The sequence below is a fragment of the Triticum urartu genome, chromosome 4A, assembly GCF_056163025.1.
Source record: "Triticum urartu cultivar PI428250 chromosome 4A, HENAU_Tu73, whole genome shotgun sequence".
Lineage (NCBI taxonomy): Eukaryota > Viridiplantae > Streptophyta > Magnoliopsida > Poales > Poaceae > Triticum > Triticum urartu.
In genome coordinates this window covers 488,313,955-488,386,043 of record NC_141876.1, presented here as the reverse complement: position 1 = coordinate 488,386,043, position 72,089 = coordinate 488,313,955, and the positions used below count along the sequence as shown (strand labels likewise).

The 72,089-nt window shown below is 43.7% G+C and overlaps 1 long non-coding RNA gene across 1 annotated transcript; it reads left to right on the top strand.

Annotated features, from left to right (window-relative positions):
- Positions 1 to 45,078: 45,078 nt before the first annotated feature.
- Positions 45,079 to 47,119, top strand: LOC125553993 (uncharacterized). Its single transcript, XR_007304289.2, has 3 exons — positions 45,079 to 45,596; positions 45,686 to 45,739; positions 45,848 to 47,119. It is a non-coding gene; the product is annotated as an uncharacterized LOC125553993 (long non-coding RNA).
- The last annotated feature ends 24,970 nt before the right edge of the window (positions 47,120 to 72,089 follow it).

Sequence of the window (72,089 nt, the reverse complement as noted above, 5' to 3'; positions counted from 1 at the left end):
TTGGGGCACTCTTTGAAGTTCTTTGTGTTGGTTGAATAGATGAATCTGAGATTGTGTGATGCATATCGTATAATCATACCCACAGATGCTTGAGGTCACATTGGAGTATCAAGGTGACATGAGGGTTTTGCTTGATTTGTGTCTTAAGGTGTTATTCTAGTACAACTCTTGAATAGATCGATCAGAAAGAATAACTTTGAGGTGGTTTCGTACCCTACCAAAATCTCTTCGTTTGTTCTCCGCTATTAGTGACTTTGGAGTGACTCTTTGTTGCATGTTGAGGGATAGTTATATCATCCAATTATGTTATTATTGTTGAGATAACTTGCACTAGTGATTGTATGAACCCTAGGCCTTGTTTCCTAGCATTGCAATACCGTTTGTGCTCACTTTTACCACTTGCTACCTTGTTGTTTTTATATTTTCATATTACAAAAACCTATATCTACCATCCATATTACACTTGTATCACCATCTCTTCGCCGAACTAGTGCACCTATACAATTTACCATTGTATTGGGTGTGTTGGGGACACAAGAGACTCTTTGTTATTTGGTTGCAGGGTTCTTTGAGAGAGACCATCTTCATCCTATGCCTCCCACATATGTATAAACCTTAGGTCATCCACTTGAGGGAAATTTGCTACTATCCTACAAACCTCTGCACTTGGAGGCCCAACAACGTCTACAAGAAGAAGGTTGTGTAGTAGACATCAAGCTCTTTTGTGGCGCCGTTGCCGGGGAGGTTAGTGCTTGAAGGTATATCTTTAGATCTTGAAATCAAATCTTTTAGTTTCTCGTTTTATCACTAGTTTAGTTTATAAAAGAAAAATTATAAAAAATGTAATTGAGGGTACCTCATATGCTTCATCTTAATATCTTTCATGGAAATAAGGATTCCGATAATTGTGCCAAAGTGTTAGAAGAAGAATGCATTAGAATGTTTGGCACTAAATCTTTGAATGATGAGCATGATTGCAATGTTATTAGCATGAACTCTTTGAATATCCATAGTACTAATGATGATTGCACTAGTCATGATGAAAATGTCTCTTATAAGCATGTCAACTTTTGTGGAATACATAGAGCTTGCAAGCACACATCAAATAGGGAAGATAGATTTTGTAAGAGGCATAAGTATTTGGAAACTAAATGGTTGCAAGAAAGGCTAGATGATTCTGCTAAAAGATTCAATATTTATCACCATCCTTGTGAACTTTGCAATGAACATGGTCATTTAAAGCTCCAATGCTATTTGTTTCATGATCAAGTCGTGTCCAAAAATTGTGATAACTTGATTACCCTTGAGCATCATAAAGAGCTTAGTCTTCTTTTGGGGTATGAAGAAATGAAACATATAACTGGGGGTATTCCAAAATTTAATCTTGATAGATTTCTTGATTTTGATCTAGAAGAAATTTTTATGTATTGTGCGGTGAATTGCATTGCAAATCCTTATATTGCCAACTACATAAAGACAAGAAAACAAATAGAGTATGAAGAGAATACTAATGAAAGGGAAGAGACTTCCCAATATCCTCCTATTATTTCTTATGATGAATCAGGTAACGGGGAAGAGCTTTCTATCCAACCAATCTCATTAATAAGGAGCTCCAAAAAGAGGGTTAAACCCACACATGATGCGAAGAAGCAAAATAAAATACGTAGAAGCAAAGGTAAAAAGGTATCCCTCCCAAATGATGTTGCTCCTATTACTCATTGTGATGATGATATTTGTTATACTATTGCTGATATCCATACTATTAATGATGAGTGTGATTATGCTTATGATATGAAAAGTCCCAAGCTTGGGGATGCTATGTATGACATGTTTGAGAATTTATTTGCTGCAATTAATTTTTGTCCCAAGCTTTGGGATGCTATGTTTCATGAAGATGATATTTTTAACCTCCCAAGTTTTGATATGCAAATTTATTATGATGATAGCATGCCTCCTATGTATGATGGTTATATTGATGAAAGTGGGTTTGGAAGAGTGTCAACTTTAGGAAGTAATGATCCCACTATTTTGGAGGATGTTGAATCTTATTGTGATAATTATGAAAGTGGATTTGGAGAGGTCGTGACTTTATTTAGTAATGATTCCACTATCTTGGAAGAGGTTTCAATTGATTATGATGAGAACAAAGTTGCTACTTATGATGATTATTGTGATGACACGTATGCTATAAAAAGTAGTGATGATTATATTTATAAAACGTTTCATGATTATGATTACCCTTTTTCTGAACATTACTCTTTTAATGTGGAAACAATTTATAGTATTCGAGTCTCATATGATAGTCCCACTATTCTGAATGAGAAGAATTTTGCTTGTGTGGAGAGTAATAAAATTTCTATGCTTGTAGATCATGAAAAGAATGCTTTATGTGATGGTTATATTGTTGATTTCATTCATGATGCTGCTGAAAATTATTATGAGGGAGGAATATATGCTTGTAGGAGTTGCAATAGTATCAAGTTTCCTCTCTATGTGTTGAAAATCTTGAAGATTTGCTTATTGTGCCTTCCTATGCTAGTTGATTATTGTTCCCATAAGTTGTTTGCTCACAAAATCCCTATGCATAGGAAGTGGGTTAGACTTAAATGTTCTAGTCATATTCTTCATGATGCTATCTTTATGTTTCAATTCTTATCTTTTATGTGAACATCATTGAAATCATCATGCCTAGCTAGCTAGGGGCGTTAAACGTTAGCGCTTGTTGGGAGGCAACCCAATTTTTATTTTTTTGTTACATTCTTTTTGTTCCTGTTTAGTAATAAATAATTTATCTAATCTCTGTTATGATTGAGTTTTTATGTTTTAATTAGTGTTTGTGCCAAGTATAACCTTTGGGGAGACTTGGGGAAAGTCTTTGCGATCTTGCTGTAAAAAAACAGAAACTTTTGCGCTCACGAGATTAGCTGCCATTTTTCACTGGAGAGTGAAATTAAGTTGATTATTTTTGCAGATGATTAATACAAAAATTCCTCACGTCCAGAAATTTATTTTAGAATTTTTGGGGTTCCAGAAGTATACGTTTGATCCAGATTACTACAGACTGTTCTGTTTTTGACAGATTCTGTTTTCTATGTGTTGTTTGCTTATTTTGATGAATCTATGAGTAGTATCGGAGGGTATGAACCATAGATAAGTTGTAATACAGTAGATATTACACCAATATGAATTTATGAGTTCACAATAGTACCTAAGTGGTGATTTATTTTATTATACTAACGGAGCTTACGAGTTTTCTGTTAAGTTTTGTGTTGTGAAGTTTTCAAGTTTTGGGTAAAGATTCGATGGACTATGGAATAAGGAGTGGCAAGAGCCTAAGCTTGGGGATTCCCAAGGCAACCCAAGGTAATATTCAAGGACAACCAAGAGCCTAAGCTTGGGGATGCCCCGGAAGGCATCCCCTCTTTCGTCTTCGTTCATCGGTAAATTTACTTGGAGCTATATTTTTATTCACCAAATGATATGTGTTTTGCTTGGAGCGCCATTTTATTTTATTTTGTTTTGCTTGCTGTTTGAATAAAATACCAAGATATGAAATTATTAAAAGTTAGAGAGTCTTCACATAGTTGCATAATTATTCGACTACTCATTGATCTTCACTTATATCTTTCGGAGTAGTTTGTCTTTTGCTCTAGTGCTTCACTTATATATTTTTAGAGCACAACGGTGGTTTTATTTTGAAGAAATAGATGAACTCTCATGCTTCACTTATATTATTTTGAGAGTCTTTAGAACATCATGGTATTTTTCTTTGGTTATGAAACTAGTCCTAATATGATAGGCATCCAAGAGGGATATAATAAAAACTTTCATATAAAGTGTATTGAATACTATGAGAAGTTTGATACTTGATAATTGTTTTGAGATATAACGATGGTGATATTAGAGTCGTGCTAGTTGAGTAATTCTGAAATTGAGAAATACTTGTGTTGAGGTTTGCAAGTCCCGTAGCATGCACGTATGGTAACCGTTGTGTGACAAATTTGAAGCATGAGGTGTTTCTTTGATTGCCTTCCTTATGAGTGGCGGTCGGGGACGAGCGATGGTCTTTTCCTACCAATCTATCCCCCTAGGAGCATGTGCATAGTGCTTGGTTTTTGATGACTTTTAGATTTTTGCAATAAGTATGTGAGTTCTTTATTACTAATGTTGAGTCCATGGATTATACGCACTCTCACCCTTCCATCATTGCTAGCCTCTTCGGTACCGTGCATTGCCCTTTTTCATCTCGAGAGTTGGTGCAAACTTCGCTGGTGCATCCAAACCCCGTGATACGATGCACTCTATCACACATAAACCTCCTTATATCTTCCTCAAAACAGCCACCATACCTACCAATTGTGGCATTTCCATAGTCATTTCGAGATATATTGCCATGCAACTTTCCACCGTTCCGGTCATCATGACACACATCATCATTGTCATATTGCCTTGCATGACCATGTACTTGACATCATATTTTTGGCAAAGCCACCATACATAATTTATCATACATGTCACTCTTGATTCATTGCCCATCCCGGTACACCGCTGGAGGCATTCATATAGAGTCATACTTTGTTCTAGTACCGAGTTGTAATCATTGAGTTGTAAATAAATAGAAGTGTGATGATCGTCATTAATAGAGCATTGTCCCAAATAAAAAAGAGAAAGGCCAAAAAAAGGAAAGGACCAAAAAAGGGACAATGCTAATATCCTCTTTTTCCACACTTGTGCTTCAAAGTAGCACCATGATCTTTATGATAGAGAGTCTCTTATGTCGTCACTTTCATATACTAAGTGGGAATTTTTCATTATAGAACTTGGCTTGTATATTCCAACAATGGGCTTCCTCAAATGCCCTAGGTCTTTGTGAGCAAGCAAGTTGGATGCACACCCACTTAGTTTCTTTTGTTGAGCTTTCATACATTATAGATCTAGTGCATCCATTGCATGGCAATCCCTACTCCTTGCATTGAAAGAAATTGATGGGCATCTCCCTAGCTGTTGATTAGCCGCGTCAATGTGAGACTTTCTCCTTTTTGTCTTCTCCACACAACCCCCATCATTATATTCTATTCCACCCATAGTGCTATATCCATGGCTCGTGCTCATGTATTGCGTGAAAGTTGAAAAAAGTTTGAGATTACTAAAGTATGAAAGAATTCCTTGGCTTGTCATCGGGGTTGTGCATGATGAGAGCATTTTTGTGTGACGAAAATGAAGCATAGCCAAACTATATGATTTTATAGGGATAAGCTTTCTTTGGCCATGTTATTTTGAGAAGACATAATTGCTTGGTTATTATGCTTGAAGTATTATTATTTTTATGTCAATATTAAACTTTTGTCTTGAATCTTATGGATCTGAATATTCTTGCCACAATAAAGAAGATTACATTGATAAATATGTTAGGTAGCATTCCACATCAAAAATTCTGTTTTTATCATTTACCTACTCGAGGACGAGCAGGAATTAAGCTTGGGGATGCTTGATATGTCTCCAACGTATCTACAATTTTTGATTGTTCCATGCTATTATATTATCAACCTTGGATGTTTTATATGCATTTATATGCTATTTTATATGATTTTTGGGACTAACCTGTTAACCTAGAGTCTAGTGCAAGTTTCTGTTTTTTCGTTGTTTTTGAGTATCGCAGAAAAGGAAAACCAAACGGAGTCCAATTTACCTGAAACTTCACAGAACTTATTTTTGGACCAGAAGAATGATACGAAGTAAAAGAGTTGGGCCAGAAGAGTACCGGGCCCACCCCCCTGGGCGCGCCCCCTGCCTCGTGGACAGCCTGGAGACCCCCCTTTCTTGTTCCCGACTCCAACACCTCTTATATAACCCAAAACTTCCAGAAAGAAACCTAGATCGGGAGTTTTGCCGCTGCAAGCCTCTGTAGCCACCGAAAACCAATCTAGACCCGTTCCGGCACCCTGCCGGAGGGGGGAATCCCTCTCCGGTGTCCATCTTCATCATCCCGGCGCTCTCCATGATGAGGAGGGAGTAGTTCATCCTCAGGGCTGAGGGTATGTACTAGTAGCTATGTGTTTGATCTCTCTCTCTCTCTTTCTCGTGTTCTTGATTCGGCATGATCTTGATGTATCGCGAGCTTTGCTATTATAGTTGGATCTTATGATGTTTATCCCCCTCTACTCTCATGTGATGGATTGAGTTTTCCCTTTGAAGTTATCTTATCAGACTGGGTCTTTAAAGATTTGAGAACACTTGATGTATGTCTTGCATGTGCTTATCTGTGGTGACAATGGGATATCACGTGATCCACTTGATGTATGTTTTGGTGATCAACTTGCGAGTTCCGTGATCTCGTGAACTTATGCACAGGGTTTGGCACATGTTTTCGTCTTGACTCTCCGGTAGAATCTTTGGGGCACTCTTTGAAGTTCTTTGTGTTGACTGAATAGATGAATCTGAGATTGTGTGATGCATATCTTATAATCATACCCACGGATACTTCAGGTGACATTGGAGTATCTAGGTGACATTAGGGTTTTGGTTGATTTGTGTCTTAAGGTGTTATTCTAGTACGAACTCTTGAATAGATCGATCAGAAAGAATAACTTTGAGGTGGTTTTGTACCCTACCATAATCTCTTCGTTTGTTCTCCGCTATTAGTGACTTTGGAGTGACTCTTTGTTGCATGTTGAGGGATAGTTATATGATCCAATTATGTTATTATTGTTGAGAGAACTTGCACTGGTGAGAGCATGAACCCTAGGCCTTGTTTCCTAGCTTTGCAATACCATTTGTGCTCACTTTTACCACTTGCTACCTTGTTGTTTTTATATTTTCAGATTACAAAAACCTATATCTACCATCCATATTGCACTTGTATCACCATCTCTTCGCCGAACTAATGCACCTATACAATTTAGCATTGTATTGGGTGTGTTGTGGACACAAGGGACTCTTTGTTATTTGGTTGTAGGGTTCTTTGAGTGAGACCATCTTCATCCTATGCCTCCCACGGATTGATAAACCTTAGGTCATCCACTCGAGGAAAATTTGCTACTGTCCTACAAACCTCTGCACTTGGAGGCCCAACAGCGTCTACAAGAAGAAGGTTGTGTAGTAGACATCAACGGGCCACCGTATTTAACGAAAAAACATTTCACCCCTGACTGCTAGGACCCACCAGCTACATCTTCGCACGCAAGGAAGTGCCTGACAGTCAGGACCCACCTGGTCGAAGCATACATAGCGTTGTCATTCTGGTCGCGAACGTGTACGTAAATACTGGTCGATCGGTCTGTCCGCAGGCTGCAATGATGAACCGTGGCCATGTAAGGAAGGGCACGTGTCGTAGTAGAGGCACGCATGTAGCATGTACACGTACGTACAACCAGGGTGCAAGAAAGTAAATATGGCCACGTACGTACATGCGGGTGGGGTCTCGAACGCCTACTCGCGCATATGCACGGCCAGGGCTCGTGTACAGGCTGCGTCGGAACGGAGAAACAGCGTTGTCATCATGTTCATGGGGAGGCAACGGAATGCATCTGTTCATCGGGAGGCAACGGAATATGTCGTGTTCATCGGGAGCCAACCGGCTTGGACGGAACAGCCGATCGAAACGAGGCCCGGTGTACCGTAGAACGGAGGAAACGGCCTTGTGTTCGACTGGCCACGATCGAAACAGGATTCTGTTCATTGGGAGGGGTCTGGCGTACCGCAAAACGGAGGAAACGGACTTCTCTTGGACCTCCTATGGTCTAAACGGGGTCCTGTTGATCGGGAGGGGTGTGGCATACCGCAAGACGGAGGAAACGGACTTGTGTTGGAGCGCTACGGTCGAAACGGGGGTCCTGTTCATCGGGAGGGGTGTGGCATACCGCAAAACGTGACTCCATGGGATACTGTTCATCTCCACCGTCAACCTCCTCCAGCATCCACGAGCTATTGTTCATCCACCGTCGACCTCCTCCAGCGTCCACCTGCGACTGTTCATCCATGGGCTCCTGTTCATCCAGCCTCCACCACTCCTCACCGGCTACTGTTCAACTAGCCCTCTCCACGGGGTCCTGTTCAACCACCCCTCCATGGGCTACTGTTCGTCCAGCCCTCCACCTGCTACTGTTCAACCAGCCCTCCATGGGGTCCTGTTCATCCAGCCCTCCCCAGGGTCCTGTTCATCCAGCGGCAACGACCTCTACTACAACGGGGTCCTATTCATCCAACCCCCACCGGGAACTATTCATCCAACCCCCCTCCCCCAACAACGCTCACTATTCATCAAGGGAAGGAGGCAGCAGGGTTCGATCGGCTTCAGTTAGCAAAAGTAGCGAAGGAATCACTCGGGTTCAGTTAACAGCAAGGGATCGATCGCTCGGGTTCAGTAACGTAGCTAGTGCAATCGCTCGGGTTCAGTTAGAGCCCAACGCCTCGCTCGGGTTTAGTTAGAGCGCAACGCCTCGCACACACGCTCGTACGTGTACGAGAGAAACGTGCATCGCTCGGCCCCGACCACCCACCGTAACCGAGAAATCCCCGATATTTTCCTCGCCCTCTCTTCTACCACGGTTTTTTCCGTCATGCACGACCCAAAGAATGTCATGCAGCTGCGTCTCCAGCCCGCCCAGGACGAGAAGCCCATTTTCTGTCAAGATTTTTTGTCATAGAAGTAGAAGCCCAAAATGTCATGGATGTGTCCTTTTTGTAGTGCGGGGAGACATCATCAACATCTACCAATTTCCTAATTACAAATCTCATCTCCTTGCTATTTACATTATTTGCCATTTGCCTCTCATTTTCCTCTCCCCCACTTCACAAAAAATTGTCGTTTTATTCGCTCCCTTTTTTGTTCATTGTTTTCTTGACGGATCTGTTTTTGAGTGCAATCTTGTTGCGTAGTCACCATGACTCAAGAGAACACCAAGTTGTGTGATTTCTCAAATACCAATAACAATGATTTTTTGGCACCCCGATTGCTCCTCCCGCCACTAGTGCGGAATCTTGTGATATTAATACTGCTTTGCTGAATCTTGTTATGAAAGATCATTTTTCCGGTACTCCTAATGAGTATGTCGTGTCCCATCTTAACACATTCGTGGAATATGCAATATGCAAAACAAAAAATATGTGGACAATGATGTTGTGAGGATGAAATTATTTCTATTTTCTTTGCGTGATTCTGCAAAAATTTGGTTTCTTTGCCCCGCAATAGTATCGATTCTTGGAATAAGTGAAAAGATGCTTTTATCACTAAGTATTTTCCGCCCGCAAAAATTATTTCCCTTAGAACCCAAATCATGAATTTCAAGCAACTTGAACATGAGCATGTTGCACAATCTTGGGAAAGGATGAAAATGATGCTAAGGAATTGCCTAACTCATGGGTTAAATCTTTGGATGATCATACAAAAAATTTATGCGGGGTTGAATTTTGTTTCTCGTAATCTTTTAGATTCCTCCGTGGGTGGTACTTTTATGGAAATTACTTTGGGTGAAGCTACCAAATTGCTTGATAATATTATGGCAAATTATTCACAATGGCATACCGAAAGAGCTCCTACTAGTAAAAAAGTTAATTTGGTTGAAGAAATTTCTTCTTTGAGTGAAAAAGTTGATGCTCTTATGAAATTGGTTGCTAGTAAAATTGCTCCTATTGATTTCAATTATATGCCTTTGTCTACTTTGATTGAGCAAAATAGTGATGTCGTAGATGTGAATTTTATCTCGCGAAACAATTTCAATAACAATGCTTATGGAGGTAATTTTAATCCTAGGCATTTTCCTAGTAATTCCTCTAATAACTATGGTAGTTCCTATGGAAATCCTTCTTACAATAATAATAGGAACACCTCTGATCTTGAGAATAATATTAAAGAATTTATCAACACTCAAAAAGTTTTCAATACTACAAAAAAAGAAAAGTTGAATATGATTGATGATTTGTCTAGAAGTGTTGATCGAATTTCTATGATGTAGAAAAACTGAAGATGAAAATTTTTGTGCCTAAGGTTGAGGAATCAATTAAAGCTCTTTATGTTCCTATGGATGAAAGTAAGAAAAGAACCGCTATGCTTAGAGCTAGAAGAGAATGTTTAGAAAAAGCGTTTTCTAGTGTTTGCTTTCATAAAAGTGATCAAGATCTTAAAATGATTGGCGTTTCTTCTATTGATTCCTTGTTTAGTAAAATTAAGATTGATGAAAAAGGGACTGAAGAAGAGTCAACTTTAGCTATAAGGTGTCCCGATAATTCGGAGGGTGGAAATCTTGTTAAGAAAATTGTTAAAAGCGGGTTTGAAGAGGTCAAAACTTTAACTAGTGATGTGCCCAATCTTTTTTATTACAAATACTTTAATTATGATAGTTTCTCTTTGATTGATTGTATTTCTTTGTTGCAATCCATGATAAATTCACCCCATGCTTATGAACAAAATAAAGCTTTTACTAAACATACTGTGGATGCTATGATGAAAGCTTTAGAAGAAAAGTTGGAATTAGAAGTTTCAATTCCTAGAAAATTACATGATGAATGGGAACCTACTATCAAAGTCAATATTAAAAATTATGATTGTTTTGCCTTATGTGACTTGAGTGCTAGTGTTTCTACATTTCTGAAATCTTTATGTGATGTGCTTGGTCTTACCGATGTTGAAGAGTGTTCTTTAAATTTGCACTTGGTGGATTCTACCATTAAAAATCCTATGGGAATAATTAATGATGTTCTTATTCTTGCAAATAGGAATTATGTGCCCATAGATTTTATTGTTCTTGATATTGATCCAATCCGTCTTGTCCAATTATTCTTGGTAGACCATTTTTACGCACTATCGGTGTCGTGATTGGTATGAACGAGGGAAATATATGGAACATTTCACTAGAACAAGAATTAGGCCACCATATGAATCAATCATGAGGGCATCTTATGGATCTAATACCAAAGATGACAAAACTTAGATCTTTGCACTATGCCTAGCTAGGGGCGTAAAACAAAATCGCTTGTTGGGAGGCAACCGATGAATAAAATTTATTTTGGGATTTTGCTTCCTGTTCTTGAGTGTTAGCACAATTATTCTACTGATATTATTGTGTTTTTTGTGTTTTAATTAGTGTTTGTGCCAAATAAAGCCTTTTGGATCTTCTTGGTTGATAGTTGTTTGATCTTGCTAAAAACAGAAACTTTTGCGCTCACGAAAATAATTTTCAATTTTTACTAGAGCATGATAAAATACAAATTATTTTTGAATAATAAATATACAAATTACTCAGGTCTTCCTAATTTTTCAGAATTTTTGGAGTTACATAAATATTCGAAATACCCAGATTGCTACAGACTGTTCTGTTTTTGACAGATTCTGTTTTCTTTGCGTTGTGTGCTTGTTTTGATGATTCTATGGTTTTCTTTGCAGAGTTTTTGCCATAGAAAAGTTGGAATACAGTATATATAATGCAAGAATAAAATATGAATTGGTTTACAACAACACTTATAGTAGTGATTTGTTTTCTTATACTAACGGATCTCACGAAGGTTTTGTTGAGTTTTGTGTGATTGAAGTTTTCAAGTTTTGGGTTATCTTACGATGGATGAAGGAATAACGAGTAAGAAGATCCTAAGCTTGGGGATTCCCATAGGATCCCAAGCTATTATCCAAAGATAAGCAAGCAACTAAGCTTGGGGATGCCCCGAGTGGCATTCCCTCTTTCTTCTAACGACCATCGGTATTTTACTCGAAGCTATATTTTTATTCGTCACATACTATGAGTTTTGCTTGGAGCGTCTTGTATGATATGAGTCTTTGCTTGGTTTGGTTTTTTTAAGTCTTGAATCCTTGCTGGACACACCTATTTGAGAGAGCCAAAATTATGTCATGACTTGTTAGAATTGCTCTCTATGCTTCACTTAAATCTTTATGAGCTATGAAATTGCTCTAGTGCTTCACCTATATCTTTTTGAGCATTGTATGCTTTAATATTTTTGAAGAAATGCTCTCTTGGTTCACTTAGATTTATTTCAGAGTTAGTAATTTTTTAAATAAATTCTCTCTTGCTTCACTTAAATTAATTTGAGAGAAATAAATATTATGCTCATGATGTTCACTTATATTTGTTTGAGCTTATCAAAAGCAACACATGAAAAATTAGTTTCAAAGTGATAGATATCCAAGAAGGATATAATAAAAACTTTCATGAAGATCACTGGACAAAATAAACTTTATTCTTTGTAATAGTTTTGAGATATGATGATATGATATGTGAGTCATGTTGATGAGTAATTATGCTTTAGTAAGAATATTGCTGTTAGATCCATAAGAAATTACCTATGCAAGCACGAAAGTCAATAGTCATGCAATGAAATTACATCCTACCTGTGGTGCATTATTCGGTGTTAATTATGCTTAATGCTCGCTATTAGATTATTCGTTTCTTGGATGGTCGCTTCTCAATCTTTTGCTAGCCTTCATTTTGCACCAAGTATGATTACTACTTGTGCATCCAAAATCCTTTAAACCAGTTTTGCCACATGAGTCCACTATACCTACCTATATGTGGTATTCTTTTGCCGTTCTAAGAAAATTTTTATGTGCCATCTCTAATATTCAAAATAAATTTCTCTTGTGTGTGCTCGTACAGCTCGTGAGTTGGTGAGGGGTGGCCGATATTTTCCATGCTAGATGTGTTATTCTCACGATGAATGTTTATTCACTTGTGATTGCATGAGAGTAAGGCAAAGGTATTAGGGATGCCTAGTATTGAAATGAAAAATCAATTTACTTTATGTTGTCAGATAATAAATTCCTTGGAATGTGTTGGTATGGATGGCACCCGTGGATACGGTTAGTGTTGGGGAACGTAGCATGCAATTTGAAAAAAAATCCTACGATCACGCAAGATCTATCTAGGAGATGCATAGCAACGAGAGGGGGAGAGTGTGTCCACGTACCCTCGTAGACCGAAAGCAGAAGCGTTAGGTTAACACAGTTGATGTAGTCGAACGTCTTCGCTATCCAACCAATCAAGTACTGAACATACGACACATCCGAGTTCAGCACAGGTTTACCTCGATGACGTCCCTCAAACTCTTGATCCAGCAAAGTTTCGAGGGAGAGTTTTGTCAGCACGACGGCGTGGTGATGGTGATGGTGATGTGATCCGTGCAGGGCTTCGCCTAAGCACTACATGAATATGACCGGAGGAGTAAACAGTGGACGGAGACGACGCACATGGCTTGGAACAATTCGTGTGTCTCCAAGGGGTGCCCTGCCCACGTATATAAAGGAGGGAGAGGGAGGAGGCTGGCCCTAGGGGGCGTGCCAAGTGGGGGGGTCGTACTAGGACTCCCAGTCATAGTAGGATTCAGCCCCACCTCTTATTCCTTCTCATGGAGGGGGAAAAGGGGGAAGGAGAGGGACGAGGAAAAGGAAAGGGGGCGCCACCCCCTCCCCTAGTCTAATTCAGACTTCCATGGGGGCGGGGCACGACCATACCTTGTGGGCTGCCTCCTCTCTCCCTTATGGCCCATAGTGGCCCATTACTTTCCATGGGGGGTTCTGGTACCCTCCCGGTACTCCGAAAATACCCGAAACGATACGGAACCGTTTTGGTGTCCGAATTCTATCGTCCAATATATCAATATTTACCTCTCGACCATTTCGAGACTCCTCGTCATGTTCGTGATCTCATCCGTTACTCCGAACAATCTTCGGTCACCAAAACATATAACTCATAATACAAATCATCATAGAACGTTAAGTGTGCGGACCCTACGGATTCGAGAACTATGTAGACATGACCGAGACACATCTCCGGTCAATAGCCAACACTGGAACCTGGATGCTCATATTGCTTCCTACATATTCTACGAAGATCCTTATCGGTCAAACCGCAATAACAACATACGTTATTCCATTTGTCATCGGTATGTTACTTGCCCGAGATTCGATCGTCGGTATCCTCATACTAGTTCAATCTCTTTACCAGAAAGTCTCTTTACTCGTTTCGTAATGCATCATCTCTCAACTAACTCATTAGTCACATTGCTTGCCAGGCTTATCGTGATGTGCATTACCGAGAGAGCCCAGAGATACCTCTCCGATACTCAGAGTGACAAATCCTAATCTCGATCTTTGCCAAACCAACAAACACCTTCGAAGAGTAGAGCATCTTTATAATCACCTAGTTACGTTGTGATGTTTGATATCACACAAGGTGTTCCTCGGGATTCGGGAGTTGCATAATCTCATAGTCAAAGGAATATGTATAAGTCATGAAGAAAGGAATAGCAATAAAACTTAACAATCATTATGCTAAGCTAACGGATGGGTCTTTTCCATCACATCATTCTCCTAATGATGTAGTCTCGTTCATCAAATGACAACACATGTCTATGGTTAGGAAACTTAACCATCTTTGATTAACGAGCTAGTCTAGTAGAGGCTTACTAGGACACTGTGTTTTGTCTATGTATCCACACATGTAGCAAGTTTCCGGTTAATACAATTCTAGCATGAATAATAAACATTTATCATGATATAAGGAAATATAAATAACAACTTTATTATTGCCTCTAGGGCATATTTTCTTTAGTCTCCCACTTGCACTAGAGTCAATAATCTAGTTCACATCGCCATGTGATTAACACCAATAGTTCACATCTTTATGTGATTAACTCCCATAGTTCACATCGCCATGTGACCAACACCCAAAGGGTTTACTAGAGTCAATAATCTAGTTCACATCGCTATGTGATTAACACCCAAAGAGTACTAAGGTGTGATCATGTTTTGTCTGTGAGAGAAGTTTAGTCAATGTGTCCGCCACACTCAGATCCGTATGTATTTTGCAAATTTCTATGTCTACAATGCTCTCCATGGAGCTACTCTAGCTAATTGCTCCCACTTTCAATATGTATCCAGATTGAGAATCAGAGTCATCTGGATCGGTGCAAAAGCTTGCATCGACGTAACTCTTTACGACGAACTCTATATCACCTCCATAACCAAGAAATATTTCCTTAGTCCTCTAAGGATAATTTTGACCGCTATCCAGTGATCTACTCCTGGATCACTGTTGTACCCCGTTGCCAAACTCATGGCAAAGTACACAATAGGTCTGGTACACAGCATGGCATATCGTATAGAACCTATGGCTGAGGCATAGGGAATGACTTTCATTCTCTCTATATATTCTGCCGTGGTCGGGCTTTGAGTCTTACTCAACTTCACACCTTGTTGTACAGGCAAGAACCCTTTCTTTGACTGATCCATTTTGAACTTCTTCAAAACTTTATCAAGGTATGTGCTTTGTGAAAGTCCAATTAAGCGTCTTGACCTCTCTCTATAGATCTTGATGCCCAATATATAAGCAGATTCACCTAGGTCTTTCATTGAAAAATTCTTCTTCAAGTATCCTTTTATGCTATCCAGAAATTATGTATTATTTCCAATCAAAAATATGTCATCCACATATAATATTAGAAATGCTACAAAGCTCCCACTCACTTTCTTGTAAATACAGGCTTCTCCAAAAGTCTGTATAAAACCATATGCTTTGATCACACTATCAAAGCATATATTCCAACTCCGAGAGGCTTGCACCAGTCCATAAATGGATCGCTGGAGCTTGCACACTTTGTTAGCACCTTTAGGATCGACAAAACCTTCTGGTTGCATCATATACAACTCTTCTTTGAGAAATCCATTAAGGAATGCAGTTTTGACATCCATTTGCCAAATTTCATTATCATAAAATGCGGCAATTGGTAACATGATTCAGACAGACTTAAGCATCGCTACGGGTGAGAAGGTCTCATCATAGTCAACTCCTTGAACTTGTTGAAAACCTTTCACAACAAGTCGAGCTTTGTAGACAGTAACATTACCATCAGCGTCAGTCTTCTTCTTGAAGATCCATTTATTCTCTATGGCTTGTCGATCATCGGGAAATTCAACCAAAGTCCATACTTTGTTCTCATACATGGATCCCATCTCAGATTTCATGGCCTCAAGCCATGTCATTAAATCTAGGATCATCACTGCTTCCTCATAGTTCGTACGTTCATCATGGTCTAGTAACATGACTTCCAGAACAAGATTACCATACCACTCTAGTGAGGAACGTACTCTGGTTGACCTACGAGGTTAGGTAGTAACTTGATATGAAGTTTCATGATCATCATCATTAACTTCCTCACTAATTGGTGTAAGAATCACTAGAGCTGATTTCTGTGATGAACTACTTTCCAATTCGAGAAAAGGTACAACTACCCCATCAAGTTCTACTTTCCTCCCACTCACTTCTTTCGAGAGAAACTCCTTCTCTAGAAAGGATCCATTTTTAGCAATAGATATCTTGCCTTCGGATTTGTGATAGAAGGTGTACCCAACAGTTTCTTTTGGGTATCCTATGAAGACACATTTCTTTGATTTGTGTTCAAGCTTATCAGGCTGAAGCTTTTTCACATAAGCATCGCAACCCCAAACTTTAAGAAGCGACAACTTAGGTTTCTTGCTAAACCACAGTTCATATGGTGTTGTCTCAATGGATTTAGATGGTGCCCTATTTAACGTGAATGCAGCCGTCTCTAAAGCATAACCCCAAAATAATAGTCGTAAATCGGTAAGAGACATCATAGATCGCACCATATCTAATAAAGTACGGTTACGACATTCGGACACACCATTAGTCTGTGGTGTTCCAGGTGGCATGAGTTGCAAAACTATTCCACATTGTTTCAAATGAAGACCAAAATCATAACTCAAATATTCACCTCCACGATCAGATTGCAGAAACTTTATTTTCTTGTTACGATGATTTTCCACTTCGCTCTGAAATTCTTTGAACTTTTCAAATGTTTCAGACTTATGTTTCATTAAGTAGATATACCCATATCTGCTCAAATCATCTATGAAGGATAGAAAATAACGATACCTGTCATGAGCCTCAACACTCATTGGACCGCATACATCAGTATGTATTATTTCCAATAAATCAGTGGCTCGCTCCATTGTTCCGGAGAACGGAGTCTTAGTCATCTTGCCCATGATGCATGGTTCGCAAGCATCAACTGATTCCAAAAACCCATCTGCATGGAGTTTCTTCATGCGCTTTACACCAATATGACCTAAACGGCAGTGCCACAAATAAGTTGCACTATCGCTATTAACTTTGCATCTTTTGGCATTAATATTATGAATATGTGTATCACTACAATCGAGATTCAACAAAAATAGACCACTCATCAAGGGTGCATGACCATAAAAGATATTACTCATATAAATAGAACAACCATTATTCTTTGATTTAAATGAATAACCATCTCGCATCAAACAAGATCCAGATATAATGTTCATGCTCAATGCTGGCACCAAATAACAATTATTTAGGTCTAAAACTATTCCTGAAGGTAGATGTAGAGGTAGCATGCCGACGGCGATCACATCGACCTTGGAACCATTTCCAATGCGCATCGTCACCTCATCCTTAGCCAATCTTCGTTTAATCCATAGCCCCTGTTTCAAATTGAAAATGTGAGCAAGAGAACCAGTATCAAATACTCAGGCACTACTACGAGCATTAGTAAGGTACACATTAATGACATGTATATCAAATATACGTTTCACTTTGCCATCCTTCTTATCCACCAAATACTTGGGGCAGTTCCGCTTCCAGTGACCAGTCCCTTTGCAGTTGAAGCACTCAGTTTTATGCTTAGGTACAGACTTGGGCTTCTTCCTGGGAGCAGCAACTTGTTGGCTATACTTCTTGAAGTTTCCCTTCTTTCCTTTGCCCTTTTTCTTGAAACTAGTGGTCTTGTTAACCATCAATATTTGATGCTCCTTCTTGATTTCTACCTCTGCAGCCTTGAGCATTGTGAAGAGCTCGGGAATAGTCTTTTCCATCCCTTGAATATTATAGTTCATCATGAAGCCTTTGTAGCTTGGTGGAAGTGATTGAAGAACTCTATCAATAACACTATCATCCGGAAGATTAACTCCCAACTGAGTCAAGTGGTTATGGTACCCAGACATTCTGAGTATGTGTTCACTGACAGAACTGTTCTCCTCCATCTTGCAACTATAGAACTTGTTGGAGACATCATATCTCTCAACTCAGGCATTTTCTTGAAACATTAACTTCAACTCCTGGAACATCTCATATGCTCCATGACGTTCAAAACGTCTTTGAAGTCCCGATTCTAAGCCTAAAGCATGGCACACTGAACTATCGAGTAGTCATCAAATTTAGCTTGCCAGACGTTCATAACGTACGGAGTTGCTCTTGCAGCAGGCCGTGCACCTAGAGGTGCTTCAAGGACGTAATTCTTCTGTGCAGCAATGAGGATAATCCTGAAGTTACGGACCCAGTCCGTATAGTTGCTATCATCTTCTTTCAACTTAGCTTTCTCTAGGAACACATTAAAATTCAAGGGAACGGTAGCACGGGCCATTGATCTACAACATAGATATGCAAAAACTATCAGGACTAAGTTCATGAGAAATTTAAGTTCAATTAATCATATTAATTAAGAACTCCCACTTAGATCCATCTAGTCATCTAAATGATCACGTGATCCATATCAACTAAACCATGTCCGATCATCACGTGAAATGGAGTAGTTTTCAATGGTGAACATCTCTATGTTGATCATATCTACTATATGATTCACGTTCGACCTTTCGGTCTCAGTGTTCTGAGGCCATGTCTATACATGCTAGGCTCGTCAAGTTTAACCCGAGTATTCTGCATGTGCAAAACTATCTTACACCCGTTGTATGTGAACGTAGAGCTTATCACACCCAATCATCACATGGTGTCTCGGCACGATGAACTTTTGTAACGGTGCATACTCAGGGAGAACACTTATACCTTGAAATTTAGTGAGGGATCATCTTATAATGCTACCGCCGTACTAAGCAAAATAAGATGCATAAAAGATAAACATCACATGCAATCAAAATATGTGACATGATATGGCCATCATTATCTGGTGCCTTTGATCTCCATCTCCAAAGCACCATCATGATATCCATCGTCACCGGCTTGACACCTTGATCTCCATCATAGCGTCGTTGTCATTTCGCCAACTATTGCTTCTACGACTATCACTAACGCATACTGATAAAGTAAAGCAATTACATGGCGATTGCATTTCATACAATAAAGCGACAACCATAAGGCTCCTACCAGTTTCCGGTAACTTTTACAAAACATGATCATATCATACATCAAAATATATCACATTATGTCTTGATCATATCACATCACAACATGCCGTGCAAAACAAGTTAGACGTCCTCTACTTTGTTGTTGCAAGTTTTATGTGGCTGCTATGGGCTTCTAGCAAGAACCATTCTTACCTACACATCAAAACCACAATGATTTTTCATCAAGCGTGCTGTTTTAACCTTCAACAAGGACATGCGTAGTCAAATTCGGTTCAACTAAAGTTGGAGAAACAGACACCCGCAAGCCACCTTTATGCAAAACTAGTTGCATGTTTGTTGGTGGAACTGGTCTCATGAACGTGGTCATGTAAGGTTGGTCCGAGCCGCTTCATCCAACAATACCGCCAAATAAAAATAAGACATTGGTGGTAAGCAGTATGACTATGATCGCCCATAATTCTTTGTGTCCTACTCGTGCATATCATCTACGCATAGAACTGGCTCGGATGCCACTGTTGGGGAACGTAGCATGCAATTTCAAAAAAATTCCTACGATCACGCAAGATCTATCTAGGAGATGCATAGCAACAAGAGGGGCAGAGTGTGTCCACGTACCCTCATAGATCGAAAGCGGAAGCGTTAGGTTAACGCGGTTGATGTAGTCGAACGTCTTCACGATCCAACCAATCAAGTACCAAACGTACGACACCTCTGAGTTTAGCACACTTTCAGCTCGATGACGTCCCTCAAACTCTTGATCCAGCAAAGTGTCGAGGGAGATTTTCGTCAGCACGACGGCATGGTGATGATGATGGTGATGTGATCCATGCTGGGCTTCGCCTAAGCACTACGTGAATATGATCGGAGGAGTAAACAGTGGAGGGAGATGCCGCACATGGCTTGGAACGATCTAAAGGGGTGCCCTGCCCACGTATATAAAGGAGGGAGAGGGAGGAGTCTGTCCCTAGGGGGCACCAAGTGGGGGGAGTCCTACTAGGACTGAGTTCTAGTAGGATTCAGCCCCCCTTTTATTCCTTCTCATGGAGGGGGAAAAGGGGGGAGGTGAGGGAGGAGGAAAAGGAAAGGGGGGCACCATCCCCTCCCCTAGTCCAATTTGGACTCCCATGGGGGGCGCGCGACCATCCCTTGTGGGCTGCCTCCTCTCTCCCCTATGGCCCATAGTGGCCCATTACTTTCCATGGGGGGTTCCGGTAACTTCCCGGTACTCCGAAAAATACGTGAAACGATCCGGAACCGTTCTGGTGTCCGAATACTATTGTCCAACATATCAATATTTACCTCTCGACCATTTCGAAACTCCTCGTCATGTCTGTGATCTCATCCGGGACTCCGAACAATCTTCGGTCACCAAAACACATAACTTATAATACAAATCATCATCGAACGTTAAGCATGCAGACCATACGGGTTCAAGAACTATGTAGACATGACCGAAACATATCTCCGGTCAATAACCAATAGCGGAACCTGGATGCTGATATTGGTTCCTACATATTCTATGAAGATCTTTATCGGTCAAAACACAATAACAACATGCGTTATGCCCTTTGTCATTGGTATGTTACTTGCCCAAGATTTGATCGTCGGTATCCTCATACCTAGTTCAATCACGTTACCGACAAGTCTCTTTACTCGTTCTGTAATGCATCATCCCGCAACTAACTCGTTATTCACATTGCTTGCAAGGCTTATCATGATGTGCATTACCGAGAGGGCCCAGAGATACCTCTCTGATACTCAGAGTGAGAAATCCTAATCACGATCTATGCCAATCCAACAAACACCTTCTAAGAGTAGAGCATCTTTATAATCACCAAGTTACGTTGTGACGTTTGATAGCACACTAGGTGTTCCTTCGGGATTCGAGAGTTGCATAATCTCATAGTCAAAGGAATATGTATAAGTCATGAAGAAAGCAATAGCAATAAAAGTTAATGATCATTATGCTAAGCTAACGGATGGGTCTTCTCCATCACATCATTCTCCTAATGATGTGATCCCATTCATCAAATGACAACACATGTCTATGGTTAGGAAACTTAACCATCTTTGATTAACGAGCTAGTCTAGTAGAGGCTTACTAGGGACACTGTATTTTGTCTATGTATCCACACATGTATCAAGTTTCCCATTAATGCAATTCTAGCATGAATAATAAACATTTATCATGATATAAGGAAATATAAATAACATGTTTATTATTGCCTCTAGGTCATATTTCCTTCAGTTAGCCATGGAAGGTGAAAGTATGTTGGAAAAGGAATAAACTTTATTTTTTGTTTGGGAACCGCCTATGATATATCTAGCATGGAAAGTGTGGGGAACTTTAAGTTGTTTTCGTTGGTGGGAAAAGTATGCCTCTCAAAATGTTTTTATCTCTCAATTTTCGCTTTGAGCTCTGGCACCTCTACAAATCCCTACTTCCCTCTACGAAGGGCCCTTCTTTTACTTTATGCAATTTTTATTTTTAATTTGAGTCTCCATATTCTCTTATAAAGTACCAACTAGGGGGTAGTATGATCGTACTTGAGCATTGGGTGTAGCTAATATACGAGTGTGTTTCATGAATGGATCAATGATTGAGCATGATGGGCTAGGGATGGCATATTTTAGCATTGATATTTTGAAAGACATTGTTGCTTGTTGATATGCTCGAGTATTTAAGTCTCATGTCAAAACTAGACTATTGCTTTGAATCGTATAAAAGTCCAAATGTCCATGCTATAAAGAAAAGAAAATGTGATGACATGTTAGGCAGCATTCCACATCAAAAAATTTGTTTTTATCATTTACCTACTCGAGGACGAGCAGGAATTAAGCTTGGGGATGCTGATACGTCTCCAACGTATCTATAATTTTTGATTGTTCCATGCTGTTATATTATAATTCTTGGATGTTTTATAATCATTTTATAGTCATTTTATATCATTTTTTGGTACTAACCTATTAACATAGTGCCAAGTGCCAGTTGATGTTTTCCGCATGTTTTTTTACATCGTAGGAAATCAATACCAAACGGAGTCCAAATGCAGCGAAACCTTTTGTGGATTTTTTTGGAGCAGAAGACATCCAATGTGCCGGAGAAGCGCCTGAGGGGTGCTCCGAGGGGAGCAAAACCAACCAGGGCACGCCTGGAGGCCCGGGCGCGCCCTGGTGAGTTGTGCCCACCTCGGGTGCCTCCCGAACCGACTCTTGCTCTATTAATACCCCAACATTCCAGAAACCCTAGGGGAGTCGATGAAAATCAATTCCAGCCGCCGCAAGTTCCAGAAACACCAGATCCAATCTAGACACCATCACGGAGGGGTTCATCATGTCCATTGGTGCCTCTCCGATGATGTGTGAGTAGTTCTTTGTAGACCTTCAGGTCCGTAGTTAGTAGCTAGATGGCTTCCTCTATCTCGTTTGATTCTCAATACAATGGTATCTTGGAGATCCATATGGTGTAACTCTGTTGCAGTGTGTTTGTTGGGATTCGATGAACTTTGAGTTTATGATCAGATCTACGTTTTTATTCATGAAAGTTATTTGGGTCTTCTTTGATCTCTTATATGCATGATTGCTTATAGCCTCATATTTCTTCTCCGATATTTTGGTTTTATTTGGCCAACTTGATCTATTTATCTTGCAATGGGAAGAGGTGCTTTGTGATGGGTTCGATCTTACGGTGCTTGATCCTAGTGACAGAAGGGGTACCGACACGTATGTATCGTTTCCATTAAGGATAACAAGATGGGGTCTATTTGCACATAAATAGATCTTGTCTACATCTTGTCATCGTTCTTATTGCATTACTCCGTTTCTCCATGAACATAATACACTAGATGCATGCTGGATAGCAGTCGATGTGTGGAGTAATAGTAGTAGATGCAGGCAAGAGTCGGTCTACTAATCTTGGACGTGATGCCTATATAATGATCATTGCCTGGATATCGTCATCATTATTTGAAGTTCTATTAATTGCCCAACAGTAATTCGGTTACCCACCATTTGCTATTTTTCTCGAGAGAAGCCACTAGTGAAAACTATGGCCCCGGGGTCTCTTCTTTAATATATTTGCCTTTGTGATCTATTTTCCTTTGCTTTTATATTCAGATCTATTAAACCCAAAAATACAAAAATACCTTGCTGCAATTTATTTTATCCGATATCTATTTATCCTATCTATCATATTTTTATCACGTACGTTTGCCAATTTCTGGCGCCTTTACCCGAAAGGGATTGACAACCCCTTTAACACGTCAGGTTGCGAGTATTTGTTATTTGTGTGCAGGTGTTGTTTATGTAGTGTTGCTTGGTTCTCCTACTGGTTCGATAACCTTGGTCTCATCACTGAGGGAAATACATACCATCGTTGTGCTACATCATCCCTTCATCTTTGGGGAAATACCAACATAGTTCTAGCAGACATCAGTAATTCGAGGTGACAGTAAAAGTCTACCTCTCCTAGTCTTTGAAATTGACCGGGGAATTACGGAGAACCCTTAGAGAGGCCGCGTCCACGGGGAAACCCTTAATTATCATGAGTTGTAACCCTCTGGGGGAGACTATGATGGTGACATGCGTGGCTCGAAGTCTACCACGAGTAGAATGTGTACTGTACCCGGCTCCGCCCAGCATAATCGTCAACAGTCGCTCAAGTATCCGGTATATACTATGCTTATGCATATGTGTGTTAGAAACATACCATTGGGGATTCCAGACCCCCTGAGAACGCCCTTTTTATTCTAGTGTTTCACTAGTCATCACAATCCGTACACTTCATTTAATTTTTATGTTATTTAGCTACAAGTTACAAAATTTACTCAACAATCCTTTTTATCCGCCCTCACCCTGCTTCAAGTCTACAATTATTTGCAGGCAGAACATACATAATTCTCTACAAGAGGTAAAAGTCTAATCGATACTCTTACCCCGAAAAGGCTACAACTAAACCATGTGCACTTGTAGGTCTCTTGGAGATCCATATGATGTAACTCCATTGCAGTGTGTTTATTGGGATTCGATGAACTTTGAGCTTATGATCAGATCTATGTTTTTATCCATGAAAGTTATTTAAGTCTTCTTTGATCTCTTATATGCATGATTGCTTATAGCCTCGTATTTCTTCTCCGATATTTGTGTTTTGTTTGGCCAACTTGATCTATTTATCTTGCAATGGGAAGAGGTGCTTTGTGATGGGTTCGGTCTTACGGTGCTTGATCCCAGTGATAGAAGGGGTACCGACACGTATGTTCCATTGCCATTAAGTATAACAAGATGGGGGTCTATTTGTACATAAATAGATCTTGTCTACATCATGTCATCGTTCTTATTGCATTACTCCGTTTCTCCATGAACTTAATACACTAGATGCATGCTGGATAGTGGTCGATGTGTGGAGTAATAGTAGTAGATGCAGGCAGGAGTCAGTCTACTAATTTTGGACGTTATGCCTATATAATGATCATTGCCTGGATATCGTCATGATTATTTGAAGTTCTATCAATTGCCCAGCATTAATTAGGTTACCCGCCGTTTGCTGCTTTTCTCATGAGAAGCCACTAGTGAAAACTATGGCCCCCGGGTCTCTTTTTTAATATATTTGCCTTTGCAATCTATTTTCCTTTACTTTTATTTTCAGATATATTAAACCCAAAAATACAAAAATAACTTGCTGCAATTTATTTTATCTGAGATCTATTTATCATATCTATCATATTTTTATCACGTTCGTTTGCCAATTTCTGGCGTCGTTACGCGAAAGGGATTGACAACCCCTTTAACACGTCGGGTTGCGAGTATTTGTTATTTGTGTGTAGGTGTTTTTTACGTAGTTTTGCTTGGTTCTCCTACTGGTTCGATAACCTTGGTCTCATCACTGAGGGAAATACCTACCGTCGTTGTGCTGCATCATCCCTTCCTCTTTGGGGAAATACCGACGTAGTTCTAGCAGACATCAGTAATTCGAGGTGACAGTAAAAGCCTACCTCTCCTAGTCTTTGAAATTGATTGAGGAATTATGAAGAACCCTTAGAGAGGCCGCGTCCATGGGGAAACCCTTAATTATCATGAGTTGTAACCCTCTGGGAGAGACTATGATGGTGACATGCGTGGCTCGAAGTCTACCACGAGTAGAATGTGTACTGTACCCGGCTCCGCCCAGCATAATCATCAACAGCCGCTCAAGTATCCGGTATATACCATGCTTATGCATATGTGCGTTAGAAACATACCATTGGGGATTCCATACTCCCTGAGAACGCCCTTTTTATTCTGTTGTTTCACTAGTCATCACAATCCGTACACTTCATTTACTTTTTATGTTATTTAGCTACAAGTTACAAAAAATACCCAACAATCCTTTTTATCCGCCCTCACCCTGCGTCAAGTCTACAATTATTTGCATGCACAAAATACATAATTCTCTACAAGAGGTAAAGGTCTAATTCTTGTGCTCCCCGTGGGATCGATACTCTTATTCCGAAAAGGCTACAACTAAACCATGTGCACTTGCAAGTTATCAAGCGGCGAGGCCCGCGCCGATGTCGTGCGGTGCAGTCGCACGATGAGGCCGGAGAATCGAACCAATGATGCGACAGGGGCATAGTCGATTTATCTACAAAAGGTAGTACTGGTAGACGTGGACAATTATTTTGTCATACTAATATCTATGAACAATTAAGTAGATGTCACCTGATTGTAGTATGTCAATTAGGAGCCCTAAAGCCACGTACGGCGAGGCTGGAGCCCCCGGGCTGGGTGCAGCGAGGTTAGGCTCGATCATGGGAGTCCACGTGTCGATGATGTGATGAATTTTGTCAAGCCGGATGTGGCAGATGGAGCCCTTGGGACAGACCTGGCAAGGTCGACAGGCCTGAGTCCGCAAAGATGTCGTGCTGAGGTTGGCTCGTCTATGCGAGGGGCGTCCCGGTTAGGGATGCAAGGCAGTGCCCGAACCCGTCCCGCTTTATACACAAATTAGACAAAGTTAGTTCTAGCTAGGCTGTGATGGCGTTAGGTAAAGTTGTGCTAATTCAGCGCTTCAATGGGTCTATGCGGGACGCTGCTCTGCACCCCTAGTCCCGGTTGTGACTAATTGTTCTGCATACATTGAGTAGTACTCGCAGAGAAAATTTCTCATTAGGTCATTTCACTTGAGAAGAATGAAAATATATAAATAAAGAGATGGTGCCCGGATCCGTAAGCGGTGTGGCGGAGCCCTTGATCCAGTTACAGTGGGGCTCGGCTTGGCCTATGTGTCGCATCGATGTGTGTGTCTTGTGAGAATCTGGCAGTTTGGTTGGACGCTAGTGTGAGCTTGGGTGTGTTGGCATAAACCGGACCGATGGGCGGTGTGCTACGGTTGCGTCCACCGGGTAGCCCGGCACAGGATGGACCATTAGGTCGGAGAACATTGTGTCACAATCTGACGATGGATGTCATTGTTTTTAGGGTTTTCTATTTCTGTGCCCCTGGTTCCTTAATTGTGCTCAGTTTTGTCCAAGCCAACTAACTTTGCTCACTTTTCCCCTCCTCACTCCACCACCTGCTCACAAAAGTCCAAACAAAGCACTGTCGTCCAGTCAACACCATTGAACGATATGTCCTGACTAGTGGGCCGATGTGATATCTTGACAGGTGGGGCAACCTACTTCTTGCGAGATGTTTTTAATGAGTAATAGAAGGAGAGAGACGCGGTTGGTAATATAAAAAGTTATTGTGCTATGTTTTATGGCAGAAATAACTAATTAACGACCAGGCGATAAACGGTCATCAATGTAATGAGCTTATGTTAAGGTAGGTGGGTCCCCCGTGCAAGACTGGACCCTCCCTGCTCCCCTCTTATTTCTCAGCGGAGGCAGCGGAGCTATCGCTCTCGGTTGCAGCGGATGAGGTGAGTGATGACCCACAAGCATAGGGGATCTATCGTAGTCCTTACAATAAGTAAGAGTGTCGACCCCAACGAGGAGCAGAAGGAAATGACAAGCGGTTTTCAGCAAGGTATTCTCTGCAAGCACTAATATTATCGGTAACAGATAGTTGTGTGATAGGATAATTTGTAATGAGTAACAAGTAATAAAAGTAACTAAGGTGCAGCAAGGTGGCCCAATCCTTTTTGTAGCAAAGGACAAACCTGGACGAACTCTTATATAAAGCAAAGCGCTCCCGAGGACACATGGGAATTATTGTCAAGCTAGTTTTCATCATGCTCATATGATTCACGTTTGTTACTTTGATAATTTGATATGTGGGTCGGCCGGTGCTTGGGTGTTGTCCTTCTATTACTAGCAAGCTCCACATGTTGGAGGATTCATGACAATATAACTTCTATCCGGATTTAAGAAAACATAACTCATTATGTTGTCTTCCTTGTCCAACATCAATTTTTTAGCATGTCATATTTTAATGAGTGCTCACAATTACAAAAGATGTCCAAGATAGTATATTTATATGGGAAGCCTCTCTTTCTTTATTACTTCCTATTAATTGCAACAATGACCAAAACTATGTTTGTCAACTCTCAACAAATTTTATTCATCACACTTCGTATATGTGAAGTCATCACTTCCCATAAGATCACTATATGATCCTTTTATTTCTTTTTATTCTTTCTCTTATTTTTATACCCTCAAGATCATAGCAAGAAAGCAAAGCCCTCAACTCAAAACTACTCTTTATTATATAACTCATGGACTCGATTACATAGATAGATCTCAAAGCAAAACTCAAAACTAGATCATACTAAAAACTTTATTCTACTAGATCAAGATATAACCAAAAGGATCAAACTAAGAAAAATGATAAAGGTAAAGATGTGATGGTGATACGATACCGGGGCACCTTCCCCAAGCTTGGCACAAGCCAAGGGGAGTGCCCATACCCATGTATTTAGATCTCTTTCTTCGGAGGTGGTGATGATGAAGTTGTTGACGTTGTAGGCTTGTCATCCATCTTCCAGGGCATAGGCTCACCATCATAGAAGGATGAACGAGTCTCCGGGATCCTCGAATCTGTAGCCAAACTCATTTTCTTAAATCTGTATTCGTACTCACGGTTTTGGTTTTGCAGGTCATAGATCTGGGCATGGAGGTGCTCGATTTTCTCATGAAGCTTGAAGATGGCCTCCCCAATGTCCTAGGCATCCAGCTTGTGTTTATTGGTAAATTCCATGGTCATCAAGTGATTAGCATTGAGTCCATGTTCCACCATCCCTTGGCACTTGAAAACTTGCTATTCCATTGCTTCGAGCCTTGCCGCCACGCTTTCGGTCTTCTTTGGCCCTTCAACATCGCGGATGTGCAGCACCCCCTCACGCGTCTCAATGGTTTGAGGGTCTCGCAGCACCTCCGCAAGGTAGGGGTTGATGACCTTCTCAAAAAACTTGTCCTTGGGGGCGCTTGGAGACGTCATGGTGATCTATAGATCTGTCAGAAAAATAGCTTGAAACAAGAACAGAGGATTTTGTCGTGTTACGGTGGTCAAAACCTTCAGGAGATTATATAATGAATTTTTACCGACCAAAAGAAGTGTTGTGCAAGAAAACAGAGTCTGGAGGGTACACGAGGTGGCCAGAAGGGTGGGAGGCGTGCCCAGGGGGTAGGGCGCGCCCTCCTGCCTTGCCGCCTCCTCGTGCACTCTTCAGACTACTTTTAATTTTCCTAATTTTTTAAATATTTCAAAATGGAGAAAAATTGCAATTGGAAATGTTTTGGAGTCAGTTTACTTACCGTACCACATACCTATTCCTTTTCGGAGTCTGAAACGTTATGGAAAGTATCCCTTATGTACTCCTCCGGTGTTATGGTATTATATTTGTCTCAACATTTATAGGAGTACCTGAAATATAATGTTTGATTCTTTGACCGTTTACCACCTTCGGGTTAGTGCCTTCGGCGTTGTTGATTTCGATGGCACCAGAATGATAAACCTCCTCGATAATGTAAGGGCCTTCCCATTTAGAGAGAAGCTTTCCTGCAAAAAATCTTAAACGAGAGTTGTATAGCAAAACATGATCACCTACATTAAACTCACGCTTTTGTATCCTTTTGTCATGCCATCTTTTAACTTTTTCTTTAAACAACTTGGCATTCTCATAGGCTTGGCTTCTCCATTCATCAAGCGAGCTTACATCAAATAATCTCTTCTCACCATTAAGATTGAAATCATAGTTGAGCTCTTTGATCGACCAATAAGCTTTATGCTCTAGTTCAAGAGGTAAGTGACATGCTTTTCCATAAACCATTTTATATGGAGACATACCCATAGGGTTCTTATAAGCAGTCCTATAAGCCCATAATGCATCATCAAGTTTCTTAGACCAATTCTTTCTAGATCTATTGATAGTCTTTTGCAAGATCAATTTAATTTCTCTATTACTCAATTCTATTTGACCACTAGACTGAGGGTAATAAGGAGATGCAATTCTATGATTAACATCATATTTAGCAAGGAATTTACGGAAAACACCATGAATAAAATGTGAACCACCATCAGTCATCAAATACCTAGGGACTCCAAACCTCGGAAAAATAACTTCTTTAAGCATCTTAATAGAAGTGATATGATTAGCACTACTAGTTGGAATAGCTTCTACCCACTTAGTAACATAATCAACAGCAACTAAAATATGTGTATACCCATTAGAGGAAGGAAAAGGTCCCATATAATCAAAGCCCCAAACATCAAATGGTTCAATAACAAGTGAATAATTCATAGGCATTTCCTGACGTCTACTAATATTTTCCAATTCTCTTGCATTCATCATAAGACAAGACAAACTTACGAGCATCCTTGAAGCGAGTAGGCCAATAAAACCAGATTGTAATACCTTGTGTGCAGTTCTATCTCCAGCGTGTGGTGTCCTCCGTAGGCCTCGAAGTGGCACTTGCGTATGATATGTTCCTTCTCATACTCAGGTACACAACGTCTAATAACACCATCTACTCCTTCTTTATAAAGGTGTGGGTCATCCCAAAAGTAATGTCTTAAATCATAGAAAAACCTTTTCATTTGCTGGTATGTGAAACTAGGCGGTATAAATTTAGCAACAATGTAATTAGCATAATCAGAATAGCATGGAGTATTACGAGAAGCATTTATGACAGCTAATTTCTCATCAGGAAAACTATCATCAATAGGCAGTGGGTTATCAAGAACATTTTCTAACCTAGACAAGCTTTCTGCAACGGGGTTCTCAGCTCCCTTTCTATCAATAATATGCAAATCAAATTCTTGTAACAAGAGAACCCATCTAATAAGTCTAGGTTTAGCATCTTTCTTTTTCATAAGATATTTAATAGCAGCAAGATCAGTGTGAATAGTTACTTTGGGATCAACAATGTAAGATCTGAACTTATCATAAGCAAGAACAACTGCTAAAAATTCTTTTTCAGTAGTAGCATAATTTCTATGCGCATTGTCTAGAGTTTTACTAGCATAATGAATAACATTCAACTTTTTATCAACTCTTTGTCCTAGAACAGCACCAACAGCATAATCACTAGCATCACACATAATTTCAAAGGGTAAATTCCAATCAGGTGGTTGAACAATAGGTGCAGAAATCAAGGCTTTCTTAAGTATTTCAAATGCTTCTACACAATCATCATCAAAAACAAAAGGGACATCTTCTTGCAAGAGATTAGTGAGAGGCCTAGAAATTTTAGAGAAGTCTTTAATAAACCTCCTATAGAAACCAGCATTACCAAGGAAACTTCTTATACCTTTGATATTGTCACACCCTGATTTTTGGCCCTTTCTTTTTCTTTTGATTTTCTTTGGATTTCTCCTTCGAATTGCTTTTCTGTGGCTATGTGGTCTTGAAACCTGGATAGGTCACCCTTGATTCCTCTCCCAAGTGGCTTCTCATCCTCAAAACCCTTCCAAGATCATGTCCTTTCCCATCTTGGACCAACCCCAATATTCTTTTTCTTGGGGATATTCCTTTTTCTATTAAAGGAATAATCCTTTTTCCCCTAGGTTATGAAGCAACCTACATTCCCAAATAATTCTCATAAATTTTTTGGGTCATATCATCCACAGATATGTCAAAACACTTCCTTGGTATCATGAAAGATAATTCACAAATATTCATTTTCTCATTTTGTCCTAAGTGGCTTTTTGAGAAGGAAGTGTCATTTATCTTTGCTTGATTGCCCCAAACTTTTTGGACACATTTTCATGTCCATACCATTGCCCCATGCCAAGATTCAATTTAATTTTCCTCGTGAACCTTCCTCAGCAAATTTCCAAAGTTCCTGTTTGAGGGAAGCCTTTGTGAAGGAGGTACTAGCTAGGGAAATCCAAATGAGTTGAAATTTTGCAAGGTCCTTCATATCATCAAATCATCACTCTCCTCAAGATTTGAGCTTGTGTCATCACTTTATGTGAGCTCACCATCAATTCTTGGTTTCTAGTCAGATTTTCAGGTTGTGAAGCAACTATATTTTATATTGCTCCATTATTGCTGAAAATTTACCAGGACATGATCCTATCCATATAAACACTCTCCACAAAATTTGGGATCGTTTTATCAAGCCATTGGCCCTCTGCATTTTTCCTAAGATTCTGTCCAGAGAGGTGCACTATGAAACAATTACCACTTTGGCTTGTCCAAATGGTATTAAAATTTTATGGCACACTCATATGGACATAGCATTATGCCTTGCCAAGTTTCAGCTCAATCCAAGCAAGTATGAGAGTGCAACTTCAATATTTGCATTTCTGGACAGTGTGGCATTTTGTACTACAAGTGCTAGCTAAACACCTCTTCTTGAGCTGAAACCCTGCCATCTTAATCACCTTAGTGAGTGATCAAACCCAGTCAAATCTCAGCCTTGATCTCCAAGCATGTGAACCACAGCAGGCAGCAAACACCGTGATGTTCACTTGTTTTCTTGCTATCTGTTATCACACCATTGCTCACTATGCTTGGATCTCTCTTCCTTGACAACACCCTCTGTGCACCTTGTCTCCCCGGCATGATTTGGCCGATCACCGTGCACCGCGTGCACCAGTTCACGCGGTGTTCACAGGGCAAACATGCCAAACCACGCGCTCTCGATCTTTCCGCCCCTGTCGCCGTCTGTTTCCTCGCCCTCTCGATGCATCTCCATGTCCAATAGCTAGCTCGTGACCGTGCCGTCATTTTCCCTCTGCTACCCTCCCTTATCTTGCTGTGGTCGCATCGCCATCACCGTGCCCGTGACCTACAGCTACTCTGACCTCCATTGTTGGCTAGCCCGAGCCCTCCCGAAGCCTCCCCGCGGCTATAAGTAGGTACCCCGAGACCCTCCGCAGCTCGCTGCCCTCTCCACGGCCCTCCTCGTCCACCGGAGCCCCCTCTCCCTCATCTTGGCCGCCATGGCCGTCGCCGTCTGCCTCGGTCCTCGCTTGATTCGGCGAGCCCGAGCCACCTCTCCCTTCCATTCCACCTCCACTAGCCCCTCCTCTCACCGGTGGTCCTACCCATCTCCTTCGTTCGTCACCGGAGACCCGGTGGCCACGCCTCCCCGTGGTTGGCCGCCGCTCGAGCCCCCTGCTGTCACGGGCCACGGCCACCTGGCCCCTCCCCGGCGCCTGTTGCTACTCCAGGTGGGAGCAGCGCCTCGCCCTGCACCCGTAGGAGCCGCCCCCTCGTCCGTAGGTGGCTGGAGGCGGCGAGGCCAGGGCCTGCCGCTCCTCTGCCTCGCTCCCCCTCCCCGACCCCACGCGTCAGTGGCTCATGCCTCGCCACGTCACGTAAGTGGATACAGTTTTTTGTAAATACGTTTTCTAAGTTTGAAAGTGTATTCCTTTCTTCCTTTGGCTGAAATAGGCTTTCTCTTCTCCGTAAGCGCATTCTTTCTGCTGCCGTTCAAAATACGCTTTCTCTGTTCTGAAAGTGTATTCCTTTAAAAGGAAATTTCTGTCTTCAGCCGCTAGGGACCTGTTTGTGGAGAAATCTTTACAGATTGGTCCCTGGACTTCCACCTCTCGTATCTTTGCGACCGTAGCTCCGATTCAGGTGAATCCAAAGCTCACTTCTTCGTCTCGTAGATCTCTATTTGTTAGTATCATTTTCACTAGGTGTCCCACTGTGAAAATGATCTTTATGCCCTTTCCCATAAACAGCCCCCTCCGAGAGAGAACTGTTTCCGGCAATTGTTCCGCGGCTTCACCGCACTTCTCCCCGGAGTATACTTCACCCCTTGGCAAGCCACGACAGCCACTTGCATGATGGATTTGCATTAGCCATGGTATTCAACCTGAATTTAAAGTTTTTGTGCATGTTAATATTTTTCTGAGTGCTATATATATGCTCGTGTATCCATGCTTATCCTTATGATATGATAATTTTGCATCAGTTATTTAAATGATTACTTGCTAGTATTATTATCATGTTTTACTATGCTATCATTTCTGATGGTAGTGGTCATGCTATGTTCATATGTAGTGTTGTCATTTTAATGGTGTTATTCATGATCATCGCTATGTCATACTCTCTTGCATGTAGCAGGAAGAATGGTTTATTGTTGTTGATATGGTTAATGTCTATGCTTCACATCCATGCTCATGTTGATATCATGCTCTTATGCATTGTTATTTCATCATGTTATTATGACTCAGCATCATTTGCATTCAAGTTAAACCGGGCTTTAATACAACTTTAACATCTGTTGGCTGAGTCATAGTGCCATCGAAATCAAACTGACCAGTGAAGCCACATTTTCCTTTATGGGAGGGCCCAAATGCGGTATATTGTCATGCCTCTCGCCGGTGCCTCCAACTAGGGAAGATTATGCACGCGCGCTGCCCTAGCCCGGTAGGCGGTGATAGCCTTGTGTTCCTGTTGTTGTTGTTGTACCCGGGTTGTCCCCGTTTGGGGCTGTTTTGTTTTGCCACGACGGTGGCTGTTGGATGTCACGAGGTGACATCGGGGCCACCCATGACTTAGCCCAAAGGGGAGTTTGTCGGAGTGGCCAGGAGAGTGTCATGGCGATAGATCAGTTTTGTGGGAACGCCGTGGGTCCACCCGAATGGGAGCACGAGGCCTTGGGTTCCGTGGTGTGGGTACAGTGTGCTAACCTCTGCAGAGTGTTTAATCTATCGATAGCCGCGCCCGCGGATATGGGCCCAGTTCGTAGTAGGTCACACTACGAGTCAACAGTAATAATAACTTGACTTAATAACAACCCCAGTTCGATGAAGAAAGAAGTTGGTTGATCTTTATGTGGTCACGGGAGGATCACGATGGTATTCTTGATAATGATGAGGTGATCTTGTGAGGATCCGAATGGTATTCTTGATAATGATGAGGTGATCTTGTGAAGATCCCAATGGTTTTCTTGATAATGATTGAAGTGATCCCGTGACCATGATGGTAAGTAAGAGTGGCATATATTTGGTGGTTACGAGGTAACCCCGAACAGAGTAAGTGATATTTGTAAGCATGTTGCATGCTAGTATCATCATGTTCATGTCTTGAGTAATATGTTCATGCCATGCTAATCTTGTTCTAGCTGTAACATGTTCATCTTGTGCACGCCATGTTGCCCTAGTGGTATCATGCTCGTGCTTGTTTAACCTATAAACGCCGTGTTATTGCTTGTCTTCATTGCTTTTGTTACTGTGAGCTTGCAAGTACATTCAATGTACTGACCTGGCGTGTCATGCCGGTTTGCAGGTCATGCCTTGACTGCTTACTTGTTTGCCGTGGATCCCTTGTGGGCGAGCTAGGATAAGCGTTCCAGCCAGAGTCCCTGCGGAGTGGAGTCCATCACTATCGTAGTTATTCCGCTCCTATGTGTTATTCTGCTACTAGCATAGAGCAACCTGAGCAGGCATAGTGTCGCTATGCCGATGTAATTCCCTGTTATGTCAGAACCCTTGTGTCCTTACAGATTGTAATAAAGAGCTTATTTGTTATATGCCAAGCAGTGCCGTATTCCAGAAGACTTGATCTTTGGGCTGGAATACGGGGTGTTCCGGTTCCTTTGAGCCGGGGTGCCCTAGTCCGCACGGACGTTAGAAAGCGGTAATATAGTATCCAGTCGGTTTGCTGCATTTGGTTGTCACATAGCATGCATATGGAATTATTAATTTGTCGCTAATGATTGATCTTGTGAGTGTAGGTGGCGTCGGCTTTGATCCACTACCTGCACTCTCCAGCTTTGCATCCCTGCTTTTCGCTGTTCGGCGTCATCTCTGTCCCATTGGAGTGATGCCGAGGTACCAAGTGTTCCAGACACCATTTGCGGGTATCGCATCCTTATCCTTCCGCCAATCACCCCTACTGTTTCGGTGATAGCCATGTATCTATGCTAAATCGTGCCTTCCGACTCGCCGCTTCAGCAACCATTACTGATCTTTCCTATCAGAAAAGGGCAATGCCAACAAGCCCAGTTTTCCACCTCTATACTACCCTATCACCCCATTTTTGGACGTGTATGGTTCCCTTTCATACACTTGATGATGTTGTGGTTGTGACCTCTGCGTTCCCCTACATGATCACCAAGTCTGTCCTCGCCTCTGTGTCCGCCCAAATGTGATCAGTGTTAAGCCAGCGCTTGGTGTAACCCTATTTACACTAACTCCTTCCACACTTGGATTCACTTTCGTGCACACCGTCACAACATGTTAGATCGCAGTACCGGAGTTTCTGCGAGATTTGTGTGCTTAGGTATGCATGCATATTATTGTTGTGAGTAGCAGTCATATGTGATGTTGCTTGAAAATAATATTATTTGTATGCCTTGTATGTTTTTGATTTTGTCGCTTCTTTTGCTTCTTTCTTTGGGCCCTTGTTGTTGCATTATTTTCCCTTATTAAAGTTGCTCGTCACTCGACACCGGACCTGAAGACTTAGAAAGGAGTTCAAATATTTGAAAGCTCGGCTAAATAGTATGGGATTCTCAACCAACTGCACTGAATTGGGAATATCGGGTCTGACTACAGAAGATATCCTGGCTTGATTATCCGCATCAAGTATGCATCGGTGTGCAATCTTCACATCAATAATGATAAAATCAACTAAAAGACAGATTGTGTGCAAGACCAAAAGTATATATTGAGTCAAAGGTATGGTTCATATACAAGGTTGATTCTGCTATGAGTATGATTTTGAAACATGCTGTACCCCGGAAGCAAGCCAGAATATGCTATGAATCTCGTGCTCAACAAGAAGGATAGTCGAACAACCTTTTTCATATTAGTAATCGACAATAGAAATATTAAAGGATATATATATGGCATTCAGTCAGCATACCACAGTAAGAAGCTTCTGGTGTAAGCAACTCAGTCTTCCCTCGCAAGTTACCAGAGAAGCTTACAATGCAAGATTCCCAGTATTCCTCGGTATAGCATGTGGATGACTTCCCATGTAAGATACTCTGCCCTCTTTGGCACGCCACCGCAAAAGCTTCTGGCACAAGGTGCCTAGTCTTCCCCAGCAAGTCTTTAAGGGGGGGGGGAGGTTCTGAAGTACGGTACCCAGTCTTCCTCAACAAGCTACCCCGATGCAAGCTTTGTGCATAAGTTATTCAACCTTCCTCAGCAAGATACTCTCGATGGCTTCTAACACAAGCTGCCCAATCTTCCTCAGTACGACACTGGTGCAAGATATTACACCATGAGTTGGCAGGATACGACAGTGCATCCCAAGAATTAGATCCACAACAATTTGTTCAGAAACAAGAATTGGTCAGAACACAAGTGTCTACCTCAGGAAATCAAATACTTATACTGTAAGCATGCTGCCAAGTCCTTGCAAGTCACTGGTATGTGAACGAAATATGCCCTAGAGGCAATAATAAAGTTTTTATTTATATTTCCTTATATCATGATAAATTTTTATTATTCATGCTAGAATTGTATTAACCGGAAACATAGTACATGTGTGAATACATAGACAAACAGAGTGTCACTAGTTTGCCTCTACTTGACTAGCTTGTTGAATCAATGATGGTTATGTTTCCTAACCATAGACATGAGTTGTCATTTGATTAACGGGATCACATCATTAGAGAATGATGTGATTGACTTGACCCATCTGTTAGCTTAGCACGATGATCGTTTACTTTGTTGCTATTGCTTTCTCCATAACTTATACATGTTCCTATGACTATGAGATCATGCAACTCCTGAATACCGAAGGAACACTTTGTGTGCTACCAAACATCACAACGTAACTGGGTGATTATAAAGGTTCTCTACAGGTGTCTCCGATGGTGTTTTTTGAGTTTGCATAGATCGATATTAGGATTTGTCACTCCGATTGTCAGAGAGGTATCTCTTGGCCCTCTCGGTAATGCACGTCAATATAAGCCTTGCAAGCAATGTGACTAATCATTTAGTTGCGGGATGATGCATTACGGAACGAGTAAAGAGACTTGCCAGTAACGAGATTGAACTAGGTATTGAGATACCGACGATCGAATCTCAGGCAAGTAACATACTGATGGCAAAGGGAACAACGTATGTTGTTATGCGGTTTGACCGATAAAGATCTTTGTAGAATATGTGGGAGCCAATATGAACATCCAGGTTCCGCTATTGGTTATTGACCAGAGACATGTCTCGGTCATGTCTACATAGTTCTCGAACCCGTAGGGTCCGCACGCTTAACATTCGGTGATGATCGGTATTATGAGTTTATGTGTTTCGATGTACCAAAGGTAGTTCGGAGTCCCGGATATGATCACAGACATGACGAGGAGTCTCGAAATGGTCGAGACATAAAGATCGATATATTGGAAGCCTATGTTTGGACATCAGAATGGTTCCGGACGAGTTTGGGCATTTTCCGGAGTACCGGGAGGTTACCGGAACCCCCCGGGGAGTATATGGGCCCTATTGGGCCTTAGGGGAATAGAGGAGAGGAAGGGAAAAAGTGGGAGGCGCGCCCCCTAGCCCAATCCGAATTGGGTGGGGGCCGAGCTCCCCTTTCCTTTCCCCTCTCCTCCCCTTCCCTCTCTCGTACTCCTACTAATTGGAAAGGGAGAATCCTACTCCCGGTGGGAGTAGGACTCCCCTAGGGTGCGCCATAGAAGAGTCGGCCCTCCCCCTCCTCCACTCCTTTATATACGGGGGAGGGGGGCACCCCATAGACACACAAGTTAATCATTGATCTCTTAGCCATGTGCGGTGCCCCCCTCCACCATAATCCACCTCGGTCATATCGTAGCGGTGCTTAGGCGAAGCCCTGTTCCGGTAGCATCACCATCACCGTCATCACACCATTGTGCTGACGAAGCTCTCCCTCGACACTCTACTGGATCGTGAGTTCATGGGACGTCACTGAGCTGAACGTGTGCAGATCGCGGAGGTGTCATACTTTCAGTACTAGGATCGGTCGATCGTGAAGACGTACGACTACATCAACCGTGTTGTCATAACGCTTCCACTTACGGTCTACGAGGGTACGTAGACAACACTCTCCCCTCTCGTTGCTATGCATCACCATGATCTTGCTTGTGCATAGGAATTTTTTTGAAATTACTGCGTTCCACAACAGTGGCATCCGAGCCAGGTTTATGCGTAGATGTTATATGCACGAGTAGAACACAAAGGAGTTGTGGGCGTGGGTATATACATATTTCTTGCCGTCACTAGTTGATTCTTGATTCGGCGATATTGTTGGATGAAGCAGCCCAGACCGACATTACACGTACGCTTACGCGAGACTGGTTCTACCGACGTGCTTCGCACACAGGTGGCTGGTGGGTGTCAGTTTCTCCAACTTTAGTTGAATCGGATTCAATGAACAAGGTTCTTTCTGAAGATCAAAAATCAATCACTATACCGCGTTGTGGTTTTTGATGCGTAGGTAAGAACGGTTCTTGCTCAGCCCGTAGCAGCCACGTAAAACTTGCAACAACAAAGTAGAAGACGTCTAACTTGTTTTTGCAGGGCATGTTGTGATGTGATATGATCAAGACATGATGCTAAATTTTGTTGTATGAGATGATCATGTTTTGTAACACAGTTGTCGGCAACTGGCAGGAGCCATATGGTTTTCACTTTATTGTATGAAATGCAATCGCCATGTAATTGCTTTACTTTATCACTAAGCGGTAGCGATAGTCATACAAGCAATAGTTGGCGAGACGACAACGATGCTTCGATGGAGATCAAGGTGTCAAGCTGGTGACGATGATGATCATGATGGTGCTTTGGAGATGGAGATCAAAGGCACAAGATGATGATGGCCATATCATATCACTTATGTTGATTGCATGTGATGTTTATCCTTGACGCATCTTATTTTGCTTAGTTCGGCGGTAGCATTATAGATGATCTCTCACTAAATTTCAAGGTATAAGTGTTCTCCTGAGTATGCACCGTTGCTACAGTTCGTCGTGCCGAGACACCACGTGATGATCGGGTGTGATAAGCTCTACGTTCACATACAATGGGTGCAAGCCAGTTTTGCACACACAGAATACTCGGGTTAAACTTGACAAGCCTAGCATATGCAGGTATGGCCTCGGAACACTGAGACCGAAAGGTCGAGCATGAATCATATAGTAGATATGATCAACATAGTGATGTTCACCATTGCAAACTACTCCATCTCACGTGATGATCGGACATGGTTTAGTTGATATGGATCACGTGATCACTTAGATGATTAGAGCGATATCTATCTAAGTGGGAGTTCTTAAGTAATTTGATTAATTGAACTTTCTTATCATGAACTTAGTACCTGATAGTATTTTGCATGTCTATGTTGTTGTACATAGATGGCCTGTGTTGTTGTTCTGTTGAATTTTAATGCATTCCTAGAGAAAGCTAAGTTGAAAGATGATGGTAGCAACTACACGGACTGGGTCCATAACTTGAGGATTATCCTCATTGCTGCACAGAAGAATTACGTCCTGGAAGCACCGCTAGGTGACAAACCCGCTGCAGGAGCAACGCCAGATGTTGTGAACACCTGGCAGAGCAAAGCTGATGACTACTCGATAGTTCAGTGTGCCATGCTTTATGGCTTAGAACCGGGACTTCAACGACGTTTTGAACGCCATGGATCATATGAGATGTTCCACGAGTTGAAGTTAATATTTCAAGCAAATGCCTGGATTGAGAGATATGAAGTCTCCAATAAGTTCTACAACTGCATAATGGAGGAGACTAGTTCTGTCAGTGAACATATACTCTCAATGTCTGGGTACCACAACCACTTGACTCAGCTGGGAGTTAATCTTCCTGATGATAGTGTCATTGACAGAGTTCTTCAATCACTACCACCAAGCTACAAGAGCTTCGTGATGAACTATAATATGCAAGGGATGGATAAGACGATTCCTGAGCTCTTCGCAATGCTAAAGGCTACGGAGGTAGAAATCAAGAAGGAGCATCAAGTGTTGATGGTCAACAAGACCACCAGTTTCAAGAAAAGGGTAAAGGGAAGAAGGGGAACTTCAAGAAGAACAGCAAGCCAGTTGCTACTCAAGTGAAGAAACCCAAGTCTGGACCTAAACCTAAGACGGATTGCTTCTACTGCAAAGGGACTGGTCATTGGAAGCGGAACTGCCCCAAGTATTTGGCAGAGAAGAAGGATGGCAAAGTGAAAGGTATATTTGATATACATGTTATTGATGTGTACCTTACTAATGCTCGCAGTAGTGCCTGGGTATTTGATACTGGTTCAGTTGCTAACATTTGCAACTCTAAACAGGGGCTACGGTTAAGCGAAGATTGGCCAAGAACGAGGAGACGATGCGCGTGGGAAATGGTTCCAAAGTCGATGTGATTACCATCGGCACGCTACCTCTACATCTACCTTCAAGATTAGTTTTAGACCTAAATAATTGTTATTTGGTGCCAGCATTGAGCATGAACATTATATCTAGATCTTGTTTGATGTGAGACGGTTATTCATTTAAATCAGAGAATAGTGGTTGTTCCATTTATATGAGTAATATCTTTTATGGTCATGCACCCTTAATGAGTGGCCTATTTTTACTAAATCTTGATAGTAGTGATACACATGGTCATAGTATTGAAGCCAAAAGATGCAGAGTTGATAATGATAGTGCAACTTATTCGTGGCACTGCCGTTTGGGTCATATTGGTGTAAAGCGCATGAAGAAACTCCATTCTGATGGACTTCTAGAATCACTTGATTATGAATCACTTGGTACTTGCGAACCATGCCTCATGGGCAAGATGACTAAAACTCCGTTCTCCGGAACAATGGAGCGAGCAACAGAGTTGTTGGAAATCATACATACTGATGTATGTGGTCCAATGAACATTGAATCTCGCGGCGGATATCATTATTTTCTCACCTTCAGAGATGATTTGAGCAGATATGAGTATATCTACTTAATGAAACATAAGTCTGAAACATTTGACAAGTTCAAAGAATTTCAGAGTGAAGTGGAAAATCATCGTAACAAGAAAATAAAGTTTCTATGATCTGATCGTGGAGGAGAATATTTGAGTTACGAGTTTGGTCTTCATCTGAAACAATGCGGAATAGTTTCGCAACTCACGCCACCCGGAACACCACATCGTAATGGTGTGTCCGAACGTTGTAATCGTACTTTATTGGATATGGTGCGATCTATGATGTCTCTTACCGATTTACCGCTATCGTTTTGGGGTTATGCTTTAGAGACGGCTACATTCAGGTTAAATAGGGCATCATCTAAAACCGTTGAGACGACACCTTATGAACCATGGTTTGGCAAGAAACCCAAGTTGTCGTTTCTTAAAGTTTGGGGCTGCGATGCTTATGTGAAAAAGCTTCAACCTAATAAGCTCGAACCCAAATCGGAGAAATGTGTCTTCATAGGATACCCAAAGGAGACTGTTGGGTACACCTTCTATCACAGATCCGAAGGCAAGATATTCGTTGCTAAGAATAGATCCTTTCTAGAGAATGAGTTTCTCTCAAAAGAAGTGAGTGGGAGGAAAGTAGAACTTGATGAGGTAATTGTACCTGCTCCCTTATCGGAAAGTAGTTCATCACTGAAATCAGTTCCAGTGATTCCTACACCAGTAAGTGAGGAAGCTAATGATGATGATCATGAAACTTCTGATCAAGTTAGTTACCCAACCTCGTAGGTCAACCAGAGTAAGATCCGCACCAGAGTGGTATGGTAATTCTGTTATGGAAGTCATGTTACTTGACCATGACGAACTTACGAACTATGAGGAAGCGATGATGAGCCCAGATTCCGCAAAATGGCTTGAAGCCATGAAATCTGAGATGGGGTCCATGTATGAGAACAAAGTATGGACTTTGGTTGACCTACCCGATGATCAGCAGGCCATAGAGAATAAATGGATCTTCAAGAATAAGACTGACGCTGACGGTAATGTTACTGTCTACAAAGCTCGACTTGTTGCAAAAGGTTTTCGACAAGTTCAAGGAGATGACTACGATGAGACCTTCTCACCCGTGGTGATGCTTAAGTCCATCCGAATCATGTTAGCAATTGCCGCATTTTATGATTATGAAATTTGGCAAATGGATGTCAAAACTGCATTCCTTAATGGATATTTTAAAGAAGAGTTGTATATGATGCAACCAGAAGGTTTTGTCGATATAAAAGGTGCTAACAAAGTGTGCAAGCTCCAGTGATCCATTTATGGAGTGGTGCAAGCCACTCGGAGTTGGAACATACACTTTGATAGTGTGATCAAAGCATATGATTTTATACAGACTTTTAAAGAAGCCTGTATTTACAAGAAAGTGAGTGGGAGCTCTGTAGCATTTCTGATATTATATGTGGATGGCATATTGTTGATCGGAAATGATACTGAATTTCTGAATAGTATAAAAGGATACTTGAATAAGATTTTTTCAATGAAAGACCTCGGTGAAGCTGCTTATATATTGGGCATCAAGATCTATAGAGATAGATCTAAGACGCTTAATAGGACTTTCACAAAGCACATACCTTGATAAAGTTTTGAAGAAGTTCAAAATGGATCAGGCAAAGAAAGGGTTCTTGTCTGTGTTACAAGGTGTGAAGTTGAGTCAGACTCAATGCCTGACCACTTCAGAAGATAGAGAGAAAATGAAAGGTGTTCCCTATGCTTCAGCCATAGGCTCTATCATGTATGCAATGCTATGTACCAGACCTGATGTGTGCCTTAATATCTGTAACAATCTGGATTTTGGCCCTTTTCTTTTTGTTTTTGATTTATTGGTTTTTGTTCTGTTTTTCTTTTTGGAGTGGTTCTGTGGCCTTGCCACCTGGGAAATCATCTTCATTTCCTCTCCCAAGTGACTCATGATTCTCAAAACCTTGCGAAGATCATGTCACTCAACTGCTTGACCAAACCCTAATTTATTTTTCCTCGGAAATATTCCTTTTCCTATTAAAGGAATAACCCTGTTTGCTCTAGGTTGTGAAGCAACCTATATTTCTGTCCATACAAACATTCCCAAATAATTCTCATAATTCCTTTGGGTCATATGTTGCTCAAATATGCCCAAACTTTCCTGTCCTAGCCCAAGAATAATTCTCCCATAATTATTCTTCATTTCTGTCCAGAGTGGCACTTTGTGAAGCAAGTGCTATTTATCTTTTCCCTTTTGACCCCAACCTTTTTGGAAATCTTCTCCTGTCCAAATAATTGCACTGTGCCAAAATTCAACTTTATTTGCCTAGCCAAACTTCCTCGGTGATTTTTCAAAGTTCCTGTCTGAGGGAAGCCTTTGTGAAGGAAGTGCTAGCTAGGGTTATCCAAATGAGTTGAAATTTTGCACACTCCTTCATGTGCTCATATTATCCGACTCCTCCACAATTCAGCCCCATTCAATCATCTATGTGAGCACATGACCAAATCATTCATTCTGGCAATATTTTCAGGTTGTGAAGCAAGTATAATTTATATTGCTTCAAAAATCCTGATAAATTATGAGACCGTTCTCCTACACAAATAACTTATCTCCACCAAATTTGGCATCATTTCACAAAGCAAATATTTCTCTAGAAGTTTTTCAAGATTCTGGACAGAGGGAATAGCTGTGAAGGAAGTACCATTTTGGTAAAACCAATTGGTATGAAATTTTTACATCTTCTTACTATGACAAAATAATAATGACTTGCCAAATTTGAGCTCAAGTTGATGCTTCATGTGAGTGCACCATCTTGATTTAATTTCTGACCAGATTTGGCAGTTGCAAAGCAACTATATTAAATCTTGGTCTAATTCTCCTAAAACTCTCCATAATCTTAGTACTTTCCTAGTTAATCCTCACAGACAACTCCATTTAACCCAATCAAATCTCTGTTGATCAGAAGTGCTCGGTCAAGTTTACTGCAGTAAACTTCAGATGGTGATTACCATTTAACCAGAGCACTTTTCACTGATCTACCACCTCAGTTGCAACCTACCCTGGATGAACTACGCACTAGACAACATGTTCTAGCCTCTCTCCCCCGTTACATGCCAGTGCATGTGGTGACCGCGCAGTTGGCATGCACATTTACGCGCTCTGTGCGCTGTGGCGTGGCTTTGGCACCGCTCCCTCTCGTCGTCTTAGAGCTCGTGAGCATGTCCAGTGGCTGCATCTCATCGTCGTTGCTCCCCTAGAGCCATCTCTCCCTCCATAAACCCCTGGTCGACGCTCGCCGACGCACGCCCATGGGAGCACTGTGCCCCGTTTGGCTCCGATCTAGTTTCGGTCGTTTCCTCTGCTCCCCGGCGTCGCCTACCTCCCCATGATCATTGCCAGCGAGTCCTCGTCCTGTTCCCCGTGCCCTCCCTTGCTCGCTGAGCTCGCTAGAGAGTTGGCCGAGCTCGAGCGGCAGCACGCAGCCTCAGCCTCCCTCGTCCCGTCCGTTTCCTCATGTCCCTCTTGGCCTCCTCTGTCCCGTGAGTCTGCCTGCTACTCCCCCCCGTCGTCTACCCCCTCCTTCCCTGCCTATTTAAGGCCACCCCGCCCCCGTCTCGCCTCACCAGGGACCTCTACCCTGAGCTCTGCCCTGAGCTCCAAGAGCTCCCGAGCCCTCCATTGGCCGTCTCGGTCGCCGGTGGCCACCACCTAAATTTGGGCAGCCCCGAGCCCTTCTCTTCCTTCTACCACCCCAATAGATCATCCAGATCCCGGCGCATCTCCCCCGCCTCTCCACGCATCACCGGAGCCACTCTGGCCTCGAGCCCCACCGGTGCCCGACGCCTCTGTCCGCCGCGGCTGGAGTTCCGCTCAGCCGAGCCCTCCCCCGCACCTGCGTAGTGCCTGGACGGGACCGCCTCGCTCCCCTAAGCACGCGGGTGGTTCGGGCTCCGCATATGGTGGCCTACGGCACCAGCCACCGTCACCGGAGCTCGCCCCGTCCTCTGCTCCGCGGGCGGGCGAGCGATTGAAGACGGCGACTCCCCCTGCTCGTGGGCCCCGCCTGTCGGTCTCTATGCGCTGACTGGGCCGACCCGCTGACGTGGTTAAGTGGAGACGTACTCCCGGAGTACGCTTTCCCTTAACTGAAAGCGCATTCCGTTTCTTCTTCAGGAGTAAGTACGTTTTCTTCTCAGGAAAGCGTATATTCTAAAGACCCGTTTCTGCCTTATCCACTCAGGGACTTGTTTGTGATGGTATTTTTGCAGAAAAGTCCCTGACCTTCATCACCTCACAACTTTTCACTCGTAACTCCGATTGAGGTGATTCCAAAGCCCACTTCTTCGTTTCATCGAGACCGTTCCAATGGAATCATTTTCACCATGTTTTGACATTCTGAAAATGACCATTTTGCCCCTTCCCTTATTCAGCCCCTTTGGGAAAGAACGTTTTCCGGCGATTCTTTCCGCGAGCTTCTCACACTTCTTCCCGGTGATTTCTTCCACCCCAGGCAAGCCACACCCTCCATTAACATGATTGCAATGCAGTGACATGGTTTAAGTTATTTGAACTTGTTTAAAATATTACATTAGCTATGTGTGATTTGTTCATGGCATTCCTCGGAGTATTGTTTTGGTCTCAATGTTGCCATGATATTGCTTGGAGTTCTAGAACTTATATTTTGATGATTATGTGGATGGCATGTTGCCTTTGGATTCTTAGTGGCTCTTATGGTTATGTTCATGTTGGTATTATGCTTTGGAGTATTACTTTGGATATCATGTTGCCTTTGAATTATTAGTGGCTAGTGTTAGTTTCATCATGATGCTAGTTGATATTATGTTTTGGAGTATGGAGATGATGCTTGCATGTGGATCATAGTTGGATAGTTAGTTCTTGATATTTGAGTAGTAGTCTTATCATTCTTGGATTCATCAGGATAGTAGTGTTATGCTGTCCTCAGAGTATTTTGGAAATACGATATTCAGCTTTGAATTATTTGTTGGATATTTCTATGACTTGGATTATAGGTTAATAGATGATATCGGAGTATCAGTCATTACTGTTATGTTTCGGGGATAAATTCCATCACTAAGTTGGTCAGGTGCCACCGAACTTGGCTTTTTCCAGTGCAACCACATTTGCCTTTTATGGGAAGGCCCTAATGCGGTCTATTGTCGTGCCTCTCGCCGGTGCCTCCAACGAGGAAGGTTATGGGCATGTGGTACCCTGGCCCAGTAAGAAGACATAACTTTGTGTGCCCGTTGTTGTTGTTATGTGCACGTGTCCCAGGTTGGGATGGTTTATTGTTTTTGCCACGACGGTGGTCGTGTGTCTTTGGTAGACACGGGGCCACCCAGGACTAGCCCAGTGGGGAGTGAGTTGAAATGGCCGGGAGAGTGTCATGGCAGTAGATCGGTTTTGTCGGAACGTCGTTGGTCCACCCAAATGGGAGTGCGAGGCCATGGGTTCCGAGGTGTGGGTAAAGTGCGCTACCTCTGCAGAGTGTGTGTTTAATCTATCGATAGCCGCGTCCTCGGTCATGGGCATGGTTTCGTACTAGGTCACACCATTCGATCAACACTCACATGACGGAATGACTTATAGGTGATTTATATGTTGATATTTTGAGCAGTACAAATTGGTAGGATGTTGATGATAATGTTGGAGACCAAGTGTTGGCCGTGGTAGTGATCGCTGGAAAGATCACCTTTTGAGACCAAGTCTTGGTCATGGTTGTGATCACCGGAATGATCACCGTTTGGTTTTGATCACGAGGTGATCGAGATTGTATATTGCTTGGCCGGTTAGCCAGGAGTGATATGGTTATGGAGATCTGAGATGGTGATTTATTAGTACTGTATCAGTTTCATACCATGCTTAGTAGTTGTTTCATCATGGTAGATGTTAATTAATTAACCTGTTAATGCTATGTTATTTTCTTGCCTTGATGTTTATGGTTGTTGTGAGCTTGCAAGTACATTCAATGTACTGACCTGGCATGTCATGCCAGATTGCAGGTGATGACGTGGTTGCTTAATTTCTTGTCGTGGTTTCCTTTCATGCGAGCTAGATCGTGTCCTAGCCAGAGTCCCTGCGGAGTGGAGTTCACCACCTTCGTTGTTGTTCCGCTGCTAGAAGTATTCCGCTGCTACGAGTTGTTCCGCTGCTAGCATAGAGCTAGTGTAGTATCGCAGGCATAGTGTCGCCGTGCTGATGTGCTTCTTTGTAACATCAGACCCTTGTATTATTATTCTTGTAATAAGAGCTGATTTGTTCTATGTCAAACAGTGCCGTATTCTAGAGACTTCTCCTCGATCTCTGGGCTGGAATACAGGGCGTTCCAGTTTCTCTGAGTCGGGGTGCCACAACGCTTGGTATCAGATCAGGTCTGGCTGTAGGACGCCCTAGTCAGCGCGAGCGGTAGAAATCGGTAGTTTAAAGTTGTGCTTGTTTATTGCATTTGGTTGCTGCATTTGTTTGTTGCACAACATGCATATAGCATTAGTACTTGGTGCTAACGGTTTATCTAGTGAGTGTAGCTGGCATCAGCTCGGATCCACTACAGCTCAGCCTTTGCATTTCTCCAGATTTCTTTTCTTGCTTGTTCTTCGGTGTTTGGTGTCATTTCTGTCCCAGCAGAGTGATGCCAAGTGACCCCGACACCGTTGGCAAAAATGGTGCTCAGGTATCGTGCTGAATTCCTTCCTTCAGCCCCGTTTTGTTTCGGTGGTGGACATGCTTCTACCCCAGATCATCCTTTTTCTTGTCGTGTTGGCAAGCCTTAATGGTCTTAGTTATCAAGAAAGGACAATGCCAGAAGACTCAGTTTTTGTGACGCCCCCGATCTAATCGTACACTAATCATGCACGCAAATGTGTACGATCAAGATCAAGGACTCACGGGAAGATATCACAACACAACTCTACAAATAAAATAAGTCATACAAGCATCATATTACAAGCCAGGGGCCTCGAGGGCTCGAATACAAGAGCTCGATCATAGACGAGTCAGCGGAAACAACAATATCTGAGTACAGACATAACTTAAACACGTTTGCCTTAAGAAGGCTAACACAAACTGGGATACAGATCGAAGGAGGCGCAGGCCTCCTGCCTGGGATCCTCCTAACTACTCCTGGTCGTCGTCAGCGGGCATCACGTAGTAGTAGGCACCTTCGGTGTAGTAGGAGTCGTCGTCGAAGGTGGCGTCTGGCTCCTGGGCTCCAACATCTGGTTGCGACAACCAGGAAGAAAGGAAAGGGGGGGAAAAGGGGAGAAAGCAACCGTGAGTACTCATCCAAAGTACTCGCAAGCAAGAAGCTACACTACATATGCATGGGTATCAAATGGAAAAGGGGCTAATATATGTGTACTGAACTGCAGAATGCCAGAATAAGAGGGGGATAACTAATCCTGTCGAAGACTACGCTTCTGGCAGCCTCCATCTTGCCGCTTGTAGAAGAGAGTAGACTGAAGTCCTCCAAGTAGCATCGCATAGCATAATCCTAACCGATGATCCTCCCCTCGTCGCCCTGTGAGAGAGCGACCACCGGTAGTATCTGGCACTTGGAAGGGTGTGTTTTATTAAGTATCCGGTTCTAGTTGTCATAAGGTCAAAGTACAGCTCCAAGTCGTCCTGTTACCGAAGATCACGGCTATTCGAATAGATTAACTTCTCTGCAGGGGTGCACCACATTCCCCAACATGCTCGATCCCATTTGGCCGGACACACTTTCCTGGGTCATGCCCGGCCTCGGAAGATCAACACGTCGCAGCCCCACATAGGCACAACAGAGAGGTCAGCACGCCGGTCTAAACCTAAGCGCACAGGGGTCTGGGCCCATCGCCCTTAGCACACCTGCACGTTGCGAACGCGGCCGGAAGCAGAACTAGCCCCCTTAATACAAGAGCAGGCTTACGTTCCAATCCGGCGCGCGCCGCTCAGTCGCTGACGTCACGAAGGCTTCGGCTGATACCACGACGCCGGGATACCCATAACTACTCCCGCGTAGATGGTTAGTGCGTATAGACCAAATGGCCAGACTCAGATCAAATACCCAGATCTCGTTAAGCGTGTTAAGTATCTGCGAACGCCGACCAGGGCCAGGCCCACCTCTCTCCTAGGTGGTCTCAACCTGCCCTGTCGCTCCGCCTCAAAGTAACAGTCGGGGGCCGTCGGGAACCCAGGCCCACCTCTACCGGGATGGAGCCACCTGCCCCTTCAGCCCCCATCTCCGAACAGTATCATAAGTAATGTAAATGTTTAAAGTATTTAGTATATGCCCGTGATCACCTCCCGAAGTGATCACGGCCCAGTAGTATAGCATGGCAGACGGACAAGAGTGTAGGGCCACTGATGATAATCTAGCATCCTATACTAAGCATTAGGATTGCAGGTAAGGGTAACAACAGTAGTAGCAAGGACAGGCTATGCATCAGGATAGGATGAACGGAAAGCAGTAACATGCTACACTACTCTAATGCAAGCAGTATAGAGAAGAGTAGGCGATATCTGGTGATCAAAGGGGGGGGGCTTGCCTGGTTGCTCAGACAAGGAGGGGTCGTCGGTGACGTAGTCGACCACAGGAGCATCAGCATCGTCACGGGGTCTACCGGAGAGAAGGGGGGGAAGAAACAGTAAATACATAGCAAGCAAGTGCATAACAGGATAACAGGCAAAGCTAGAAATGTTCTAACGCGGTATGGGGCGATACCGGTGAAGGGGCGAAACATCCGGGAAAGTATTCCCGGTGTTTTGCATTTTCGGGCAGAGGAGCCGGAGGGGGAAAGTTACGAGTTCAATAGGTTAGGGGAGCGTGGCGGACGAACGGGTTGCATATCCGGATTCGTCTCGTCGTTCTGAGCAACTTTCATGTTGAAAATATTTTAATCCGAGTTACGGATTAAAAGATATGATTTTCTAAAGATTTTATTAATTTCTGGAATTTAATTAATTTTTTAAATTAATTCGAAAAATAGATTAATGACATCAGCATGATGTCATGCTGACATCAGCAGTCAACAGAGTTGACTTGGTCAACCTGACCAATGGGTCCAGTGGGACCCACCTGTCATACATTGTTTAGGTTAATTAGAGATTAGTTAATTTAAACATGATTAATTAACTTAATTAATTCACTAATTAAATAACTAATTAATTATTAATTTTATTAATTCACTTTTAAATTAATTTTTTTTATAAAATGTTCTGGGGCCGGGCCCCACATGTCAATGGCCCATAGGCCTATCGGGTCGGGCGTGCAGGCGACGGGCACCACCCGAATGGGCGCACGCCCATGGGCGTGCAGATCCGGCGCAGCGCCAGAGCAGGGGGAGGCCGGTGGCCACGGCCTCGGCCAGGGAAAGCGCGGGCCTGGCGTGGGGAGCGGCACAACAGCGGTAACCGGGCGGCCTGCGGCAGCGGGAGGCCGCGGCAGAGCGGGACAAGGGGAGAAGGGGGCGCTGGCACTCGGCCAGGCCGCGGTGCGGCTATGCAACGAGGCGGAGCGCGCGGTGAGCGCGACAGGGGCGCGGTGGAGGGCGCTATGCACGGCGGGGCGACGGGCGAGCCGGCGTGGTGGTTCTCGTCGGGGACCGAGGGGAGAGGGAGACGGCGCGGTGAAAGGGGCGACGACGCGGGGCACGACGAGCGCGGCACCTTGATGAGCACAAGGCACGGTCGTGAGAGGGCTACGGTGGCGCGGTGAGGAGGATAGAGAGGAGGGCGAGGCGTGAGCTCACTGGGCCGGTAGGGCAACGGCAGCGGGGGTTGGGTGGATGATGAGGACGAGGCGGCGTAGAGGATGCAGGCCAGCGGGGGAGTCCGGCGACGTGGCCTCCGGCGAGGTCTAGGCGGCGTCGGCCATCGAGCGAGGGCGAAGGGGATCGGGCTCCTCCCGATCCAGATCCAGAGCGAGGGGGGGAGCGTCGTGGGGGAAGTGGGGAGTGGGCTAGGGTTTGACGGGTGGAGCGGGGGGTTATGGGGAGTGGGGGGTGGCCGGTTGGGTCGGCCCGTTCGGGAGGCGGAGGCCAGCTGGGCCACTTGGCCCAGTGGGGGGGGCTTTTAATTTCTTTTGTTTTTTTCTGTTTTTATTATTTTCCCTTTTCTATTTTATTTATTTTAGTTAGCAAAACAGCTTTACAAAAATATAACCCCTACTCCTAAATTAGCATAACAACATAGGCCACCTACTCCAAAAAGTTTGGTGATTATATAAACTAGATTAACATTTGTTTAGTATTTAAAAGCATTTAAAATAATTGTTTTGCTGCTGTTTTACCCATCTCATATTATTTAAACATTTTGTACATGTGTGGTTTTTTCCCCATAATTATCTATGCAATATTTGGTTCACTCCGAACATTTTAGTTTTAATATTTGAAGACTTTTATTGTTTGCCTTTTTTTTTGAAATTATATTTGAATCGGTTTCGAACTAACTCAAGATTAGCAACAGTAACGGAGGTGACGTGGTGTCATTAGCAGAGGTTACTGTAGCTTGATTATCCGGGCGTCACAATTCTCCTCCACTACAAGAAATCTCGTCCCGAGATTTAGGAGCGGGAGTAAGGGGGGAGGGATCTGGTTACGAAATGCTAACGGATCTTCTCAGTCTTGGTTGCTCTTCTCGAAGAGGTCGACCCATTATATTGATGTCTTCCTTTCTCTGCTTCAGGTCATCATGATGAAGTCATCATCCTTTCTTTGGAAATTTCATCGTACTAACGAAAGATTAAGGGGGTATACCGAAGAATGGATCTCTGTAGGGTAGACTATCTGGTAGACAACAACGAGGAAGGTGGCGGAAAGTAACTCTCGAATTGAAATTTAAGACAATATCGAGAGCAAAGCAAGAAGGTGCAAAATAGAAGTTTCAAGCGGATAGGCAATCGTTCGTTGCCTGAAGCGAAGTGTGAAAGGGGTTCAGAGCAATGGGAATAAGTATTGCGTCTGATACCAGATTGATGATCTCATCGAAAGGTGGCTTGTGAATTACACACGAGGCCACGCGTGAGGAATAACTTTGGGAACAGGGGGTGTACAGGAGAGTCAGGTTTCGATCCTGTGGAACTGAGGGTTATGGGCCCACCATGTGGGTTAAAAATAGGAGCGGTGACATCCCGCACGGTCACAATAGCAAGGCATGTCAGAGGGTAGCCTATCAGTTATGTCGACAACAACATCGGTACCAAGGGCGAGGGACGAAGAGAACCATTTTTCCTGCTCGTTCAACGAGGCGGACCAATAGGCAAAGTTCTCATCCATCGGTGGTTACCGAAATGTCATCAACAATAGAAACAGGGTCTTACTGACAGAATTGTACACCGAGGTGTTTACATAACCAGGGAATTGTTACTGCTTAGATCATATTGGTCGCAAGAAAGGTTAAAGAAAACAATGGAAAGGAAAATGTGTTTAAACACATATTTCAGGGGTATATCCTTTCCAAGGATAAGCAGAGCATGATATCCATGACATGATATAATGTAGAAAACTCTTTAGGTAAGGGAGAGAGATTTCATGGCATTACCCATACAACGGTGTTTGGAGAATTGAGCAGGAAACATTTAGCATTGGGCTTTAAATGTTCTTGTTGAAAATCGGAGTACCATAGACATGCTTCGAGATAGCATTGACATAGTCTTCAAGCAAAGGTCGTACTTTGGATACACCAAGGATTCATCAGGAACAACTTATAGAATAAGTCTTGCAATTTCCTCATGGAAGAATGGATAACCTTGCTAATAAGAAAACTATAACAGTAGGTCCTCCGGCCAGGTGTGCTGGCATGACATCACCTTACCAGGTCATATGAGGATTAATGTTATAACTCTTGAAAGTATGTTCCAACCATCATATCTGACCGAGATTCAGATCTGATCGGTGTTAGGAAACCTCAGACTCAAGATGCCTGAGAAGAAAAGGTGCAAGACAAATTGACGAGACGACATTGTAAGATTCTCGGGAGTTGAACGGTGGAAGCAAGTTCCGAATCATGAGTTCATTATTAAATCAAGGATAGAATGAGGAGGTGGCTGATGGAATCAGCGACAATTCATCGAGATTAACAAAAGATGGATTTCCACAATTAAGTGAACAAGGAGATAGCATTTGTCAGATCAAATGATATAAGGAAGTATGCTCACGGAAAACATACACAATTAAACATTGGTTGAAGGTGCACCCAAAATATGGGTTGGGTTGCACGACCAATGTCAGAATGGTGATTCAATAATCAATAGTCTAAGAACGAACGGCCGACCATTAACTTCAAAGCAATAGGGTTGCTAGAAGTGCAGAATCCAAACAACACCGTTCACTTGTTGGTACCCCGGTTGGAATCAACACGAGGACCAAGAAAGAATGATGATGGTGAGAAGTATCATGATACCAAGAATTCTTAAGAGGTGGTGAAATTCTCACAACATTCTTGACATAAAAGATGGTAATACTCCAAGGTAAGGAGAACAAATGCTGGATAGCAAGGATCTCAAGGTATAACACAAAACACGAACAAGTTTGTGTTGAACGGAAGGCAATCGAGTGGTCGATGATAACACAAATCATCGAGGGCAAGGATGGTATTTCTCATCAGGAATTCAATTGATATCCTTGAGGAGCTCGAAATGTTGATGATGATCACGACAATTTCTGTCGAGAGGTTTCATGGAGATGTAATCGGTCGGCGATGACATCAAGTCAAACGAATGATGAAGCGAAAGGTTATTGGAACCATGGGTACAACACAAACTTGAATTCAAGTTTGTTGTTTGAGGTGAAACGATAAGACAAGGAAGATCGACGTAAGCTTAGCCCATCGTCGAAATTGTGCTCCGGAAAGAAGGACCAGGTAGCACAGTTAAAATTTGGCATGATAATGATATAGCCGAGTAGGCTCGGAATGACGTGATCGAGTTCAGACTCATAAGTAATGAAGGTTACCAAGAGTTGTTGAATCGTAGTGCGGAGTCAATTTAGTTGTCGGTGTCCTTGAGGGGTTCTAACAACTGAGAACCCGTTGGAAAAAATGGAATTGGCAAGAATATTAGTTGATGAAGAACTCATAAGAAGTTATGTATCCCGTGGTATCCTCGAGATACCATGGGGTAATACTCGACGGCAGATCAAAGTAGAGGTTGGACTGGGGTATTGCTCTGCAGAAGACAAGTGCTTAAACTCGCACGAGAAACGGTACCTAAAAGAGAACATGATCGAAACCACGATTGCAAAAGGCCAGATCCCAGATATAATATGAACTTATACCAAGGGAGTAATTAATTTAAGAGAAGCTTTAATGATAAGATCTACATCATGTCCATGGGCATGAACACAAAGTTCAAGGTCGACTCCCACTTCTTTAATGCATAACCTTACATTTACCTCCCCTTTTCGAAGTTGTAGTGCTGAAAAGTTATCTGACGAAGCGTCAGCAGGGTATAACCCGCATAACTTTCGAGGTCACACAAATTAAGGAAGGCATAGGTTCAACCCGTCAGGGTATCGTGGAAACATATACCACAAGCTTTGAGAGTAAATATTACCAGCTCAAAAGCAGAGCATGGTTGGCAAAAGGAGAGGATACAAATTACCAAAGGCATTATGTATCGGAGAAAGAACTCACAAGGTGATTAACTATGAAGGACATTGTCGGATAATAATCCAACAGTGGATATGGTGATCCACAATGGAGCTGATGTGAGTATCGATACCTAATCAGAGGAAGAAAGAATACAAATGTTGTTTTACAGAACATCTGAATAATTCAACGTTTAAATAACAAAGGATTTATGATTTTCAAATCAAGGGATCAGGAGCAAACGCTCTGATCAAGGACGGACAAGTTGAATAGACTTAGGGGTACAATCGATGGCAATCTGATTGGCCGAGGAACTAGCTCATGTTTAAAAGGATGTCTGAGCCGGAAAGATAAATTAGAAGAGTTGATAGATGATTGTGTGCATTCGCACACATGTTGAATCAATAGGATCAAAATGACGGTGTCAAAAGATACTAGTGAATATTGCTAGTGATATGGGAGCATCCATAATGTAAGCATACAAGTATTTGCAAAGCATTAGTTGCTAAGGATTTTCGGAGGATTGAATAGTATTTCAAAGACTTTTGTGAAACACCTGAACAACTGGGGATGAGCGGATACTCGGAAAGTGCGAGAAATTATTCTTAGGGGTATTCAGGTGGCAAAGAACTGCAAGGCAGTAGGCACAAAATATTCTCGGGGTATCTTGTAATAACAAGATCGACTGGGGATAAAAGTAAGCACGACAGGTGTAAGTATTTATCCATACGGATATTTCGGTGGAAGGGAATTGCAAAAGCAACGGGCACAAGGTCTCGAGAGAATATCGGAGAGTATCTTCGAAATCTTCTGGTGCAGCCGGCGATCATCTGGACTGAAGGGGCTCTCCGGGAGAAAGTAATTTCGAGAACCTAAAGTTAGATTTTAGTAAAATCGTTTAACCCGAATAGAAGAGAGTTCAGAATCCCGGAGTAAAGATCAAGGAGTAAAAGATCCTAATACCACCCAACGGCGACGTGGGCCCATAGGCCACACAGCCATGTTAGTAAAGGTTTTGCAATGACTAGACTCAACTTCGGCCAAGGAGTTGGAAAGGGGATTCCTACAGGAAGTCGGCTCTGATACCAACTTGTGACGCCCCCGATCTAATCGTACACTAATCATGCACGCAAATGTGTACGATCAAGATCAAGGACTCACGGGAAGATATCACAACACAACTCTACAAATAAAATAAGTCATACAAGCATCATATTACAAGCCAGGGGCCTCGAGGGCTCGAATACAAGAGCTCGATCATAGACGAGTCAGCGGAAACAACAATATCTGAGTACAGACATAACTTAAACACGTTTGCCTTAAGAAGGCTAACACAAACTGGGATACAGATCGAAGGAGGCGCAGGCCTCCTGCCTGGGATCCTCCTAACTACTCCTGGTCGTTGTCAGCGGGCATCACGTAGTAGTAGGCACCTCCGGTGTAGTAGGAGTCGTCGTCGAAGGTGGCGTCTGGCTCCTGGGCACCAACATCTGGTTGCGACAACCAGGAAGAAAGGAAAGGGGGGAAAAAGGGGAGAAAGCAGCCGTGAGTACTCATCCAAAGTACTCGCAAGCAAGGAGCTACACTACATATGCATGGGTATCAAATGGAAAAGGGGCTAATATATGTGTACTGAACTGCAGAATGCCAGAATAAGAGGGGGATAACTAATCCTGTCGAAGACTACGCTTCTGACAGCTTCCATCTTGCCGCATGTAGAAGAGAGTAGACTGAAGTCCTCCAAGTAGCATCGCATAGCATAATCCTAACCGATGATCCTCCCCTCGTCGCCCTGTGAGAGAGCGACCACCGGTAGTATCTGGCACTTGGAAGGGTGTGTTTTATTAAGTATCCGGTTCTAGTTGTCATAAGGTCAAAGTACAGCTCCAAGTCGTCCTGTTACCGAAGATCACGGCTATTCGAATAGATTAACTTCTCTGCAGGGGTGCACCACATTCCCCAACACGCTCGATCCCATTTGGCCGGACACACTTTCCTGGGTCATGCCCGGCCTCGGAAGATCAACACGTCGCAGCCCCACCTAGGCACAACAGAGAGGTCAGCACGCCGGTCTAAACCTAAGCGCACAGGGGTCTGGGCCCATCGCCCTTAGCACACCTGCACGTTGCGAACGCGGCCGGAAGCAGAACTAGCCCCCTTAATACAAGAGCAGGCTTACGTTCCAATCCGGCGCGCGCCGCTCAGTCGCTGACGTCACGAAGGCTTCGGCTGATACCACGACGCCGGGATACCCATAACTACCCCCGCGTAGATGGTTAGTGCGTATAGACCAAATGGCCAGACTCAGATCAAATACCCAGATCTCGTTAAGCGTGTTAAGTATCTGCGAACGCCGACCAGGGCCAGGCCCACCTCTCTCCTAGGTGGTCTCAACCTGCCCTGTCGCTCCGCCTCAAAGTAACAGTCGGGGGCCGTCGGGAACCCAGGCCCACCTCTACCTGGATGGAGCCACCTGCCCCTTCAGCCCCCATCTCCGAACAGTATCATAAGTAATGTAAATGTGTAAAGTATTTAGTATATGCCCGTGATCACCTCCCGAAGTGATCACGGCCCAGTAGTATAGCATGGCAGACGGACAAGAGTGTAGGGCCACTGATGATAATCTAGCATCCTATACTAAGCATTAGGATTGCAGGTAAGGGTAACAACAGTAGTAGCAAGGACAGGCTATGCATCAGGATAGGATGAACGGAAAGCAGTAACATGCTACACTACTCTAATGCAAGCAGTATAGAGAAGAGTAGGCGATATCTGGTGATCAAAGGGGGGGGGCTTGCCTGGTTGCTCAGACAAGGAGGGGTCGTCGGTGACGTAGTCGACCACAGGAGCATCAACATCGTCACGGGGTCTACCGGAGAGAAGAGGGGGGAAGAAACAGTAAATACATAGCAAGCAAGTGCATAACAGGATAACAGGCAAAGCTAGACATGTTCTAACGCGGTATGGGGTGATACCGGTGAAGGGGGGAAACATCCGGGAAAGTATTCCCGGTGTTTTGCGTTTTCGGGCAGAGGAGCCGGAGGGGGAAAGTTACGAGTTCGATAGGTTAGGGGAGCGTAGCGGACGAACGGGTTGCGTATCCGGATTCGTCTCGTCGTTCTGAGCAACTTTCATGTTGAAAATATTTTAATCCGAGTTACGGATTAAAAGATATGATTTTCTAAAGATTTTATTAATTTCTAGAATTTTATTAATTTTTTAAATTAATTCGAAAAATAGATTAATGACATCAGCATGATGTCATGCTGACATCAGCAGTCAACAGAGTTGACTTGGTCAACCTGACCAGTGGGTCCAGTGGGACCCACCTGTCATACACTGTTTAGGTTAATTAGAGATTAGTTAATTTAAACATGATTAATTAACTTGATTAATTCACTAATTAATTAACTAATTAATTATTAATTTTATTAATTCACTTTTAAATTAATTTTTTTATAAAACATTCTGGGGCCGGGCCCCACATGTCAATGGCCCATAGGCCTATTGGGTCGGGCGTGCAGGCGACGGGCGCCACCCGAATGGGCGCACGCCCATGGGCGGGCAGATCCGGCGCAGCGCCGGAGCAGGGGGAGGCTGGTGGCCACGGCCTCGGCCAGGGAAAGCGCGGGCCTAGTGTGGGGAGCGGCACAGCAGCGGTAACCGGGCGGCCTGCGGCAGCGGGAGGCCGCGGCAGAGCGGGACAAGGGGAGAAGGGGGCGCTGGCACTCGGCCAGGCCGCAGTGCGACTATGCGACGAGGCGGAGCGCGCGGTGAGCGCGACAGGGGCGCGGTGGAGGGCGCTATGCACGGCGGGGCGACGGGCGAGCCGGCGTGGTGGTTCTCGTCGGGGACCGAGGGGAGAGGGAGCCGGCGTGGTGAAAGGGGCGACGACGCGGGGCACGACGAGCGCGGCACCTTGATGAGCACAAGGCACGGTCGCGAGAGGGCTACGGTGGCGCGGTGAGGAGGATAGAGAGGAGGGCGAGGCGTGAGCTCACTGGGCCGGTAGGGCAAGGGCAGCGGGGGTTGGGTGGATGACGAGGACGAGGCGGCGTAGAGCATGCAGGCCAGCGGGGGAGTCCGGCGACGTGGCCTTCGGCGAGGTCTAGGCGGCGTCGGCCATCGAGCGAGGGCGAAGGGGATCGGGCTCCTCCCGATCCAGATCCAGAGCGAGGGGGGAGCGTCGTGGGGGAAGTGGGGAGTGGGCTAGGGTTTGACCGGTGGAGCGGGGGGTTATGGGGAGTGGGGGGTGGCCGGTTGGGTCGGCCCGTTCGGGAGGCGGAGGCCAGCTGGGCCACTTGGCCCAGTGGGGGGGGCTTTTAATTTCTTTTGTTTTTTTTTCTGTTTTTATTATTTTCCCTTTTCTATTTTATTTATTTTAGTTAGCAAAACAGCTTTACAAAAATATAACCCCTACTCCTAAATTAGCATAACAACATAGGCCACCTACTCCAAAAAGTTTGGTGATTATATAAACTAGATTAACATTTGTTTAGTATTTAAAAGCATTTAAAATAATTGTTTTGCTGCTGTTTTACCCATCTCATATTATTTAAACATTTTATACATGTGTGGTTTTTTCCCCATAATTATCTATGCAATATTTGGTTCACTCCGAACATTTTAGTTTTAATATTTGAAGACTTTTATTGTTTGCCTATTTTTTTGAAATTATATTTGAATCGGTTTCGAACTAACTCGAGATTAGCAACAGTAACGGAGGTGACGTGGTGTCATTAGCAGAGGTTACTGTAGCTTGATTATCCGGGCGTCACAGTTTTCCCCGCTATCCTTATTTCTTGGACGAGTACGGATATTTTCCGTCCGCTTGATAATAATGTTGTCGCGACATTCGTGTCCTACTACATGGTTACCAAGTACGTCCTCGCCTCCGAGCTAGTCCAGATTGCTACCTGGCTAAGCTAGCACTTGGTGTAGCGCTGTTTACACCAATTTTTCCACACATTTATTCGTCCTCGTGCACACCGTCACAACATGTTAGATCGTAGAACCGGAGACCCCGTGAGATTTCTTTTTGGGCCCCGGTGTTACATTATTTTTCCCCTATAAAGAGTTGCTCATCAACCGACATAGGACCCGAAGAATCAGCAAGGAGTTTAAATATTTGGAAACTCAGCTAAACAAAATGAAATTCTCAGCCGACTGCAGTGAAATGGGGAATATCTGATTTTGAGGCTGATAATCAATTTTGCATTATTGGGCACTCCTCACAACAGTACTGATAACTCAAGACTACACCAGTACAAAATACTCATAGCAGTAATAGTCAAGTCAGCAGCAAGACAAGTCAGGTACCAGCTCAACGGTATATTTCAGTCAAATGTATGGATCGTATACAAAATTTTGGCTCAGAAATGCATGATGCTTGAAATATGTTATCATCTGAAATAAAGTCAGAATGTGATATGCTCAAGGAAGACAGTCAAACAAATTTTCTCATGCAAATAATCAGCCATAGAATATTATGGGTGCGTGTGTAGATTTCAGTCTGCATATTAGTATGAAGCTTTGGATGTAAGAAACCCAGTCTTCTTCCACACGTTATCGGAAGAAATTTATGATGCAAGACTCCTCAATTTTCCTCAGCATGATAGGTGAACAATTTCTGGTCCAAGATACCCGGTCTTACACAGCAGGATACCTTAGTAAAAGCTTCTGACAGATGAAAGATGAATCTTTCTCAACAAGCAACCCGAGGAGAAGCTTCTCAAGTACGGAAACCCAGCTTCTCCTGCACAATACTCATGTTAAGCTTCGTGGGTAAGCTATCGAGGCTTCTTCTGCACGCTACCCAGACAAAAGATTTGAGCAGAAGCTAACGAGTCTTCCTCAACAAGCTTTTGGATGGCTTCTCTCGTAAGCCACTTAGTCGGCGCCAGTATCACAATATTGCACCATCCTTAGAGAATATGCGTCAGGACATATGCCTACCTCAAGGATCAAGTGTTCGGTTGCATATGATTCTTACACATATGGTGAGCATGCATCCCCAGTCACATCAGTCACTCATGCGAGATGCGGCAAGGATCCAACAGATATACCTAAGGAAGGTAAGGAACCCACAACCTCACGAGTCAGGCAAAGGATGATAAGCAGAGATACATCTCATGAATTACAAGGATCGACAAGATCTGGGGATGACATCACAGAATCCACAGTGCTGCCAATGGTCATCAAGGTCATTATTCCCGCACTAGACAAGGTGATATCAGGAAACCTTGTCACCTTCTTGTATGATTGGCCTCAACAATGAGCTTTGTATCGCTACAAGTCCCGATTATATGGCATATGTGTGCGGACCCAGTTCAAAAAACAGGCACAAGGAATAATGTCAAAAATATTGCACTAATCACGTCCATGATCATACGAAGAATCAAGGGCAGGTATGGCCAAGTTATTTCAGTAAGGTATCCTAACAAAGAAAATCATGACCGTTAAAAGGTGAGACTGACAACAAAGGTATGATGATTTTGGCATGACCATCAGGGTCCGGATACCCCAAATCAGTTGGAGGCCATAATTCCATATGGATCCACAAAGACATGCACCTTCAGCGGCCTACTCTATTTACAAGGATTTTCATATCCCGCTGAACCGCTTGACATGGTTAGTGTGGAATATCCAAGTCTGTTCTGTCAGATCCAAGATTCCTTTGCAACCTCAACAGTTTGACCTTAGTGGCAGTGTTAAAACATATCACAACATATTACTGAAGATGGGTATATTGACAAAATGAGAAAGTCAAAAGCCGAGTAATCAGCTCAGACCCGGTATACTCGCCGACGAAATCAAGTACACGGTCAATCTGTCAAGAAAAGCATTTGTTCGTCAGCCCCCTATCGGGCAAAGTCTCAAGATGTAAATATTTGAGGTATGACATAGCTATAACTCCATACACCGTTATATTGCTCATGACAGAAGGCAGTCAAACCTCTGGTATATGCCACATGCTCGAGCCAAAGGAATTAAATCAAGATAAATCAGTGCCACCTATGAGCAGTCAGATCCCGTCAGAAGATGGCCATGATTAATTCTAAGCATTTATTGAACCCAGAAGGCTTGCATTTATTTGAAGCAACCCCATGACAAAAGTAAAAAGGTTTTCACGACCAAAGGAAATTTATGCTCAGATCCATTGGATATCACTACAGATATGAAAGAATCAATGTCAGCAAAAGGATGTGGTGTGTGAGCAAAAACCCGTCAGAGTTTGGGGAAAGGTGAAGCAAGCCACCCCAAAGCAAGGTAAGTTGATCATCTGAAATTCTTGGGGGAACAATAAATAAAGGAAAAAGGATACCCGAGCTGGAAACGGTATCCTCAAGTCATACTTGTTCCCAGAGCAACTAAATCTCGAGGACGAGATTTCTTTAAGGGGGTAAGAGTTGTAACAGCCTGGATTTTGGCCCTTTTCTATTTCTTTTTGATTTATTGGTTTTTGCTGTATTTTTCTTTTTGGAGTGGTTCTGTGGCCTTACCACCTGGGAAATCATCTTCATTTCCTCTCCCAAGTGACTCATGATTCTCAAAACCTTGCCAAGATCATGTCACTCCACTACTTGACCAAACCCTAATTTCTTTTTCCTCGGGAATATTCCTTTTCCTATTAAAGGAATAACCCTGTCTGCTCTAGGTTGTGAAGCAACCTATATTTCTGTCCATACAAAAAATCCCAAATAATTCTCATAATTCCTTTGGGTCATATGTTGCTCAAATATGCCTAAACTTTCCTGTCCTAGCCCAAGAATAATTCTCCCATAATTATTCTTCATTTCTGTCTAGAGTGGCACTTTGTGAAGCAAGTGCTATTTATCTTTGCCCTTTCGACCCCCAAACTTTTTGGACATCTTCTCCTGTCTAAATAATTGCATTGTGCCAAAATTCAACTTTATTTTCCTAGCCAAACTTCCTCAGTGATTTTTCAAAGTTCCTGTCTAAGGGAAGCCTTTGTGAAGGAAGTGCTAGCTAGGGTTATCCAAATGCGTTGAATTTTTTCACATTCCTTCATGTGCTCATATTATCCAACTCCTCAATAATTTAGCCCCATCCAATCATCTATGTGAGCACAGGACCAAATCTTTGATTCTGGCAATATTTTCGGGTTGTGAAGCAAGTATAATTTATATTGCTTCAAAAATCCTGATAAATTACCAGACTCTTCTCCTACCCAAATAACTTCTCTCCATCACATTTGGCGTCATTTCACCAAGACAATATTTCTCTAGAATTTTTACAAGATTCTCGACAAAGGGAATAGCTGTGAAGGAAGTACCATTTTGGTAAAACCAATTGGTATGAAATTTTTACAGCTTCTTACTATGACCAAATCATAATGACTTGCCAAATTTGAGCTCAAGTTGATGCTTAATGTGAGTGCACCATCTTGATTTAGTTTCTGACCAGATTTGGCAGTTGCAAAGTAACTATATTAAATCTTGGTCTAATTCTCCTAAAACTCTCCATAATCTTAGTCCTTCCCTAGTTAATCCTCGCAGACAACTCCATTTGACCCAATCAAATCTCTGTTGATCAGCAGTGCTCGGTCAAGTTTACTGCAGTAAACTTCAGATGGTGATTACCATTTAACCAGAGCACTTTTCACTGATCTACCACCTCAGTTGCAACCTCCCCTGGATGAACTACGCGCTAGACAACATGTTCAAGACCCTCTCCCCCGCTACATGCCAGTGCATGTGGTGACCGTGCAGCTGGCATGCACATTTACGCGCTATGTGCGTTGTGGCGTGTCCAGAGCACCGTTTGTGCTTTGGCACCGCTCCCTCTCGTCGTCTTAGAGCTCATGGGCATGTCCAGTGGCTGCGTCTCGTCGTCGCCGCTCCCCTAGAGCCATCTCTCCCTCCATAAACCTCCTGGTCGACGCTCGCCGACGCACGCCCACGGGAGCACTGTGCCCCGTTTGGCTCCGATCTTGTTTCGGTCGTTTCCTCTGCTCCCCGGCGTCGCCTACCTCCCCGTGATCATTGCCAGTGAGCCCTCGTCGTGTTCCCCGTGCCCTCCCGTGCTCGCTGAGCTCGCTAGAGAGTTGGCCAAGCTCGAGCGGCAGCACGCAGCCTCGGCCTCCGTCGTCCCGTCCGTTTCCTCCTGTCCCTCTTGGCCTCCTATGTCCCGTGAGTCTGCCCGCTGCTCCTCCCCATCGTCTACCTCCCAAGGTCATGCACGCGCACAAGGGTCCACGGCGCCGGCCACGCGTCCGCGGCAACGCCAGCTCCACCTCCTCCTTCCCTGCCTATTTAAGGCCACCCCGCCCCTGTCTCGCCTCACCAGCGACCTCTACCCACTCCCCCACGACTTCCAGACCCCTTCCCTGAGATCAAAGAGCTCCCGGGATCTCCATTAGCCATCTCGTTCGCCGGTGGCCACCACGTAAATTTGGGAAGCCCCGAGCCCTTCTCTTCCTTCTACCACCCCAATAGATCATCCAGATCCCGACGCATCTCCCCCACCTCTCCACGCATCGCCAGAGCCACTCTGGCCTCGAGCCCCACCGGTGCCCAATGCCTCTGTCCACCGCGGCTGGAGTTCCGCTCAGGTGAGCCCTCCCCCGCACCTATGTAGTGCCTGGACGGGACCGCCTCGCCCCCTGAGCACGCAGGTGGTTCGGGCTCCGCATATGGTGGCCTACGGCACCAACCATCGTCGCTGGAGCTCGCCCCATCCTCTGCTCCGCGGGCGGGCGAGCGATTGAAGACGATGACTCCCCCTGCTCGTGGGTCCCGCCTGTCGGTCTCTATGCGCTGACTGGACCGACCCGCTGACGTGGTTAATTGGAGACGTACTCCCCCGAGTACGCTTTCCCTTAACAGAAAGTGCATTCCGTTTCTTCTTCAGGCGTAAGCGTATTTTCTCAAAACCCGTTTCTGCCTTATCCACTCAGGGACTTGTTTGTGATGGTATTTTTGCAAAAAAGTCCCTGATCTTCATCACCTCACAACTTTTCACTCGTAACTCCGATTGAGGTGATTCCAAAGCCCACTTCTTTGTTTTGTCGAGCCCATTCCAATGGAATCATTTTCACCATGTTTTGACATTCTGAAAATGACCATTTTTCCCCTGCCCTTATTCAGCCCCTCCGGGAGAGAACGTTTTCTGGCAATTCTTTCCGCGAGCTTCTCACACTTCTTCCCAGTGATTTCTTACACCCCAGGCAAGCCACACCCTCCATTAACATGATTGCAATGCAGTGACATGGTTTAAGCTATTTGAACTTGTTTAAAATATTACATTAGCTATATGTGATTAGTTCATGGCATTTCTTTGAGTATTGTTTTGATCTCGATGTTGCCATGATATTGCTTGGAGTTCTAGAACTTATATTTTGATGATTATGTGGATGACATGTTGCCTTTGGATTCTTAGTGGCTATTATGGTTATGTTCATGTTGGTATTATGCTTTGGAGTATTACTTTGGATATCATGTTGCCTTTGGATTATTAGTGGCTAGTGTTAGTTTCATCATGATGCTAGTTGATATTATGTTTTGGAGTATGGAGATGATCCTTGCATGTGGATCATAGTTGGATAGTTAGTTCTTGATATTTGAGTAGTAGTCTTATCATTCTTGGATTCATCAGGATAGTAGTGTTATGCTGTCCTCGGAGTATTTTGGAAATACGATATTCAGCTTTGGATTATTTGTTGGATATTGCTATGACTTGGATTATAGGTTGATAGATGATATCGGAGTATCAGTCATTACTGTTATGTTTTGGGGATAAATTCCATCATTAAGTTGGTCAGGTGCCTCCGAACCGGGCTTTTTCCAGTGCAACCACATTTGCCTTTTATGGGAAGGCCCTAATGGGGTCTATTGTTGTGCCTCTCGCCGGTGCCTCCAACGAGGGAAGGTTATGGGCGTGCGGTACCCTGGCCTGGTAAGAAGACATAACCTTCTGTGCCCGTTGTTGTTGTTATGTGCACGTGTCCCCGGTTGGGACGGTTTATTGTATTTGCCATGACGGTGGTCGTGTGTCTTTGGTAGACACAGGGCCACCCAGGACTAGCCTAGTGGAGAGTGAGTCGGAGTGGCCGGGAGAGTGTCATGGCAGCAGATCGGTTTTGTCGGAACACCGTTGGTCCACCCGAATCGGAGTGCGAGGCCATGGGTTCCGAGGTGTGGGTAAAGTACGCTACCTCTGCAGAATGTGTGTGTTTAATCTATCGATATCCGTGTCCTCGGTCATGGGCATGGGTTCGTACTAGGTCACACCGTTCGATCAACACTCACATGACGGAATGACTTATAGGTGATTTATATGTTGATATTTTGAGCAGTACAGATTGGTAGGATGTTGATGATAATGTTGGAGACCAAGTGTTGGTTGTGCTAGTGATCGCCGGAAAGATCATGTTTTGAGACCAAGTGTTGGTCATGGTTGTGATCGCCGGAATGATCACCGTTTGGTTTTGATTACGAGGTGATCGAGATGGTATATTGCTTGGCCGGTTAGCCAAGAGTGATATGGTTATGGAGATCTGAGATGGTGATTTATTAGTACTGTATCAGTTTCATACCATGCTTAGTTGTTGTTTCATCATGGTAGATGTTAATTAATTAACATGTTAATGCTATGTTATTGTCTTGCCTTGATGTTTATGGTTGTTGTGAGCTTGCAAGTACATTCAATGTACTGACCTGACGTGTCATGCCAGATTGCAGGTGATGCCGTGGTTGCTTAATTGCTTGTCATGGTTTCCATTCGTGCGAGCTAGATCGTGTCCCAGCCAGAGTCCCTGCGGAGTGGAGTTCACCACCTTCGTCGTTGTTCCGCTGCTAGAAGTATTCCGCTGCTACGAGTTGTTCTGCTGCTAGCATAGAGCTAGTGTAGTATCACAGGCGTAGTGTTGCCGTGCTGATGTGCTTCTTTGTAACATCAGACCCTTGTATTATTATTCTTGTAATAAGAGCTGATTTGTTCTATGTCAAGAAGTGTCGTTTTGTAGAGACTTCTCCTCGATCTCTGGGCTGGAATACGGGGCGTTCCGGTTTCTCTGAGCCGAGGTGCCACACTATCAGTTTAGCACGGAGGTACCAAAGTAATCCAGGAGTGGATCACTGGACAACGGTCAAGAACATCCTGAAATAGCTGAAAAGGACTAAGGATATTTTTCTCGTATATGGAGGTGACAAAGAGCTCGTCGTAAACGGTTACGTTGATGCAAGCTTTAACACTGATCCGGATGACTCTAAGTCACAAACCGGACACGTGTTTTTATTAAATGGTGGAGCTATCAGTTTGTGCAGTTCCAAGCAAAGCGTCGTGGCGAGATCTACGTGTGAAGCGGAGTACATAGCTGCTTCGGAAGCAGCAAATGAAGGAGTCTGGATGAAGGAGTTCATATCCGATCTAGGTGTCATACCTAGTGCATCGGGTCCAATGAAAATCTTTTGTGACAATACTGGTGCAATTGCCTTGGCAAAGGAATCCAGATTTCACAAGAGAACCAAGCACATCAAGAGATACTTCAATTTCATCCGCAATCAAGTCAAGGAGGGAGTGACGGTGTCCTGGACTAGGGGGTATTCACCACGTCGTCTCTCGATCTGTTAGATTGGGCCGAGGACCCCATGGCCGTATACTCATGGGCCAGTTCGGACAGCTGCCGCATACATGGAAGATTCCACAAGACTTGGTGATCAAGACAAGGACTCCTCCCCACCGGCGTACTCGGTTAGGACTCTTGTTATCCTAGGCCTCTGGTGCATTATATAAACCGAGGCCAGGCTAGTCGATAAATATATACAACAATCATACCATAGGCTATCTTCTAGGGTTTTAGCCTCTACGATCTCGTGGTAGATCAACTCTTGTAATACTCACACCATCAATATGAATCAAGCAGGACGTAGGGTATTACCTCCATCAAGAGGGCCCAAACCTGGGTAAACATCGTGTCCCCTGCCTCCTGTTACCATCGATCATAGACGCACAGTTCGGGACCCCCTACCCGAGATCCGCCGGTTTTGACACCGACAGGGAGACATAGAGATTTGCAAGATACATACGGATCTGAATGTTGCATACCCGTTGAGTAAGCCTCTCTCACGAGCAAAACATGCTCAACACCAAGACTCCATGGGTGTTAGAATCATTACAATGTAATCTAGATTATTGACTCTAGTGCAAGTGGGAGACTGAAGGAAATATGTCCTAGAGGAAATAATAAAGTTGTTATTTATATTTCCTTATATCATGATAAATGTTTATTATTCATGCTAGAATTGTATTAACCGGAAACTTAGTACATGTGTGAATAACATAGACAAACAGGATGTCACTAGTATGCCTCTACTTAACTAGCTCGTTGAATCAATGATGGTATTGTACATGAGTTGTCATTTGATTAACGGGATCACATCATTAGAGAATGATGTGATTGACTTGACCCATCCGTTAGCTTAGCACAATGATCGTTTAGTTTGTTGCTATTGCTTTCTCCATAACTTATACATGTTCCTATGACTATGAGATCATGCAACTCCTGAATACCGAAGGAACACTTTGTGTGCTACCAAACGTCGCAACGTAACTGGGTGATTATAAAGGTGCTCTACAGGTGTCTCCGATGGTGTTTGTTGAGTTGGCATAGATCGAGATTAGGATTTGTCACTCTGATTGTCGGAGAGGTATCTCTGGGCCCTCTCGGTAATGCACATCAATATAAGCCTTGCAAGCAATGTGACTAATCGTTTAGTTGCGGGTGATGCATTACGGAACGAGTAAAGAGACTTGCCGGTAACGAGATTGAACTAGGTATTGAGATACCGACGATCGAATCTCGGGTAAGTAACATACCGATGACAAAGAGAACAACGTATGTTGTTATGCGGTTTGATCGATAAAGATCTTCGTAGAATATGTGGGAGCCAATATGAACATCCAGGTTCCGCTATTGGTTATTGAGAGACGTGTCTCGATCATGTATACATAGTTCTCGAACCCGTAGGGTCCGCACACTTAACGTTCGGTGACGATCGGTATTATGAGTTTATGTGTTTTGATGTACCGAAGGTAGTTCGAAGTCCCGGATATGATCACAGACATGACAAGGAGTCTTGAAATGGTCGAGACATAAAGATAGATATAATGGAAGCCTATGTTTGGACATTGGAATGGTTCTGGATGAGTTCGGGCATTTTTCGGAGTACCGGGAGGTTACCGGAACCCCTGGGGAGTATATGGGCCTTATTGGACCTTAGTGGAATAAAGGAGAGGAAGGGAAAAGGTGGGAGGCGCGCCCCCCTAGCCCAATCCGAATTGGGTGGGGGCCGGGCCCCCCTTTCCTTTCCTCTCTCCTCCCTTCCTTCTCTCCTACTCCTACTACTTGGAAGGGAGAATCCTACTCCCGGTGGGTGTAGGACTTGATACGTCCTCAACGTATCTATAATTTTTGATTGCTCCATGCTATTATATTATCTATCTTGGATGTTAATGGGCTTTATTTTACACTTTTATATCATTTTTGGGAATAACCTACTAACCGGAGGCCTAGCCCAAATTGCTGTTTTTTGTGTATTTTAGGGTTTCAAAGAAAAGGAATATCAAACGGAGTCCAAACGGAATGAAACCTTCGGGAACGTGATTTTCTGAACGAACGTGATCCAGGAGACTTGGAGTGTGCGTCAAGAAACAACGGAGGCGGCCACGAGGCAGGGGGTGCGCCTACCCCCCTGGGCGCGCCCTCCACCCTCGTATGCCCTCTGTTGCTCCATCGACGTACTTCTTCCTCCCATATATATCCACGTACCCCCCAAACATCTAGGAGCACCACGAAAACCTAATTCCACCACCGCAACCTTCTTTACCCGAGAGATCCCATCTTGGGGCCTTTTCTAGAGCTTCACCGAAGGGGGCATCGATCATGGAGGGCCTCTACATCAACTCCATGGCCTCTCCGGTGATGTGTGAGTAGTTTATTTCAGACCTACAGGTCCATAGTTATTAGCTAGATGGCTTCTTCTCTCTCTTTGGATCTCAATACAAAGTTCTCCTTGATCTTCTTAGAGATCTATTCGATGTAATCTTCTTTTGCGGTGTGTTTGTCGAGATTCGATGAATTGTGGGTTTATGATCCAGATTATCTATGAACAATATTTGATTCTCCTCTGGATTCTTTGATGTATGATTGGTTTATCTTTGCAAGTCTCTTCGAATTATCAGTTTGGTTTGGCCTACTAGATTGATCTTTCTTGCAATGGGAGAAGTGCTTAACTTTGGTTTCAATCTTGTGGTGCTCGATCCCAGTGACAGAAAGGGAACTGACACGTATTGTATTGTTGCCATCAAGGATAAAAAGATGGGGTTTATATCATATTGCATGAGTTTATCCCTCTACATCATGTCATCTTCCTTAAAGCATTACTCTGTTCTTATGAACTTAATACTCTAGATGCATGCTGGATAGCGGTCGATGTGTGGAGTAATAGTAGTAGATGCAGAATCGCTTCGGTCTACTTGTCACAGACATGATGCCTATATACATGATCATACCTAGATATTCTCATAACTATGCTCAATTCTATCAATTGCTCGATAGTAATTCGTTTACCCACTGTAATACTTATGCTCTTGAGATAAGCCACTAGTGAAACCTATGGCCCCGGGTCTATCTTCCATCATATTAATCTTCCAATACTTAGTTATTTCTATTGCCATTTATTTTACCTTGCATCTTTATTTCTCTTTATCATAAAAATACCAAAAATATTATTATCATATCTATCAGATCTCACTGCGGCGAACGCTGCGGCGACAGCTCGCGATGAGTTCTTCCTCCGCCGCCGCGCCTCCCCCAGTGTGCTCCGGCACCTGGGACGGCTCCGAAGTTCATGAAGACCACATCGAGTTCCTCCACCGGACTCGTCGGCTCCCCGCGAGGATCGCGTGCAGGTGCGTCTTGCACCGAAGGGGGAGATTTCCCCCGCGCCGCAGGAGGGCGAGCGGGTTATCTTCCGCTCGCACTGCCTGTGCGGGTTGGGGCTGCCGGCAAGCAGTTTCTTCCGGTCCTTCCTGGAGTTCTACGGCCTCCAGCCGCACCACCTCACCCCCAACACAGTGGTGCTGCTGTCCGCCTTCGTGGCCATGTGCGAAGGCTTCCTCGGAGTCCTCCCCACCCTCGAGCTCTGGGGGAGTTTTTATTCTCCAAGATCGGCACCCAGGCTGCGGGCGTGCCGGCTCAGTGCGGCGCTTTCATCATCGTGCGAAGGTCGGGGGCTGACAATCCCTTCCCCTCCATCTCGCTGATCAAGTCGGTGAAGATGTGGCAGAGATCCTACTTCTACGTTAAGAACGCCTCCGCGAGGGGGGACTGGGTCAACCTGCCGGCTTTCGAAGCCGGCCCGCCGGCTGGGTGACTGCCCAACTGGTCGTACCGGGCCAAGTCGCTGACGCCTGCGGGAGCCGACGCCATCACGCGACTCCGAGTGCTGACGCAGTCGGAGGGTCTGACTGGTCCGGACCTGCTGGCCACCTTCGTTTCACGCCGAGTTCTCCCACTCCAAGGCCGCCCCCATATGATATGTCAGATGAGCGGGCACCGCAACCCGAGTCGGATGTGCACCAAGGACATGCCTCATGAAGAGGTGGCCTTCATGGTGAACTACCTCTCGGATAGCAGGCTCCTGGAGGATTGGCGGTTCGGCAGGGAGCCATACTCCCGCGCCAACCCCCCGCCCGTGGTGAGTCGCCTTTCCTTTGTTTCTTTGGATTGTCTTCTTCTTGCCGAGTTTTGTTTTGACCAGTCGGCTTTGGTTAGAATCCCCTCCTCCACCCACCAGCCGGCACCTCGGGGCCGGCCCGCGAGTTCCTCGCCGACCGGGTGGAGAGCGATGTCGAGGATCCAAATCTGGGGCCGGCGGCTCTGGAAGATGACGCCGAGGGAGGAGGAGGAACAGCAGGCAACTTCAGGCCCTCAGCTACTTTCGCCGACTGGCCTGACGACGACACCAAGGGAGAAGTTGCCCCTCGCCATCGGCCAGGAGCCAGCCAGCCTGGCGGGGGCTCTTCTGTCGCGCCGGGCGCTCCAGGCGGCGGAAAGAAGCGCAGGGCCGT